This window comes from Mya arenaria, chromosome 10 (assembly GCF_026914265.1).
Source record: "Mya arenaria isolate MELC-2E11 chromosome 10, ASM2691426v1".
NCBI classification, from domain to species: Eukaryota; Metazoa; Mollusca; class Bivalvia; order Myida; family Myidae; genus Mya; species Mya arenaria.
Window position 1 is genome coordinate 33,442,327 of NC_069131.1, and position 72,089 is coordinate 33,514,415.

General features: G+C 33.5%; 4 protein-coding genes and 2 long non-coding RNA genes across 6 annotated transcripts; all 6 read right to left on the minus strand.

Annotated features, from left to right (window-relative positions):
• Window positions 1-15,327: 15,327 nt before the first annotated feature.
• Window positions 15,328-16,803, minus strand: LOC128205802 (uncharacterized). Its single transcript, XR_008256329.1, has 4 exons — window positions 16,709-16,803; window positions 16,520-16,602; window positions 16,154-16,237; window positions 15,328-15,503 (listed from the first exon to the last, which is right to left on the minus strand). It is a non-coding gene; the product is annotated as an uncharacterized LOC128205802 (long non-coding RNA).
• Window positions 16,804-22,391: 5,588 nt separating this feature from the next.
• On the minus strand, window positions 22,392-26,175 carry LOC128205796 (receptor-type tyrosine-protein phosphatase kappa-like). Its single transcript, XM_052907759.1, has 6 exons — window positions 26,042-26,175; window positions 25,725-25,859; window positions 25,385-25,513; window positions 24,987-25,144; window positions 24,253-24,388; window positions 22,392-24,072 (listed from the first exon to the last, which is right to left on the minus strand). Exons 2-6 carry the CDS (start codon window positions 25,779-25,781, stop codon window positions 23,980-23,982), a joined length of 573 nt encoding a protein of 190 aa, XP_052763719.1. The 5' UTR covers window positions 25,782-25,859; window positions 26,042-26,175; the 3' UTR covers window positions 22,392-23,979.
• A 326-nt stretch (window positions 26,176-26,501) lies between these two features.
• Window positions 26,502-42,251, minus strand: LOC128205789 (multiple epidermal growth factor-like domains protein 11). Its single transcript, XM_052907750.1, has 14 exons — window positions 42,172-42,251; window positions 40,148-40,187; window positions 32,262-34,124; window positions 31,894-32,002; window positions 31,654-31,721; window positions 31,303-31,485; window positions 30,270-30,433; window positions 30,051-30,138; window positions 29,527-29,591; window positions 29,194-29,230; window positions 28,451-28,554; window positions 28,100-28,231; window positions 27,677-27,825; window positions 26,502-27,386 (listed from the first exon to the last, which is right to left on the minus strand). The coding sequence occupies exons 1-13, from the start codon at window positions 42,184-42,186 to the stop codon at window positions 27,823-27,825; spliced, it is 2,871 nt and encodes a 956-aa protein (XP_052763710.1). The 5' UTR covers window positions 42,187-42,251; the 3' UTR covers window positions 26,502-27,386; window positions 27,677-27,822.
• An 8,598-nt stretch (window positions 42,252-50,849) lies between these two features.
• Window positions 50,850-56,552, minus strand: LOC128205790 (multiple epidermal growth factor-like domains protein 10). Its single transcript, XM_052907751.1, has 6 exons — window positions 56,442-56,552; window positions 55,943-55,973; window positions 53,447-55,414; window positions 53,182-53,293; window positions 52,837-52,913; window positions 50,850-51,990 (listed from the first exon to the last, which is right to left on the minus strand). Exons 1-6 carry the CDS (start codon window positions 56,454-56,456, stop codon window positions 51,872-51,874), a joined length of 2,322 nt encoding a protein of 773 aa, XP_052763711.1. The 5' UTR covers window positions 56,457-56,552; the 3' UTR covers window positions 50,850-51,871.
• Window positions 56,553-61,344: 4,792 nt separating this feature from the next.
• LOC128204615 (receptor-type tyrosine-protein phosphatase S-like) lies at window positions 61,345-69,128 on the minus strand. Its single transcript, XM_052906017.1, has 13 exons — window positions 69,095-69,128; window positions 68,871-68,935; window positions 67,586-67,622; window positions 67,297-67,400; window positions 66,825-66,950; window positions 66,033-66,181; window positions 64,893-65,028; window positions 64,078-64,206; window positions 63,844-63,946; window positions 63,520-63,596; window positions 63,296-63,430; window positions 62,708-62,836; window positions 61,345-61,426 (listed from the first exon to the last, which is right to left on the minus strand). Exons 1-13 carry the CDS (start codon window positions 69,126-69,128, stop codon window positions 61,361-61,363), a joined length of 1,290 nt encoding a protein of 429 aa, XP_052761977.1. The 3' UTR covers window positions 61,345-61,360.
• Window positions 69,129-69,348: 220 nt separating this feature from the next.
• On the minus strand, window positions 69,349-70,556 carry LOC128205806 (uncharacterized). The gene is made up of 4 exons (XR_008256333.1): window positions 70,437-70,556; window positions 70,260-70,327; window positions 69,817-69,963; window positions 69,349-69,479 (listed from the first exon to the last, which is right to left on the minus strand). It is a non-coding gene; the product is annotated as an uncharacterized LOC128205806 (long non-coding RNA).
• Between the last annotated feature and the right edge of the window lie 1,533 nt (window positions 70,557-72,089).

The window sequence follows — 72,089 nt, forward strand, 5'->3', positions numbered from 1 at the left end:
TGTCAATTCATAGACTACTTTTCAACGACATATGTAAGTATTATGATAGATAATTCTGTTTCTGGAAGTATCAGAAACTATAAATGACTGTTACTACACATCTCTCTCCTTGTACTTACAAACTGTACATGAACTATTGAGAATGTTGACAAGAATATATTATAAATAACATTATACCCATTTAGGACAACAGAACAAAACCTGGTAACATGTAGATTAATGTTGTCTCTAAAACATTTTGGTAAAATATAATAACAATTCTTACCTGCACAATAATTGTCACAAGCGTTTATGTCGAGAATCCGGGATGCATTACAACTTTCTTCCATTAGCTGATGACATTGTTCTTCTGTCATTACATTAAAACTGCCTCTTGCAAGATCACTTCTAGAACGTAGAATGATTAGTAACAAACACAAATAGAAACGCTGCATGGTTTAAATGTTTATTGAATGAAATCTAAGACTGCTTTCGCAGGTTTATATACCAATACTGTAAGTATTGCAAATAATGGAATTATTAAAAAAAAAACAAGTGTGTTGTGTTTGTCATTTGTTTGCATAAAGAAGGCTATTTTTTAGCTTTTTCAAGATAATTAGGACTGAAGAATTGTACACAATTAAATAAATCTCAATTTGTTACGGAACATTACGATTATTATAACTAAAATATATTCCATTATTGGCAAATTTTTAACGAATACATTGTTTTGCCGTTTTTACGACTCATTATTTTTAGAGAGGTAGGCCAGATCTAGACGGTTATTTAATTTATGTTATCTCCACTAAATAAGTGAATAATATTTCATTCCAAAAACGTTATTTGGTAGAAATCTACTATGACAGGGATTAATGTCAAGCAACTGTTATAAGTTAAATGGTAGAAAAACAATGGCAATTAGATAATGGAAAATGAATTATTTCTGAGATATTTTGAATAAAATTATGAGAACATAGAAATACAAATTAAAAAGTAGGAGGTTGTTCTGTGCTACCGAACGTTGCGTCAAAAGGACATTTATGTCAGGTTTAAATTTGATAAGAAAAAAAAGAGGAAACAATGGTGCTACAAAGAATTCAGTGTTCTGAAAAGAATCCGAGGCGTAAGGCCTTAACGATTGACAGTTAGACGTTTTTGTCAGTTAGAAATTGTCCTTTATCTGTCGGAACTACCTTGTTCCAAAGTGGATAAGAAATACATTGAAAGATCATGTAGTTGTTTTCTTGGCAGACTTTCATTTAATATTTAAATAGTAACCGCTCTACGAGCCTAAGGCTTCTTTCTTTTGACGAAACAACTGAAAATACTGGCAGCGGTGATCATGATTCTGGCTTGAGCAGTTTCATGTAGGAAATAATCTTAAAATCGGCGCATATAATTTCAATGGAAAAGAATGGACAGACAGGGACTACACAAGTTGATTTCAAATTTCAAGGATAAAGTGAATTCGAATTTTCTGGATACTATAAGTACGGTGGCACAGAGGTGACATGTGAATGTTTTTTTATCTCGTGCTCACGACTTAGTGTGTCGTGCGCACGAGATAAAAAACAAAACATAGACATGTCGTGAGCACGAGATACTAAGTCGTGCGCACGAGTTACTAAGTCGTTAGTACGAGATAATTAGTCGTGCTCACGAGCTACCCAAGTCGTGCGTACGAGATACTATGTCGTACGCACAAGATGCTTAGTCGTGCGCACGAGATAATTAAGTCATGCGCACGAGATATTATGTCTAGCGCACGAGTTACTAATCGTGCGCACGAGATAATTAAGTTGTGCGCACGACATTATCAGCCAATCACAATACACTTTACATACATGAATGTTGTTTGAAAACGGCTGATTGCAGAAACGATTGTATTATTTTATATTTTAATGCAGGGTTAACGTATGAAGAAATTCTGTTTCGATTAGGCCATCAGACTAATTTACACATTTCACTCAAGCATTTACATAGAGTGTCACGCGGATGAATGTTGCGACGAAGAATCTATGGTGACTCTCTGTACTGTGGTTAAATTTATTATTAACGCAATTGAAGATTTTGGACCTCTGCATGGATACCTAGTCATGCGTCAACGTAGCATTGTCAATGGTTTACGGGCTCGGGCCAACGATGTTGTTGCCATCGTTCGTATATACGACCCTCGGGTGAAAGTTAAATGTGACATTACATAACATAACATAACATATAGTTTATTGTAAGCTAAGGCCTCTGGCCCATAATACAGTTATTCATACATATACTTTTAACAAAATAGATATAATACAATAATGAACAAGAAATATTTTAAAGCAACGATATATCAATAATATTCTTGAAAACTGTTTTAAACAAATGTTTCAAAATGCAAAGAATCAACATGATTGTACATAAATTTTGCATTCATAAGCTTCGAGTATAAGAATAAGATGCATTATTTTAATTATAATAATACGGCACAGGTGAATAACACTATAACGAGTTATCATTACGTTTAAGAAATGTTTCTCTTGTTATAAAAGCGTTGTGAATATATTTTGAAATCAGTACAACACTTTTTTTTGACACTTCTGACATAATGTTGTAGAAAACTGCTTCCGTGGGAATAGACAAAATCCAGTTAGGTTTGAAATATTCATTTCGCAAGTTTGCATACAACGGACAAATCATGAACATGTTGAATTCGTCTTCAATGACATATATATATGTTCGGACAAACAATATGAGCAAAATCTAAAGTCTCGCTCAATATTCAGGTGTCGACCCTTTTCAATCATCAGGGGGTGACTTGAGCACCTTAAGTTCGACAAGTGTCTTTTCAATATATATGATAAATCACATGATAAATATCGTTCAGGTTCAAGAGCAGTTTTGAAATGTTTATAATGGACTGCCTTAGGTGAAGCCTCTATATATGTTTGCAGTTGTTGCACAGCACAATCTTTGAGTCTTTCAATAAATAGCCTTAAGAAATGTTCTTGGTTTCCAATCTCTTGTGAAGTCCACGCATAACCAAAGCCGTTCTCAAATAATAATTTCTTCACACTTGTTTCCCATGTTGTACGACCTGATTCATCCAGCGATTTAAGCATAAGATAACTCTGTCGTGGATAACGGTTTTCTGGTATGTGTATCAGTTTTAACCAGTACTTAATGCAACTTGCTGTATTTTGTATGAACATTCCACACTCACTTAATGTAAAAAAGTTAGAAACAGACTGGTTCAAACCACAAATCCGTTTACAGAAGTCAATATAAACTTTCTCCGTACATTCAGAATAACGGTATCCCCATATATCGGCACAATAACACAAAATAGGTTGCACAATTGAGTCAAACAGTTTAAAAGTGTATTTCGGGTGTAAATAACCAAAATGTTTTTTGATATTATAATATGTTTGTTATGGCTTTTGTCGCCTGTTTCGCTAGTGTTTCCCTAGTCAGTGTCCAGGAGAGCTTTGGAGTGAAAAACGCTCCTAAGTATTTATACTGGGATACAATCTTCAATTGAGTACTACGATATTATCATTTTTCATAGTGTCTAAGAATACCACCGTTTCGGAAAACCATTTCTTTCGATTTGTCAGTATTATGTTCCATACCAGTATCTGCACAGAATGATTCAATAAGGGTAATTTGTTTATGTAAGTTTATAGATGTGTCTGCGAAACTCGATACATCATCGGCAAACAATAGAAATCGGTATATACACTTTTCGTAGAACCAGAAATCATCGGCTCCTCAAGACATATTCTATAAACAACGCAAATTTTGATACACGAAGTAATTAGAGATCTGAACATGAATGTCTCCATGGACATTAGTCGAAAAAGCCTTAATTTCCTCTGAATATTGACTTAAAATAGAACTCTCATGCGGTGTAACAGATGCAGTATCAACTGGAATAACATCTGAAGATCCAGCATTAGATGGGCCTGTTATTGTAACAAATCACGAAATCTGCTGAACGTTTGTGTTACAACAAAGTCCTTGTTATCAACACGAATACGCCACTGCATGTTCAATAAACGTTCAGTATCGGACACAACTTCAGCATAAGTTTTCCGGTTGTTTCCTCTGAGCAACATATAAATGAAGTTTTCCACGTTTCCGTTTTTACCGTAGTACGTTACTCCTGAAATAACTGTCCAGTTCTCTGCCCATGACGAATTGAAGTTTACTGGGAACTGCTTCCCACTGTCGTCAAGCTTTCTGATCACATCTAAGAATAGATGATCATGTATATAAGGAGTCAGCATAAAGTGGAGATAAATCTTGAACTTTGGAATAAGAAGATCAAGAAAGGGAGGTCCACAAGTTCCATCTGGCTTTACTAACCGGGTACTGGGACAAAATACAGGTGTACACATCTAGAAAGACAATGTCATTTTACATCCTTCTAAAGAGAAAGCAAAATCAAGTATGATATTAAAAATTAACAATAGGTTAATGTTCATATGTGTTGTCTAATTTGTTCATCAAGATGTACACTTGTTCATCCAATGTAACAACATTTAAAAGGTTGTCATAGCTTTGGTGTAAAACCTCAATTTCACGGAATAGGTATATCGCGTATTTTGTACGTTGACATTTTATATAAAACATTGATGTTTAGACACAAGAAATAAACTTTAATGATGGAAAGGTGTTTTATATGAATATTGAAATGGTTAATTAAAAACAATGTTATTAACATATCACGTCACAGTAAATATATAGAAACTTAAAATTAAGTCGAATGGGGAAGCGCCTAGAAACGGTAGATTGTCCCAGTAATTTAAGTAACATTCGAAGCAGAAGCTTGGACTGAAAACTCTTGCTAACATGTACTATAAAATCATCATCATAATAATACAAACGTTGTCGATTCCCCATGGTGTGCACACACGGATCAAATAGGCGCGTCTAGCACTGACTGGCATGCTCATCTCGTTAGATGTTTTGCCCGCTATCATCACTGTAAAAGAACCTGCATGCCCGACTGTGTTGTAGTGTTTGCCATAGGACATGAATGCATGTTTTGGATGTTCACAAAACTTTTGATCTCTATGGCAGGACTGACAAAACAAATTTCTGTACCAAATAACACGAGGATAATCTGCGGACATAACAGGCATATTTGGAGCCTTTTCACAGATATTTACTAATTCCGGTGATGCAAGGGAATCTGACCCGTTGCATGTATTTATAAGTCTTGGAAAAAAATTGTAGGACCCTTTGTGGTATGTGTAATGTTTGTTTTGGCAACATGAACTGAACAAAACAAAATTGCTGGTCGTCAAAGTTCATTTTTACTCTAGTCATTACTTCGTTAAACGATTAAATATAAGTCAATAGCTCAGCAACTTCTTACTGACATTTTAACAACTAAGTATACTAACTATAACTTGCACATAATGCAGATTATGCCCCTATATTATTTGACTTCTGGTTATGGTTTTGCATATAATCTAATTCACAGTGATACATGCATGTTTCACCATCAATTTGCAATCCTCAAACTACAAAGCGACGTAATAGTCAAACGCGCTACTTCTGCGACAGCTCTTGTTTGAATAAATAATCAACACTGAGAGATGTATCGGCTTGCGTGCCAAATACTATTCAAGCTTCTACATGAATCGTGCTTATCAAAAAGTATAAATTACAATAAAAGTCAGCAAACCTAACAATGCCAATTATGTGTAATTATGTGAAAACTAATGTCATGAGTATCGACTACTCTTAAAATACCGACTACTCTTAAAATAACCGAACCAAAAACAAGGCTATAGCCTCAGCATTTCCGAGACATGTTAGTATTATTAAATGACTTACTGGACATGTTGTGATCATGTACAGCCCAAACTTATCTTCTCTGTGCTTGTTTCCGACTACAGATGGAGTACACGTCAGATTATCGGCCTCATCTCTTCCGTTTGAGTACATTTCATCGAAACAGCAATTCATTGACACAATACACTCTTTTGAACAGCTGCAATATGTATAAAATGTAATGTTTAATTAGACACATAAAATATGTCAATTCATAGTCTACTTTTCAACGACAAATATGTAAGTATTATGATAGATAATTCTGTTTCTGGAAGTATCAGAAACTATAAATGACTGTTACTACACATCTCTCTCCTTGTACTTACAAACTGTACATGAACTATTGAGAATGTTGACAAGAATATATTATAAATAACATTATAACCATTTTGGACAACAGAACAAAACCTGGTAACATGTAGATAAATGTTGTCTCTAAAACATTTTGGTAAAATATCATAACAATTCTTACCTGCAAAATAATTGTCACAAGCGTTTATGTCGAGAATCAGGGATGCATTGCAATTTTCTTCCATTAGCTGATGACATTGCTCTTCTGTCATGACATTAAAACTGCCTCTTGCAAGATCACTTCTAGAATGTAAAATGACCAGTAACAAACACAAATAGAAACGCTGCATGGTTTAAATGTTTATTGAATGAAATCTAAGACTGCTTTCGCAGGTTTATATACCAATACTGTAAGTATTGCAAATAATGGAATTATTAAAAAAAAAACAAGTGTGTTGTGTTTGTCATTTGTTTGCATAAAGAAGGCTATTTTTTAGCTTTTTCAAGATAATTAGGACTGAAGAATTGTAGACAATAAAATAAATCTCAATTTGTTACGGTACATTAGGATTATTAAAACTAAAATATATTCCATTATTGGCAAATTTTTAACGAATACATTGTTTAGCTGTTTTTACGTCTCATTATTTTTAGAGAGGTAGGCCAGATCTAGACGGTTATTTAATTTATGTTATCTCCACTAAATAAGTGAATAATATTTCATTCCAAAAACGTTATTTGGTAGAAATCTACTATGACAGGGATTAATGTCAAGCAACTGTTATAAGTTAAATGGTAGAAAAACAATGGCAATTAGATAATGGAAAATGAATTATTTCTGAGATATTTTGAATAAAATTATGAGAACATAGAAATACAAATTAAAAAGTAGGAGGTTGTTCTGTGCTACCGAACGTTGCGTCAAAAGGACATTTATGTCAGGTTTAAATTTGATAAGAAAAATCAGAGGAAACAATGGTGCTACAAAGAATTCAGTGTTCTGAAAAGAATCCGAGGCGTAAGGCCTTAACGATTGACAGTTAGACGTTTTTGTCAGTTAGAAATTGTCCTTTATCTGTCGGAACTACCTTGTTCCAAAGTGGATAAGAAATACATTGAAAGATCATGTAGTTGTTTTCTTGGCAGACTTTCATTTAATATTTAAATAGTAACCGCTCTACGAGCCTAAGGCTTCTTTCTTTTGACGAAACAACTGAAAATACTGGCAGCGGTGATCATGATTCTGGCTTGAGCAGTTTCATGTAGGAAATAATCTTAAAATCGGCGCATATAATTTCAATGGAAAAGAATGGACAGACAGGGACTACACAAGTTGATTTCAAATTTCAAGGATAAAGTGAATTCGAATTTTCTGGATACTATAAGTACGGTGGCACAGAGGTGACATGTGAATGTTTTTTTATCTCGTGCTCACGACTTAGTGTGTCGTGCGCACGAGATAAAAAACAAAACATAGACATGTCGTGAGCACGAGATACTAAGTCGTGCGCACGAGTTACTAAGTCGTTAGTACGAGATAATTAGTCGTGCTCACGAGCTACCCAAGTCGTGCGTACGAGATACTATGTCGTACGCACAAGATGCTTAGTCGTGCGCACGAGATAATTAAGTCATGCGCACGAGATATTATGTCTAGCGCACGAGTTACTAATCGTGCGCACGAGATAATTAAGTTGTGCGCACGACATTATCAGCCAATCACAATACACTTTACATACATGAATGTTGTTTGAAAACGGCTGATTGCAGAAACGATTGTATTATTTTATATTTTAATGCAGGGTTAACGTATGAAGAAATTCTGTTTCGATTAGGCCATCAGACTAATTTACACATTTCACTCAAGCATTTACATAGAGTGTCACGCGGATGAATCTTGCGACGAAGAATCTATGGTGACTCTCTGTACTGTGGTTAAATTTATTATTAACGCAATTGAAGATTTTGGACCTCTGCATGGATACCTAGTCATGCGTCAACGTAGCATTGTCAATGGTTTACGGGCTCGGGCCAACGATGTTGTTGCCATCGTTCGTATATACGACCCTCGGGTGAAAGTTAAATGTGACATTACATAACATAACATAACATATAGTTTATTGTAAGCTAAGGCCTCTGGCCCATAATACAGTTATTCATACATATACTTTTAACAAAATAGATATAATACAATAATGAACAAGAAATATTTTAAAGCAACGATATATCAATAATATTCTTGAAAACTGTTTTAAACAAATGTTTCAAAATGCAAAGAATCAACATGATTGTACATAAATTTTGCATTCATAAGCTTCGAGTATAAGAATAAGATGCATTATTTTAATTATAATAATACGGCACAGGTGAATAACACTATAACGAGTTATCATTACGTTTAAGAAATGTTTCTCTTGTTATAAAAGCGTTGTGAATATATTTTGAAATCAGTACAACACTTTTTTTTGACACTTCTGACATAATGTTGTAGAAAACTGCTTCCGTGGGAATAGACAAAATCCAGTTAGGTTTGAAATATTCATTTCGCAAGTTTGCATACAACGGACAAATCATGAACATGTTGAATTCGTCTTCAATGACATATATATATGTTCGGACAAACAATATGAGCAAAATCTAAAGTCTCGCTCAATATTCAGGTGTCGACCCTTTTCAATCATCAGGGGGTGACTTGAGCACCTTAAGTTCGACAAGTGTCTTTTCAATATATATGATAAATCACATGATAAATATCGTTCAGGTTCAAGAGCAGTTTTGAAATGTTTATAATGGACTGCCTTAGGTGAAGCCTCTATATATGTTTGCAGTTGTTGCACAGCACAATCTTTGAGTCTTTCAATAAATAGCCTTAAGAAATGTTCTTGGTTTCCAATCTCTTGTGAAGTCCACGCATAACCAAAGCCGTTCTCAAATAATAATTTCTTCACACTTGTTTCCCATGTTGTACGACCTGATTCATCCAGCGATTTAAGCATAAGATAACTCTGTCGTGGATAACGGTTTTCTGGTATGTGTATCAGTTTTAACCAGTACTTAATGCAACTTGCTGTATTTTGTATGAACATTCCACACTCACTTAATGTAAAAAAGTTAGAAACAGACTGGTTCAAACCACAAATCCGTTTACAGAAGTCAATATAAACTTTCTCCGTACATTCAGAATAACGGTATCCCCATATATCGGCACAATAACACAAAATAGGTTGCACAATTGAGTCAAACAGTTTAAAAGTGTATTTCGGGTGTAAATAACCAAAATGTTTTTTGATATTATAATATGTTTGTTATGGCTTTTGTCGCCTGTTTCGCTAGTGTTTCCCTAGTCAGTGTCCAGGAGAGCTTTGGAGTGAAAAACGCTCCTAAGTATTTATACTGGGATACAATCTTCAATTGAGTACTACGATATTATCATTTTTCATAGTGTCTAAGAATACCACCGTTTCGGAAAACCATTTCTTTCGATTTGTCAGTATTATGTTCCATACCAGTATCTGCACAGAATGATTCAATAAGGGTAATTTGTTTATGTAAGTTTATAGATGTGTCTGCGAAACTCGATACATCATCGGCAAACAATAGAGCGTATAAATTACTTATTTTGTCGGTTACAAATATCCCATTCGTAGAATTAGCCGTAGGAAAGTGAACTAAGTATTCATAAACAATGAGAATATTACTGGAGATGACACACAGCCCTGCTTTGTCCCAATGGAGCACCAGAAGTAGTCCGTAAAACCGCCTGTTGCTGTGGATCGGACATCATCGGTAGGTATACGTTGGAACCTGGTATTTTCACGCAAGATTTTAATTGTTTGTATATAGACTGTAATATCACTAGAAATTTACCACGGACTCATTTCTGTACAGACATTGCCATAGTTTTTTATGTTGATAGCTATCAAACGCCGTTTTAAAGTCCACGTAAAAGACGTAAAATCTCCCTCGTTGGCGTGAGATATGTTTTTGAATCAATGTTTGTAACGTAAATATATTGTCTATTGTAGAGTATTTACTTCTAAACCCTGCCTGGGCCTCATCTATGATCCCATTTTCTTTACACCATTTAGTAATACGCTTTGCCATTATATTAACAAACAGTTTGCTTATACTATTTGTAAGCGAAATTTCTCTCTAATTATTAATATCCTTTAATGAGCCCTTTTTGTGAATAGGGATGATAACATTTTCACCCCATCCCGATGGAGAGTTACCAGTGTTAAATATGTTATTAAATAGATCAGTCATATACGGGGTAATCGATTGGGAGGTACTTTTAAACATTTCCATACAAATGTCATCAGTTCCGGGTGAACAGTTCCCTCGTATCTTTGCACACCTATACTTTTCCCTACTTCACTTTCTGTTACTACTTCATTCAAAATGTCACCGTTTACAGGTCGTGTAATATCATCAAGAACTGATCGATTATCCCAATTATCGTAATTATTCGGGTCGCAAAATAACTGCTTGAAGTATTCGAACCATTCACTGTCCGATATACAATTGATACTCGGTTGTTTATTGTCTTTTATGCTTTTCAACGTACTCAAAAAGAGGTTTTGGTCATTTCTACAGCTAATGAGATCGTTTCCGCGCCTTTTTTGAAGTTTATACCGTTTGATCTACATACAGCTTTATAAGCATTTTTTTACTATTATATATTGCTCAAAATCCGCTTGGTTATTTGTAATACGAAACTTTCACAGCCTGCTATATTTATCATATTTCAACTGTGAACCATTCAGGTTGTTCATTTACTTTTGTACGCTAACTTTTTTATCGTAGCCTTTCATAAGTGCCCCAGCTTCTTCATATACATGTATACAATCAATTAGACTTTGATTTATGTTTAATAATGGTGAAGTACGTTCGAAAACACGAAATAAGTCACCGAAAGTAATCACAAAGTCACTTTTTATCGTCTCCTTCCATTTGTAATAGTACGCAGGATTTGATTTCTTGTCTCTATGTTTTACTTTTGAGTGTCTTTATGGGGCCACTTTATGGTACAGATTAATGGAAAATGGTCTGAGAACGATTCGCAGCCAACTGTAAAGTTAGAAACGTGAGCGAACAGTGACGTCGATGCATGTATATAGTCTACAACGCTTCGCCCATTGTTCGCGGACCATGCGAATTCTCCGTTATTATCGTGAAACAGACGTCCGTTCATTGTATGAAGTTATGTGTGCAGCACAAATCAACCAGCGATGTCCAAAATGTATTCACTATTGTGTCTTTATTACCTTTAGGAATAGCAAAGTTATCAGACGGATAATCACTGTCTCCGAATACGAACTCCAAGTCACCGTTTGGAATAAAATCTTGCAACAATCCGAAACCACCGTCGATACCAAGTGTATTTGTTATATAATTTTTCACTTTAGTTCCAATTTCATTTTCAGTTTGGTGTAGGCCATGAAATTTAAGGTTATTTCTGCGAATATATGTTTCAAATTTGTCATTTCTACAATAACTTTTAGATAATTCATATACGGACGTAAGTTCCCGTGTTAGCGAATTTACAGTACTTGACAAATTTGCATTTTCTTGTTTAATTTCCATTTCCGCGTTTTCAGTTTGATTTCATTTACCGATTTTTCTAACCCGTCAAACCGTTTTTTTCATCTGTCGAAGTTCGGATCGGATGTCCAGAAGAACCGACGTCATGTCAATTTGTCCAACGCTAATAGCCGGTCTGTGGTCCGTACCTGTAGCCGAGGGTCACACTCCTCCTCCGACGCCTACCGCTGAGGCCGAGGATTCAACCAGGAGGAGATGGACGCCTGTCCATGGGAAGTCTGCGTCAGCTCGGCGATAATATCTTGTGACAATGCGAGTTGACTGCTTTCGGAGTCACTGACAGTTGGGGTGTTGTTGGCTGATGCTACTGATGAGAGGCGGCCACCGCGTACACCAGTACGCTGTCGGGCATTTCGGAGATCTGGGCCGGGGCCGGGGTTCATTTCAATGCACTGGGCAGAAAGTAACAGGAAAAGTACTATTCTTATGCATAACGACACATGTCCATGTGATAATTTAATCACTCTAACGGTATTTCTCTTTTTGATTGGTTGTGAAAATGTTCCAATTGTTGCTCGCCACTGTGAAACGTCGTTTCCCATGATATACCGCTATGTCCAACGATGTAGCGGTTCTTTGAATAGCGGTATGTTCATGCGTGACGAAAAGGTCTTTGAAGGGATATTGGCAAGGTGATCAATTAACGATGAGCAAATACAATAGGTATAATAGTTCTGGTATGCTAGATATGCTATGTGTCCTTGTTTATCAACTTCGCGCTTGATTCATTTGGGGTTTTCACCCAGACAAATGAAATTCTGTCAAATGCAATAAGAACACATTTCCTACCCCGTATATAACAAACTTTCATCGAAAATTAAGGAACAAGTCACTCGCTCACCGTTTGTTCAATACTAAGTCCTATATTTATCCAACAAACGCTATATATCACAATTTTCAGTCCCACAAACAATTCTAACTTTTCTTCATACCGCTTAAAGCTAACACCTTTAAAAATCTATCTTAAAGTTTCCAAAACGTATACTAAAATAAATATTAGCTTCTGACGTGTAATGGTGGTGGTGGTGGTGGCCGGTTTGCTCATTTAGGCGTGTGGATGACGTATACATATTATGATTTGAAATCAAACATAGAGCTTTTACATTGTATTTTTTTCAAGGCCAGTGATATTATTTAACAGTGATGCGAAATCTAGTGCTACAGTAGGATATTTACACAATATTCGAGGTGTGATCCTGAATTAACAGGACTCCCTCTATTTATGTGCCGATTAGTTATCAATACCTCTTCTATCGTTACTACCCCTTTCATTTGATCCGCCGGACAGTCGCACATTAATCAAGTTGTGTAATTATTTTACCGTATATATGTTTATTGCATCATGCCAAATATCTTAATTGGTGATATCAATGCTGACAACACAACATGATTTTGGTGCCACTTATTATCTTATGTAAAGTGCATTTCAATTGGCTCGTGCGCACGATATACTAAGTCATGCACACGAGATATTATGTCGTGCGAACGAGTTACTAAGACGTGCGCACGAGATAATTAAGTAGTGCGCACGACATAAATAAAAAACATAAAAAAAAATCAAACGCGTAGCCTTATGATAGTTGCCCAGATGTTATGTATTTTAGTAACTGAAATAAATGGTGAACACAGCTTTGTTAATGATGTTGAACAGATTGATCAAGAGATATACATGTAGCTGTGCACTTAGCAAACACGAACTATGATAACTATTACTACACGTACACGAACAAGTTCTCGTCGTGTTTCTCAACCTCTCCTGTATTTATCCCCATTGGTAGCTTTCATTGTTATATTTCATATGTTTTAGTCATGTTTCTGTTACATTGAGCTCACATATTTAATCATTCGGGTGAATGCAAGTTTTGCAGGGATAATTCGGTCATATTTAAATGAAATGAATACAATGTACAAATACTTCCTGATGTCTGTCTCTTACCCAATGTAGCAATGTAAGCGAGTTTCATGTTGAACCCCAACAGGAAAATAATACGGTTTGAAGCGATAGCCTTTAACATTTGATGCTAATCAAAGTATATCACAATACCGAAGTATGAATTGTTTTTGAAAACTATTATGCTCATGTCAGCAAAACTACAGCTTACCGCAATTTAGTGAAACAGGAAGACTAATTCATTGCAAAATACGTAACAAGTATAAATCATTATGAAACTCTATGATCACACAGTTTTAAACCTTTTATTTGCTAAGGCAGACTGTGTGGTAATTTTATAGTTTCAAACAATAACCGTATCTTTTCTTTAAAAGTTTTTTTGAAGTTTCCTCAAGTAAATGCGCACTTTGATAATATTTACCATTTAGGTTTTTACTTTATTTAGGATTGCTGGTATAAGAGTGAGGTTGTGCACACAAGTTAGTTTAACCCCCACTAAAGTTACATTTTACTGACCGTTCTTAGACGGTACCTAACAATCATTGATACACACACAATAGTTTTGTTTATAAAGTATATATGAACTGTCTTGTTTGTGGATTTTGGTTGTGTTGTGCCATGTTCATTGTTTGTTATTGTTTGTTTTTGTGTTCTATGTCTTTACCCTGTGCCATTAAATGTGATTTATGTTTAAACTTTCGGCTACTGAGCTTGTCTGAAGTTTTTCATATAACTATTGTCGCCATGATAATATTTCTCGACTCTTTCTAGCCAGATCTTCTACCATTATAGACTGATAAATGCGTACTAAGTATAACCATTGCACCATTTAGCAATTTTAGCAGCACAAATACACACTCATCTACTTTGAAACAAGTGTTTGCAGTTAAAACTATATTGTAGCATAAGATAAGTTAGACTTCTGGTCATCGTGGCAACTTGTTACGATCAAATGCATAATTTATAAAAAAAAATTATTGTAATTCAAATATTTGAAAACGCATGTATTTGCTTCTATGTATGCATGATATTTATCATACGCCTGAAATAAAAAAAAGTTAAATATAGATTTTTGTCAAAGGAATGTGACCTTCATCTTCATCTTCCTACATTATATGTTAAAAGAACGGTTGTACCTCTATTGCAGTTTTTTCTAAGCCTAGCTCTCACTATCACGGTCTTGGAGTTTAGAAAATCCTGGTGATTCTTGACAAATCCGGCTTTCATTTGCAGCTAATTGTCAAACATTTTTGGTGAATAGTGGGTGATTCCTGTTTGCATAGGGTATTAAACATTTCAAATAATGAAGAAATCTTTCCTGTGACATTTATTCCTCCGGTCAGGATGGACTCTGTTTATTCCAGATTTGGTTATTACAACACTGTGTTAAAGTTTCTTGTAACCAAAACACTATTGAGTTTACTTTACAATGACCATATAACTAAATAAAGGGTCAAGTGATGTTTTTTAATACTATTGAAATGATATATGTAGACAGTTTGTTGAAAGTAATGTTAAAAATTTGAACAGATCATCAGATCAATAAGGCAATTTATTGTGATTGTTTTTGATTGCTGTAAGTGATTTTTATTATGATATTTTTTTTTAAAGTTAAAAGACAACAATGTATTAACATCATTTTTAATCTGGCCATATTATTACACAACCAAACATTTAATCCATTACACATATATTAGAAAGCAAACAGAAATTAAATAAAAACTAGTTATTTGAACATTTGCTGAACTACATGATAATTAGTATTCCTATTCAAGACAATCATCTTCAATTTCCTCTTCCATTACCAGTTCAACTTGTTGTGTTTCTGTATATACTCCGTGTCCTGAATCGTTTTTTGCAATACCACGTTCGTTGTTTGCATCATTGATGACTATTTCTTCGTATAAGCTGTTACCTATAAATTAGAATTGAACTTATTATGTAAAACATAATGGACATATGAGCCAATTTCTGGAAAAAAATGAATAATGATATCTCATTATAAGAATGCATTTTTTTTAAATACAATTCCTGTTATGGTCGAAATACAGTTAAATTTGAATTTGGTTATAGCATTTTTTCCAACAGATCTAAATAGAGCTTTCCCTATACCTTACACATGATTTTGTGGCAACCGTCATAGTAAATAGGTTTCTTTTATTCCAAAATCATTGTTCCTTTCAATACCCTTTTTTTCAAAACTGAAACATCATTCTTATTGTTTCTAAAAATGATAAGGCATTTGTCTTTCTTTTTATAACTCTTTGATCGTAGAAGTACTGGTCGTGATTTATAAATTATGACGCAAAAACCGCTCAAAGTTCAGAATTACATTTCAGAGCTCATCAGCCAAATTTCGCAGTGTGTTACTTTACACTTACTGTTTCTAACAAGTTTTTTTTTAATATTGTTTCCTTAAATATTCATATATGAACTAATGAGTGATATGTCTTGTAGTTTAGGCATTGGTGTAGGTTTTTAAAGACACTGGCACATGCATGTAACAAAAATATGATCAAAACACAAAGACATGCTAATATTACGTAAAATGATAAAATAAAATACCATTTTCTGTTAACTTAGTGCTAAGTTGTTGTGTCTGATTTCCATTCCCGGACTCGCTTTGCTGACTATTTACAAACGTATGTCCTTGGGATGAAAAAAAGACGATCAACGTTAAATACGTATGTAAACATAATTATTTTAGTTTAGTTTCTTTGTCAAATATATATTGTTTATATTTACTTGACTTGTTAGCTCTTTATTTGTCATTTTGGTTGACATACTTGTAAATGCAATCGGCAAAATTAAATAACATTATATCATCGTTTATAAAATGTTTTATAATGATGGTAAAACCAATATATGGCAATGCAGGAATTGCATTGATTAGCAGGAATTGACAAAAGATCATGATAAAACAATCATTACTATTTTCCTGCACTAAAGCGTACACAACTGGTTGAGGTGTATCGCTTTCTTCGATGGTATGTTGTGTCCTTTGCAAGTGGTTTCTTAAAAAAATAATACACATATTGATATATTCTCGTGCGTTATTCTGTGTTATACCATTCGGAACGATAATACATAAATACACTATCGTCTCGATGTAAAACATACCTTCGTTTGAGAATGATGATAACGGAAAGAACGGCGACAGCAACCAGAACCACAGCAATCAACCCACCAACAGCTGCTCCGACCTCTGATTTCTTCTTCTTCGTAATATTGTCTTCCGTTGGCTTCCGTATATTAAGGCATCATTTTATATGAACATGCAGATCTCACACATAGTTGGAATGTGTCAAATTTGACATAAGCAGCGTCGAGATCTTATCTTACCAGTTTATATTAAGAGTAATTGCATTTCCTTTAAGAGGCATTTTAAGAACCATACGCGAAAAAAATATTTTATATGTTTGCAATAACAAAAAAAAAACTTAACTAGCATAAACATTCGTTACGTTGATCATTGGGTTTACGAAGCATCAGCATCAGTTGATGTATATCATGTGATGTATATAGTATAATAATAAATATTACAAAATGCTATAAATATCCAGTGTACAATTAACAACTTGTCGTTTATTTTATTTTCAGTCAATCAGAACAATCCTTCTTGCTTGGTTCAGTGTCTAAATATTATCAAATGAATGGTACTGTACTGCAAGGCAACTTATCATACTTCGGGTTAAAATTAGTGTTTTTGCTTTGTAAATGTAATAAAAAAAACATATAAAAGTATATATTTTATAAAGCCGAAATAGTATTCAAAATTGCGTCTTTTTAATTGCCGAAATCCTAATGGTAGACGTGTACGCGTTAATAAGTGTTTTGCAAGTAGAAGTATGACATACCATGTCAGAAAAGCAACATAATTTAGACAGAGAATGCATACTTAATACTAAGATTATTGAAATACAAAACAGTGTTTCCAGTGTTCAGGAAAATTGAATGAAATTTATATAATGGCACTGAGGCAAAGAAGAAGATATGCTTATACTCAAATTGTTTGTCAACTCTTTTGTGTATAAAAATGTTCATGCCTTCCATGATGGATGCTGTTTTGCAAAACATTCAATACTTTATATGAAACGAGCATTAAACGGCGGTTAATGTATAACAAAGCCTATATAGTAAAAACAAATACAACAGACGCTATGCCAACTGACAATGATAATTGGAGATTAAGAAATGAGTTGAATCATTTTCCTGATTATTTTCATGATATTCGGCAATTATTTGGTTGTCTATAAATGATAGTAACATAGTGACATCACTGCTAGCGTCAATTATACAAGTGAATGCAGTTTTGTGTTTCGTAGATAACGCATATACAACTTTACTTTCCAACAGAACATAACTTTGAATCTTTCAAATAATATTAAAATAGTATTCTCAATAAAGTCATTAATATCTCAGATATACGTGTTCAGAGTTTTATCGTATAAAAGGCGATGAAGTATAAAGGCAGAGATGCATTTGACTTATCTCAATTAACTTTTTTGTTTCCGTTTTACAAGACTTGCGTACATTGCAGCCCTAGGTAATACATTATTTTCAAATATTTCAGCTATATAACAGTATTTCTATAATTTGTACCATTCAAAGTCACATATCGCTACCATGATCAGAAGTTTACTATTCTAACAATGTTACACTTGATGATTTACTGCTATCTCTTGTTACAAGTATGTGCTTGTATCCTACTCAAAATAAAGCAGTTATTAAACAATATTTAAACAAAAGTGAAATAACAATTATATAAGTATATACTACTGAGTAAACATAAATTAAATAGATTTATTTTTAGATAAAACATCCGAAAAAAAAATCATATGTATCGTATTTGTAGGTCCCCGGTAAAGCGGTTGGAGATATCAGTTGAGAGTAAACATTGGCCAAACCCGACGAGTGTTTGTTCCTTGCAAAACTGAAAATGAGTATACCCAGTTCACGAGAAGATAATTCATTAAATCAAAGGTGCGTTTTTTAAAAAAAAATATATTTTATTAAAATATATCGTGTGAGTTTACTCTGATCTTGCATGGACACTACTTAAAGCGTATGATTGTCAAACATTTGCAAAGGGGCTTAATCAAACATACACGGGAAATAGTGTGGTGGAAAATAGATTGATCTTCATCCGCTTAAAAATACCCGACTCAGTTTGGCCGCACCTCTCTTAAATACTTATGATCAGCAAGTTCGGTAGCAGTACGTAGAAAAGCAATAACTTTCAGATTTTGATTAAGAGTATAATTAGCCTTTTTTTCAAGCTCAAATTCGATTGTTCAGGGCAAAATAAAGAAAGTCTTTTTTAAATAACAATTTCTATTGAGATTTGTTTTTTAAAATGAGCATTTCTCACTGTTATAAAATCATTTTATAACATAACTTTCGCCGCAGGAGAGATATATTGACCCATTTAATAAATTTCACAAGTGTGAGGAGTCCGAAGGACTCTACGCGTTCTTTGACCAGCCCCATTGCGTTCATATCCCCGATAACGACATCAACCACGCAATTCATTACTTATATTTATACCAATAGTGCATTTATTATCCAAGAATTGTTAAAATTTCAGGAATGTAAGTTGAGGTGTAATATATAATGATAACGTCGCTTAGAACTTTTAAATAATATTTTATTTGTAAAACACCCTCCCAAATGTTTTATCATTCTATTCAATTTTCGTCTACTGTTCAATAATTTGTCATGAAACTGTTTATAACAGGTTTATGCCAATACACATTTGTGACTGTCATTATACAACGGACGCGTGTAAGAGATTAGCGCCTGTCCCTCGTTTAGTTCATGACAAACGGATACTCACGTTTGATTGAAACTCACGCTCAGCTCAAATTCATGTCCAACATGAAAATATTGAGGTTTATATTCAATACAATATAATGTAAGGCTTTAAGGAATTCTAGAAGATATAAGATAATCACATATAACTTTACTATAATACAATTGATATTATTATCTGTATAATCTGTATCAGAGTTATTACTCTTTAATGTAAATCAGAATTGACGCAACAAAAGGAACACGTTAACAGAAACATATAGATTTACTAAAAAGAAGAAGAAACGAAATGCAACTGTTCATATCGGAACATCCGTGAAAACTTTGCAAGCGAAGTGTTTATATACTTCGGAAGAATTAATTTATACATAAAAAATATGCCAAGTAAGGTATTAATTTCCTTTTTTATAAAATATCACCTCAAAACATAGATGCAAAATCATAAGTTACGTTGTTGGTTCTCATGTTGTAAACTGTATATATACACCAAATACCGAACAAAAATAATTGTCTCTCGTACAGTTGACATACAATTATACCAAAATTCATATTGAACTAATTTTGATAAATACTACAATGTTTCTTAAACAAGATATCGAACATTTTTTCAAATTACAGACAACGTATTTGTGTGTAACGCATGCAAATTATAACAAGTGTAAAACAACTATATCGCTAAGTTTCTATCTTGTAACTCCGAAATTAAACTTACTTAATTGGCAATACACATTTCTCAGTATGTTGTTTCTACCAATATTATTTATAATGTTTGATGTAAAGAAATTTACTGCATAATTTCCCTTTTTAAGCAGTTACTATGTATTTTTTAAAAAGGTTGCGTTTTCCCTATACATCTGTATTGGCTGAGCCGCTGTGTTTTATACCCTAAAACTTAGTCGGCATAACACAGTCTGCCTGAATCGCTGCGTTTTGTACCGATCCCCAAAAATATGGTTATTTTCGCGAGATAAAATTTTTGACTAAACAAACTAAAATAAAGTTAATTTTTGCGAAAATAAGATAAGAATTATTTGTTTTTATGAAATTGATTTCTTGGTAATTAAAACATGTTGATAAATCAAGGTGATATTTAGATGATAGTAAATCAGTTCTAAGAAATATAAATTATTATTTGGCGAATACAGGACTATGTTTGAGCAAAAATAAGCAAAAACTGATTACGATATAAATATTATTTTGTTTAATATCATAAGAATGATTAGTTGTTCACCGAGTTTTGAAAGTATTGCTCTACGAACGTTTTTTTTCAATAAATCATTTTAATACACAGTCAAGTCAGAAAATTGTTGTCGGTTGCGGTTTTAAGTCCATAATGATTGTCTATCCAGACTTTTATTTAAGATAGTTGCTGCATTTGTGAAACGGATTTTATTACGTTGGATATGCAAGTCATGTTCGGTTGAACTTATGTATGTACTTTAACTACAGAGTATCAGGTTATAATAAGTCTTGAAGAATGATACATACTACAATAATTGAATTTGAAAACATTAAGCGCTTCTCCATGGTTATGTGTTTCCTTATATGTTTGCAAAACATTATGTTTTCGCCATTCATCTTACTTATTTCCGAAATCTTATTTTCGCCAAAATACTTATTTTCGCCAGGTTTTATTTTATCGATATCAATAATCAAATTATAGAGTTCTCAGTTTCATTTCGTATGTAGTTTATATATTTAAAATACTCAATATAAACAATAAATTAATGTCACTTTTTTATTACTTAGATACAATGATACAATGACTTGAAGGTCGTGGTTGGTGTCGAAATCATTTGTATTGAAATGTTGAACGCATATAAATATATGTTAGTGATCCACGCAATAAGTAATGGCAAAATAGCATGTGCTTTCTCACTTTTCTAAACGAACAATGATAACATTTCTTCTACCATTAATCTGATTTGGGCGCAAATTCCGGTAATCTTTTTTTTTTTCGCCAACGCCACAGGGCAAACTTTGTACGGAAAATACTGAGTGTTTAATTGTATGTATTATTGCTGCCCCCCCCCCCCCCAACTCCATTTTTTGGTTCTATCCATTTCAACTAAACTCTTTTCGAACATCAAAAATAAAACTCGATTAATTAAAATAATACTTTTAATAGTTTATGCTCAAAATACTGTTTTTTTTCGCCCAAATTAGTCTTATTTTCGCCACAGTCTTTTAAATAAAGCTTTACAACTATCATCTTAATCATCTAACTTCCAAATGGATATATGTCAGAGCTACCCTGGTTCTATAACGTGAACCAGTCATTCGGAAGCCCATTTAACTCCCCTCCCGGAAGACGATTAGTATGTGTTAGTGGTGCGACAGGGAATCAAACCTGCTACCCCTGGATTGACAGTCAAGTCTGTTACCACTAGACCACCGAATCGCCATTATATGCATGCAGATAGTTTACAGTTGATTAAATGATGGAACTGTGGCTCGTCCAACTATTTTTCTCTCTGGACCACATTATATAGGGATTGGATTCTGTGCAGTATTTTTGACAGACATATGACTCTTTACAGTTAAAAACTGGACAGACATTCGACTATATATATATACAGCTATGAATTCAACTCATACAGATGTACAATATGACATTCTTTGGACTTTTTTTGCAGTTACAAATTGGAAAGATGTTAGACTTTATACAACTAAGACATTGACACTTTACATACGTCTCTCATAAGTTGGGTTCTATACAGCTATTAATTTCGACTCTATATAACTACAGAATTGGGCAAATATTGGACTATATACAGTGAAAATGGACATATATTGGACTCAATGCAGTTATTAGATTGACTTTAAAACAAAAAATAAAACCGAACACAGAAAAAGACAGAAAAGGAAATGTGTTTTTAATGATTTCACATAAATGTACAAGGAATATAAAACATTTAAAACTATTCATGTCTGATATAGAAATATGCATTAAACATTTCTTATTATCAGGACAAACAGTCTTGTACACGTCTTGAACTAAGACTTGTACAAATCGCGAACCATTTTAAAATTAAACACTACAAATTTCTGCTAAATTCCATTGAAAGTATGTTTTCATGAATCAAAGTTTTAACACCTTTTGCAGAAAAAACGTTTGGAGGAGCTAATGGAATCAAGTTAAGTGCGTTTATAAGAACGTGATGCTGCTAATAAAGAAGGACAAATTAATGCAAATGAAGGTAGAAAAACATTCAATTGAAAGTAAATACTTTCCGGCTAATATTTCGAAGGATTTGCCTGCATTCTTAACAATTCTTACTGAATTGCTTACCAGATATAACAACAATTTTGGCGCATGATGTTTCCTCGCTCGTTATTGGCATATCAGTTCTACACAATAGCTTGGCCAAAGTACTTATTCTACATTCTTATTGCCGAAAGCTTATCTTTTTATATACTAACACGTTATGTATTATCCTAGTAAAAAGAGCAATTGTAAAACAATCTGGGTATGATTCATGATTCATTTATCCTTTATACATAAAAAGCTACAGTTTATAAAACCCAAAATATTGTAGTTTTTATTAATCTTTACTAACATTTCCAACATTTAATTTACTTTAGCCTGATTTTTTTCCATAACAGCAGTAACAGTTAAATAGTACAGCATCTAACGCTTTATCTAAAACACCGAATGTTTGTATTGTTTCAGTTTTTGCTAACTAAAAATAAACCAGAGTAGTGATTAACGTGTTTACACTCTGTAAGGAAACTTTATAATTTAAAAGAAGGTTTATCTATGTACAAAAATTGCCAATAATAAAGGGCTATTATACTAAATAAAATACTTAAACAGTAATATACCATGAAAGTTAATGCAAGCGTTCAAAGACAACGAAGAAATATGTAAGTTGTTGACGCATGCTTTCTGACATTGTTTTAAATAAGATATAAATGTGTGAATACTAGTACTCGAATGGTATTTAGAAACTCACATTCATCATAACAATACAGGTATATATGGCTTTTCTCAACATTATCCAATCTTACATAGATGTCGATATATATTTAAAGCAATGTTATATGCTAGTGAGTTCATACAGTAAACTACCATAATTAAATACGATACATATTTTATGCTACAAGTGGAATTGAACACAAACTTGTACACGTTCTTGATCCGAAGAATTTCTTGTTTTGGGTGCGCTTTCATCCAAGTATCGTATTTCCTCATCGTTCACGACCATGAAAAGCGTTAAACATACAAAGGTTGCTACACTTACGTAAATACTCTTAACTTAAACAAACTAGGACAAGTACAAGTACAGATTGGTCTATTCATTTTAACAGGATAATGCATAATGTGAGCACAGTTTTCTGTAGTATGACACTGATAGCTTACGAATTACAAGCTCAAAGGTCATAACATCCATACAGGCACCTGTTATTTTACCCGTCACTGTCGTTAAGGTTTAAGTAAAGTATATATTTTTAAGCTGTTGTAGACGCCATTGATGTTCATAGTATGGTATTAAGTTTTTCCAAGTACAAATGCATGTCTCGTGTCCTTAAGATGATGTCTTCGAGAGGTCTTGACAGTGCATGTACTAGTTTTGACCTCATACAAGTCCTCCACAAGTGTTATAGTAAGTGTTGCCCTCACGCGTGTTGATATTTCCAAGCACGCACTCATGGCAGAAGTGAAACTGTTCCTGAAAGGAATAATTTACAATTAACTCTTTCGGTAGCATTTATTAAAGTTAAGACATACAGTACGAACGCACTAATAGGTTCTCTTAATTTGGCATGTACCTTTCTGATATAACATAATTGCGTAAAAAAATCGATCGTAAGTACTATGAAAGGTATTGTAACTTTCTAAAACTATGTACCTTGTTCGGAATAGCAAGCCTCCTCCTTGTTCTTACTTTTCTCACAACATTCACTACGCTAACTTCCTGGTTCACAGCAACTCTCTGTAGAAGGAGTGATACCACACAGAATAGACCACTCTTGCTTGCGCCATCTCTGTTGGAATTTAATAAAGGTTGTTACATGTAACTTACCAGCTGATTGAACCCATTCGGCATGGAAAGGAATACACAAATCAAGAAATAGTGGGGGAACAATGTTTAAACAAACAATAATCCCACTGAAGGACTGATATACTTTCGGTAATTATTTCATCTTTTAGGAATCTGCAAGATCAAAGCTTTCAAATTATATCACAACTGGATAGTTAACCATGCATACCAATTAAACATTAAAGATGTTAATGGAGGTATCAGCTCACAAGCTCATATGTGGGTCCTATTCCTTTAACAGCATACACTCGTTGGAATAACTTAATATCACGTTTGCAATTGGTTTGATGATAGAGGATAATTGTTTGTTTCAGTGTTTGAACATAAAAATATCAATTTTATTTAATGATAAATATCTGTAAACCAGTGGAAAGCATAAAATTAAACGAAATTGCATTATTTAACTTCGAACCTACTCTCAGATCTATAATGTTTACATTTAATCATGCTAACATAGGTTTTCAACAATACACTGATTGATTGATGATAGCCTTATGTGTCAATGCACTGGAAAATGTCACACTAAAAGGCATATCTCTCACAAGCAATGGACGAGTATCGGTCCATCATGTCGTGACGCCTTCGCCGCCTCATCAACATCTTTAATGAAGGCCAGGACATTCTGTGTAGATCTTGGAACGTTGTGCTTTTTATCCCAGTCTGTAAATTGTAGATTGGGTATTGTGCGCACATCTGAATGCTAAAAGACCAAAAAGTAAAATGAATTACTAACTAAACGTATCAGATTCTAGTATGTTAATCATAAAATTTACATACGCGTAGCAAAATAGCGAAAGACACATTTTCCTATCGCGCTATTAGCAATATATATATCACACAATCTTACGATTTTGTTTGTTCTGCTTTGGCTATTGAGAAATAATGAAAGCTAATATTTTCTTCTAAGCAATTTCAAGTGTGACTATAACATGAAGCCTACCCCGTTTGCAGTGACTTGTGTAATTGTCAGCGTTCTTTTCTGGTAGTAATCCTTGCCTTCAACTTTGTGACTCTTGACTTTAATATCACCAAGTTCCTGATTGTCAGCTGGGTAGTACAATCCCATGTTCTTAAATATGAAATAAATATAAATTGCACAGTATGTTAGCAATTAAAATTATCATTCAAGTTTGTCGAAAATTTCATAAATTGCTCATTTCAAATTATTAGACAAATATTTATCAAAGAACAATGATTGATGACTCATTGACAGTTTATCACGCCGATTAAAATATTTAGAAGTAAACACACATGAACATTATATTCCAATATCTGCTTACCCTATGTTTTTCCATTTCACTTTCAAAGCTGACGATACATGAACATTGTTCTTGCATCACAAGCGTGACGAAATCAGACACAGTTTCATTCAAGGGAGTTTGGCAAACAAGGTAACGGTCCTTCGCAGTGAAACTCTGCATTTACATAAGTTTCATTACCAGTCAGTTATAAGCATATGCGTCTGTTTTTCTTGACAAATATACAAATAATTCATTTCCGTATGGATATGATAAGGCAATGATCACTAACAAAACGTAAGCTTAATGCAAAAAAAAAAGATTTCCGTAATGATTGTCTTGGGAAGTTTAATACATACGTCGATGTAAACAGCATTGATGTAATCAGATGCGACAGGCTTTAGGATGAGATATAATCGTGGCTTGTTCTTATCTCCTGAATGAGTAATATGAAATGTAAATATGAAAACGTTTTTCAATGTTTTTATCTTCTTTTGAGTCGGGTATGAAACCTTCGATTGAGCTATGTTTGATATTAGAACATGCAACAAAGCCTCAGTGTATTCCTAGGAGTCATATAAATGTAAAAATGTGTAAATGGGCTTGCTTGCGTGTACACGCACAATGTTTATAGACTATGACACATGCTATCCAAATATACATTGTGTCAAACCTGGGATGTCTGCATGGGGTCCATACGCTTTAGTCTCTGCCTTGTGTCTTTCCACTGCTCTCATTTCCTCATTTGACATTGTTTCAACAGTCAAGTTAATTTTCTAAAAAAAAAATAGAATAATTCCAAACAGTTCTAACATTCTAAGGAAAGTGAATCATGATTTGATTGTCATGTTGTGCGCTTCAAAGCATGAACTGTGTAATACAGTTTGTTCTTGAGTGGCATTTACTTTTTACATACGAAAACATTAAAGGAAAACAGATCAAAACACGTTTTTCTTTAAAACAAATGTCATGGTTTCTGAGGAGGTTTAACCTCATAAATGTTCACCAATTCGGAATCTCGCGTACGGGTCACATATTGCTGGAAGTCTTTTGCTTTGATTGGACTACAGCTGAGAGTCAATGAAAGAACCAGAGATGTGTAAAGGTATTTGTATTGAATCTAAAATGAAAAAAAGAGAATCATGCTTCATAATTTATTTAAAGTTTACTTCACGTGTAATGGCATGTTTCGTTCAGTTTACTTCTGCTTACACAAAATGGGATAACGTATTAAAATGATGTTTAAGTCTGTTTTGGAGTATAAACCAATAAGAACCAATAGCAAAATACATTAAGCAAGTCCTTCTTGCTGACTAAGTTTGCTTCGAGTAAAACGTTTGCATCTAATCCCGGACCGATTCTCCTGCACACCTTTGACTTCGGATATGTTTTTGACATTTGTGTAATTAGTTTTGTTTCCTAGTGGTTTGTCTCTTGTTTGGCTTTAGTTTGGCCTTTAAACAGGATCGAGTTTAATGTTTTTGTTATTGGGCTCGTCACAGTAGCAACCCTTGTACTGTTTTTCTTATATAGGGTAGGAAACATGGCTCATGAAATAGTTATCAAACCAGTGTCTGGATCATGTTAGGCCTGTTTTGCCGCATGTTGACGATGCATCCAGGAATGTCAATAGCTCCTTCGGCCTCTCCTTCTTTGGTCAAAATATCAAGTGCAATGTATGTCCCTGTTCTTCCCACTCCGGCACTGCACAAAACAGTTAACTAGTTGTATTTGCGTCAAAGAACTTATATCGTATAAAAATAACAAAACCACAAAATGAATTGCTTCAATGATGTGTGTGAAACCGATAGGAATTAAGTTCCGTAAATGAAATTCAATACCCGTTTAGAAAGATATGTGAGATTCTCAATGTTATAACAGTCATGCTGTCGAAATGATTTTTATGAACTAGTGATAACTGAAAAGTGTTTATCAAACATAAAAAAGTAGCAGTCACTACAATGGCATCTTAAATAAAATGTTAACATTTAAACCTGCAATGAACAAGCAGTGGACCATTGAACTGTGTCGGCGAGTTCAACACCGTCTGTCTAAATTCAATTATAGCGGTGACATCATCGGGGACATCTCTATCGGGCCAACAGGTTAAGTGTAGGTGGTGCAGCATTCTTTCTTCTTTTCACTGAGTAATACTGTACTTTATTCATTTCAATCAAATTTAACATTGTAAAAGTGCTTCCAGATATGCAAATAGTACTCTTGAAGAGAATTAATGCAACAAGCTTATATATGCTTAAAGCAGAATTTGCATCGAGCAATCAATTTTGACAAAATATGTTTTGAGCGTATCGTTTAACATCATGACCAATATAATGTGTTAAAATAAATACAAAGCATCCGGAAGTTATTGAAGTGATTTACAGTACGGTATAACATCCTTATAACTGAAAACATACCTTGACCTTAGATACTGAAAATACTCTCTTTGTGAACTCTGTATATTTGTTTTCCGTGTAGCACGAAACGTTGATATCGCCATACATCTTACTGACACCAGGGTCGGGCCAGTACTGATCACATTTAGCTTTCTGAAATGAATTCATTCTGACCTCGTGCTGTTTGTTCTTGTGTATGCTTGTAAATGTTATTATAAAAAAAGAGTCGCGTGTTGTTGCAATTTAAATAACGTCGATTCATATGGCATATTTAACTATCATATTGTGATATATTGCAACAACGTATTATAATCTCACTTGTCGCAAAAGTGATTAATATAGGCTCATGGTCATTATAATTGAGGTACATACCCCGTCCTCAATCAGATTGGTAACCATGGCAATTGTTTCGACCTTTTGTTGCCAAACCATTTGCCAGAAAATACCAAAATCTCCAAGCTGTTTCGACATTGGCCCTATAAATGTAATAGATAACATTTGCCGTTATAAATAATTCATCACATGCTTGACATCTAAGACATGGGCATCGTCATGGGCCCTAAAACGTACTTTGTAAAATTTGCCCTAATGATTAGTTGAATAAATGTTTGAATGTTTAGGAGTTGCTTCGACATATACTTTTTAGTTGTGATCATTGTATTCACCATTTTATGTTTTTTGTCATGGAGGTAAATTGCTATTGATATATCAATACCCTCTAACTTGAAAGTAAATTTACAATACTGACCTTTCAAAGGCGGTACCTAACATTCATTGATAAACATACCTAGTTTTTAATATACTAGTAGTATATAAACACTTTGCTATTTGTGTAGTTTTGCGCTATTGTTCCATGTTTCTTGATTGTGATTTTTTTTTGTTTTTGAGTTCCAAGCCTTAGGCGTTTACCCTGTGCCATTAGACGGGGTTTATGTTTGAACTTTTGGCTACCTAGCTTGTGTCTATAGTTTTTCACATAAGTATTGAACATAATATCTACCTGTAGTATCTATTGCCATATTGAAAACTATTTAAAGCGTTTTGCAGGTAAATTTCGGTCATAACTAAATGAAATGAATACAGAATACAAATACTTCCATATGACTGTCTCTTACCCAGTGTAGCAATATACGCGCGTTTCATGTTGTAGCCCTGCAGGAAAATAATACGGTTTGAAACGTTAGCCTTTTACATTTACTGCTGATATGACTATATCATATTACTGAAGTATGGACTGTTTTGTAAAAATATTATCCTCGTTTCAGCAAATAAACAAACAAATGCAATTATCCTCAATTCAGCGAATATACAAATAAAGGCAAGATTAGTGAAACAGGAAGAACAATTCAATGAAAAATACGTTTACAATTTGCAAGTTTTTGTTGATGTCTAAAATTTATCAATTGAACATCATACATTAAAAATTTGAAAGTTTCAAACGAGCGTACATCGATAAAACTGGCATTGATGTAATCCGAGTCTCCTCCTTTGATCCGCACTCTTGAATCATCATCTTAAAACAAGATGTCAATAACAATGAATTATATATTTAGAAATTGAACATTAATCTAAATATGACATGATACGTACACCTATACAATGCTTGATCATAATAGAGGTTACGAAACATTACTTGTACATGTGTTTGTGAAGTGCAGTTAGATAAACTTCGTTATCCACGTATTTGCAATATGTTCATGTCTGTCATAGCATGTACAATAACAAAAGGAATGTTATTTAAAAGAGAGTACCAGCGAACAAGTGCATGTTCACGTCGTGTTTCGCAAATGCTCTAAAACAAATTCCTATCGGATTTTATATAAAAAACATTTCGCATTTACTTTGACAAAATATAAATTTACTAATAGAAACATATATACTATTCAGTCTATCTTGACGGTGGTGATTAGTTTTTTATCATTCTAGTCAGTACGTTCCACAATAGTGTGTCATAATTTGATGGTAAACGTACATGGATATATTCCCCGGTATCTGTTCTTGGAGACGTTTTCTTTTAGGTGCGAGGCATGGTACGATTTCGTGAGGCCGCTTGGAAAGTTCTTGAAAATGTGAGAAAAAAAGACAAACAAAAAATGATCATACATTTTAAGACATATTTTTCTACACAGTATTTTTTATTGAATGTAATGATTTGATTCTGCAATTTTCCGTATTCATTATACAGTTTTACCTGGAATTCTTCCTCGAATTCTCTGTCTGTCTTTCCGTATACACTTCGCGCCAAAGACTCAACCGGCACCTTGTTTGTATTAACGTCATTTGCATCGTTGTAATATGCACCGTCATTATCTTCAGCTTTGTTAACGAAATCACGCCCACAAGCATCATTTTCATCTATAATAAAAACAACAGCAGTAAATTTAAGACATATAAAGCCATTAAAACATAACTTTTGATTGGCTATATTAGATGTCCAAGACACTAAGACAAGAGATATACACCATGAAGCGTTGAAGAATCTAGGCGCTAAAAGCCCTATTTAACTCTTAAAGCCAATACTATCAAAATGAAAAATAAATCCTTAAATGTAACCGATTACGGCCTGTCATAACCTAAGGCAAGGAAAGGAAAATTGGTGACTTATTATATAATTAGATTGTTTTTATGACAGTAACTGATAAAACGATATGTACTATGAAATATAAACACTGCTTTCATCTTGCAAGCTTATATTACTATAAGTTGTAAGTAGACAATGCAGGCTCTTTTAGTCAACACAATTCCTTTTTCTGCGATATTATCTTTAATTACCTATTCCCTTGTGTCCCGCACCTAGACATATTTAAGATTCTTCGACGTGCGTTTAAATTCACATTGATGTTGCAATCTAATCAACGTATTTAAATAAAGTGGTATTTTAAATCGCAGTTTTTAAACCGCATTACACCATTTGTCCCGTTTCGTAATCCCGGAGCATTAATAAGTTACACATATCATGTCAAAAAGTAGATCTGACGATACCTTATTTCGATTTACGTTACCAAAGTCTGTATGACTTCAGCTTACAACCTAATCGTAAGGTCGACCATTCTAATGACTTTGTTGACAAGAGAGCAATACTGATATGGTTTCGAGTTGGATTCAAATCAGCCTTTGACTTTCTTCCAAATCGTGATAGATACATAAATAATGACTATGATTACCCGACGTCGTTAGGTTTCATATTTAATCCTTTTAACACCAAACAGCCTAATCTATCTTACCTATTTCAAGCATTGCGCTTGTGACGGACTTTGCAGGTTGTCTTCCTGGTAGCTTTCTCTTTTCGCCTGATTGCTTTTCTTGTGTTTGTGTCTTTATTTCTATTTTGGGGGAATATTTGTAGTTTGGATTCACCATCTCGACAAAGGGACCATGAGACACCGTTTCATCGTTTTTTTCAAGAGCTAGAAATATTAAAATATATAAAGAGTTAACGTGCAAATACTTGGACTATGATGTCCGGAATGGAAATAAAAAGAACATATTAAAGTTTCATAAAAATCACTTAATATATTTGATATTTCCATCTGTTCAATTAAATGTATATGCACAGGTGGTGTATGGAAATTTACCTGAAGTGCTAGTGCCGGAAACATTAACATAAACATGTTGGGAAGAGTTTCGTTGTTTGTTCTTTTCCCTGTATGAAAAGTATAAAAAAAGAGTATCGGATTTATATATTGAATGAGGAAAAAAAGACTGCATGACATTTTTTCATTCTAAGTAGTTATCGTCATTTAATATTTGTGCGTATATCATAACGCATGTTGGTAACATATAAAATTTTAACGAAGGGTGAATAATACGCTAACCTCCGCAGTGTTTGGACAATGAGTAAAAAAATTGTCATAGCAAGAATCAGACTTCCAACCACGCCTCCAGCAACTGCGGCTGTTGAAACTTTACTTGCCTTTGTGTCAACTGTGGCAAAATAAATATCTTATACACAATTAGCAAACACATTGACAATATGCATGTATTCATTTTTGGAATAGTATCGTATATAATGACAATGCATTATGGGGGTTCGGGAGCAGTAACCACACTATTTTTTGAAAACATAGTTTATGTAATGAGATTGAATTTGTTAATTGACAGAAATAAAATATGTAATACTGTTCAACTATTAAACCATTATATGAAAAAATAATTACTTTTAGGGTTTGCCTAAAATACTTACCAATATTACAAGATCGTCCTTGGTAACCCGCTTTGCAATTATATAGGCATTGACCTTCAAAGTCGCATTTGGAATTCTCGCCCCTTACTTCACATGATTCTGGACATTTATACTCACATTTTTGGCCATACATATTTGTAATGCATCCATTATTACAAGCACCTGTCGTTCTGTTGCATTGCGATTCTATACAGTTTGGACTACACGTCAAATTGCAAAACAACCCATAAACTGTATTTGTTGTGCATTCGTTGCATATGCCAGATACTTGGTCACACACACTGCAGTTTGAGCTACACTCTTTGTCGCAAGTATTGGTCCAAAACTTTGGTCTACACCCTATGTCACATACACCCCTTTCAGTATCACATGCTTTGTTAATACAACCCGAACATGAAGTGCATACACCATCTGTGTTTGGTGCGAATCCGGGTTGGCATCGAACACAGAAAGGTTCAGTCTGATTGCATTTTGTACAGTTGCCATCATAATCTGTACATAAATCAGCACATTCTACGCCGGTATATCCGTCCTCACAGCCATTTAAGCAGTGGCCCTCTGACGAACATTGTTTATTTTTACAATGTGTGTTACACTCACAGCATGTGCCATTATAAGAATAAAATGTGTTATTTTGACACGTTGTACAATGCATGCTATTTAAACAATAACTTCTGTTACATTTGCAATCCTTGCTTTTCATTTCAAATCCATTTGTACACTCATTACACACTTCACTGTTTAATTCACATCGGCAGTTTGGAATACATTTACACCCAGATCCGCTAAATCCATCGAAACATGATACGCAGTATGTAGAATTTGTCTGAGAGCATGTTTTACAAAAGCCACCACAAGATTCATTGCAAGAGTCAGCTGTAAATCCATCCAGGCAACCATCCAAACAAAGGCCGTTACTTTTTCCGCAACTTGACCCGGCGCAATTAGCCGAGCAGTTGAGTGAACAGTCTAAACCAAAATAACCTTCTTTGCACGTGTAGCAATTTGCAGTTGTAGAGCAATTAAAACAGCGATCCGGGCAAACTGAGTTGCAAAAACTACCGAAATAGCCGTCATTACAAGTATTACAAAGTGCACCTTTGTAGTTGAATTCACAATTACATGTGCCATCGTCTTTGTAACAGGTATTGTCTGTACAACCTTGTCCGCAAGGTGTATCACAAAAAAATCCAAACTGTCCTGCAACACAGGTTTCGCACATTCGTTCGGTAAAATTGGCTGAACAGTTACAAGATCCATCTCTTTTGCACGTTCCATTGATACAACCATTTGTACATGGCGTGTTGCAGTTGTCACCGTAATATCCAGGTTTACAGTTTTCACAGGTGCTTCCGGAAAATTGCAAATGACACGTACAGTGGCCTTCATTGCTACAAATGTCCTTACAGCCTACGGAACACTGTTTCGAACAAAAAGTAGATAAGTCAAATAAGCCATTTTTGCACTTGTCACATTTATTTCCTTCAAAATTTGCCTTACATTTGCATGTGCCATCATTATTGCACTTTCCTTCGTTGCATCCTTTTGAACAAGCCGAGTTGCAATGTTGGCTAATATCGTAAAACCCATCAAGACAATTATCACATATACTTTGAACACACGCGCAGTTTGTGTATGCACATGCATTCGAACACTTGTTAGATGGTGCGTAAAATCCCGGTTTACATGTTAGGCACACTCCGTCAGATTGGCGACAAGTCTGACAGTTTTCTGGACATGGCCACATGCATCTAGGTTGATAATAACCATCCTTGCAGCCATCTATACACACCTGGTCCTGGGTTGCGTTATTAATACAGTTGGCAGTCAGGCAGCACTGACATCGACCAGGACAGCGTTTAGCTGTGGTTAGTTCAAAGGGATATTTGATTATTTGAATTAATTTGCCTTATATCTTAGATTAAGTAAAAAGCTAACTTCTCGTATAAGTATTCAAATACACATCAATCATTTTTTACAAATAAACTAAACTAACAAAACAAGGAATTAAATACGATGTATAGTGTTAACAATCGTGATACGCGTTAACAACTACAGTTTTAAAGTTTGCACTATACGATTATTTCAGTATGAATTATTAAAAAACAGAATCATTTTCAAAACTCATAATTAAGTATTTCAATATACAGGTAATAGTATAACAATCCCGAAATGTCAGAATGAATAAATGAATATGAATGAAAGAATAATTAAGTGAGATAATGAATAAAAAGATGAATGAACATATTGATAGGGTGATATATTTATAAGGACTTTTATTTTTTTGAACCCATTTAGAGTGAATGTAAATCAAAATGCAATAAAAGCACCAGCAATACAAATATAATCTGAAATATACTAATCAAACAAGAGTTTTTACTCCAATTAAGGAATTATATAAAAAATACACGAAAATTACTACTAAGGGAATAATGTACTCATATAAGGAATAACATTTTTGGTTAAATTATAGGCCACTTGGCTTTGTCGCTGAAGTTTATCAAGTTTTTGGTGATAATTAAAAAGTTTTGACATGAAGTTATTAATGAAATACTCAATATTATATTTGACTTGAATAATACCGTTCATCACATGATAACCTTGTTAACAGTTTAACCATCACTATTGTTTCTATATAACAAGTGTAGTATAATAATATCACTCCGCATGTTTGTAAACTATTCAATTGGAAACAATAAGTGCTTAATTGCTAATATTCCAACAAGACACACGTTTTTTTTTCTAGTTTTGTTATGAAAAATATTTATTTGAAAATAGTAGTTCATTTTTACTTTAGTCATCAGAGACAAACATTGATATTCCCAATTTATTTCATGAAAAATACGTTTAAAACGTTCTTCACCTTCTTCACATTCAATTTATTTCGATATATTAATACATTTTGAAAATACACTTTTATTCCAGAACAATAACCAAATATGCTTTGCCACCGCAAAAAACGATATGTTGTCATTCTTATTGAAAGAGTGGTTAGTCTTTAGTACTCACAATTAAATTTAGAGTTTAATAGACTAAGATATTCACCACCGTTAGTATCGAAACGTTGTCATAAACATAAGAATGAACAAATACACAAATTATATTCATAACAGTATGTAAGCTTAATAAAAGATATTTTTCGAAACGTATTCAAAACATCACTATATGATGCTATGTTTAAACAATTGATTATTATTTTCTATGTTCGTGACGAAACAGTATCACATCAATAAAAGCTTAGAGTTCATTGACCAGACATGAAAATTATGTAGGCGACTTTTATACTTATAAGACATACAGACAGAAATGTTTATCGTCGTAAATATGTATATATCATTTTTAGATTTCATCAAAACGTTTATGTAATTGATAGTATTAGAGTTTGGTTGACTTACTTAATTTATTGTTATTATACAAGTGACACATTATGAAAAAATGGAGACACTCGTTTTCTAATATTAAGTCAAACCGTGTTAATTCTATTGCGGCCATATCGGCTATTTTTTGACAATATTAGCTTTGATAAAGATATTTGTACAACTTTATGTAAAACATTCCAACTAAATATCAATTTCAAAATTTTGCTTAAGATTTGTGAATACATGTCCATTAGGCATAACGGTAATACGCTCAATTTATTTCGAAATTTTAAAATATAAGACCAATTATTTAAAGTAGTATTCACCAAAGCGTTCATCATTTGGCACAAAACGCCCGGTTTAGATTATAATGCTTTATATTTCATATAAAAACATTAAAAACCATCAGACTCGTCTCGACTATTGCAGTAATTAAAAGTTGTTCCATTGTAATGCAAATCAGTTGCTGTTTAAAGATACGCATTTCCATGCAACAGTTTTCCATTGTTGCATAAATTACCAATAAACCATTAACTTTAAATCCTCATTTAACACTGTGCTAATGTAGCAAATATAAGCTTTTTTGTAAATAATCAACAGTTATACCAAATACAACAATTCCATCTGGAAATAAAATCAATATAAAAGTGATATCATACATGACGAGTGCGAATTAAGGACTCTTTTTGTTTAAGAAAGCTCAAAGGTCAACTACAAAAAGGGAAAAAAATATGCCATAAGCTACCGTTGTATAAACATATATCAGAGAGCGAACAATACATTTTGCAGCACAACTCCCCTTTATAGTACATAAAGGCCACACTTTCCTATCAATTTTAAAAAACGTGTTATTCCGAGAGGGTTGGATATTTTAATGAACAGTGAAGATAAAAACTTGTAGGAAGTATAAAACAAATGCTAGAAATGTTATTTTTGAAGATGAAGAATGGATATTTAATTTTTGTTGTGTTTATCATCCCACATAAACACCGAAAAAGTTAATAATCCGTTTGACTTTAAGAACATATATATAAATAAGAACTTTAAAATGATTTAAACGGACCAATAACTACTAGTCAGATTTTTGATTGGTTTGACTGTTGGAAGTTATTATTAATGCTCCTTCAAGTATATGCAATTCACACATTGAATCACGCTAACAGACAGTTAAAAATTACTAGTATTATAGATTAGTTTATGCAACTGTACGGAATTCTAGTTGTAGTTGTATCATCGCTGATATATTTCAAAAGAAAGAATAACTCAAACTGCCATTCTCTAAAATGTCTCAGAAAACATTAAACATACGTTTATAAAAAAGTTGAAGTTTTTTTTTAAAAATTCACTTGAGACATGCTTACATAATTATATTTAGCTAAACGCAATATAATGCACTAAGAAAATTTATCTGCATATGGCCAATTCTTGCAAAAGCCCACATATATATAACGTTAATGTCATATTATAAAGATTAAAAAGGCACTTCGTGTATGGCTCGAACCATTAAAAATAATGTTGAACTCGTTCACCATATCGCAAACTACAATCCTTAAACAATACATTGCAAATGGATTCATCAACATCAAAGTTATATTATAATTATTAATACTTAGATAGATAGTTACGATAATTACAACGACATAAGCTATTCGCAGTTCGGGAATTATAATTAATTAAAGGATTCTATCATCTAAAAAACTGATCTGTCACGAAATAAAGCATTAATTACGGAATTTTGCTGAGGTCATCGGGTCTTTGTCTTGAAATTGCACCGCCCCCCTCCCTCCCCTAAAACAAACTAAAATGATAATAAAAGCGACGTTAACATTCATTTATTAACATTCTCGCATCTTTTTCAATCGTTATAGGCAGCAAATTATGAGTTCACACATCAGAATGCATAAAACAGATGCGAGATTTCATTTCTAGTTCCGCGCATCTTTTACTTTACACCCGGGTATTTGTTTACATAGCAAAATACAACATACGAGGTTTGATTTTAGCATCCTTCCTTCTGATTTTTCTCGGCCCGGGCTTAATTTCAGATACCAATATTCAGAAGAACTCTATTTTCTCAAACCGCATCGTTATACCTGCATACATGGGGAAAACATCCGGTAACCAAATACACTGGTGAACATTACACACCACGCTCTGAAAATCGGGGCCATCATTGAACAAACACTGCTAAATACTGCTATCATCGGTAAGGGATCTCGTATTGCAACACTTCCATAGTTAAACATATTAGTTGCAAATGTTATATTTGTTTATTTACGTAAATATTACCATGACTAAGAATACTGCCCAGAAGCCTAATTTAAAAAATACATGTTAAAAGGCATACTATTGAGGTGAACAAGAAACGAACTGTTGAAAACAACACAGACAGACCTCACATGCATCAACATGTCTTTATCATGTTGGGTTTAACGCATTGGTGTGATCATTGATGGAGGGTTTTACAGGGAATTAAAACTTGTTGATGATAATTCATCCTCACACTTGTCCCAATGAAGAATTTATATAGGATTAAAAGGCAAACCTTGAAGACTTCACAAACACCAACAACAGATGGCAAAGAAAACACAGTACTATTTATATATTAATTATTGATTTGATAAGCTGTTCATTGATTATAAGTTGGAATGGTCATTGGAAACACAAAGGATTCAAATGAGTGGTCAAACTAGATTATTATTTTTCAAAGTTTGTACCATATACGTAATGTCAGTAAGATAAATTATGATGAATTGAAGAATATAATTATTCAAACTTGCTATGAAAGGTATTGATGTTGAACATATCTATGTCTGAAGATATTGACCTTGTTGATAAATTCTTTTAGATATATTGACGACATTCTAAGTTTTGATAATCCAGTATTTACAGATAATATTAAATCGATATACCCTTCACAATTACACTTTATAAATCTAATACAACCAATTCAGAAGCATCCTATTTATATCTGCAACTCGAAGTAAGGGAAGATAAATTGAATATCAATCTTTATGATAAACGTGATGATTTGATTTCAAAATAATTAATTACCCGTATTTAGATGGAGATGTTCATAGTTCACCTAGTTTTATTGCACAGTTGATAAGATTCGCTATGATATGTACCGATGTCAAAAACTTCTGCTCTCGCAGTTATCTTATGACGGAAAAACTTCTAAAGCAGTGTTTCAGAAATCATGATGATGATGATGATGATGATGATGATGATGTGATGATGATGATGATGATGATACTGCTGCTGCTGCTGCTGCTGCTGCTGCTGATGATGATGATGATGATGATGATATCTAATGATGATGATGATGATGATGATGTGATGATGATGACGACGACGTCGACGACGACGACGACGATGACGATGATGATGATGATGATGATAATGATGGTACTTCGATGAAATTTACCTTTTTCGTTTTTACATTATTCAGGATTGTTGGGATAAGAGTGAGGTTGTGCAGGCAAACTGGTTTAAACCTCAAGTAAATTTACCTTTTACTGACCGTTCCAAGGCGGTACCTAACTATCCTTGATTAACACAACTGTTTTTTATATAGTATATTTGCACCGTGTTAGTTGTGGAGTTTTGTGCTGTTGTTCAATGTTTTCGTTTGTGAAAATTTGTTTTTGTGTTCTATGTCTTTGGCGTTCACCCCGTGCCATTTCACGAGGTTTATTTTTTAACCTTTGACTACTGAGTTTTTTTTTGTTTCTGTAGTTTTTCAGTATTTAGCCTTTAGTAAATTCGATATACTTGAAGATGCAAACTATTTGCAGTGCCACTTTCACTGAATCGTGGCAATTAAAGTTATCAGGTAGAACTTTCAAAAGCGACAATGATACCACACATCAAACAACAATAATAATAACAATAAACTGGATTTGGTATAACGGCTTTATATCGCAACAACCAAGAACAAATATTAAATTACATTGTGAGGGTCCGAATGTTGTTTAGGAATTTAGGAATACCTTGAATATAAATCATTGCAAATAGTGTAAAAAATCTTTAGAAAAATACAGAAATTTATAAATGGTAGACTTAATGAATAATTGAACTAATAATTATCGAAAACTAAGGTATATTATAAATTCAGCAAATTGAAATTTAATGTAAGGACTTTGAGTTAAAACAAAAATATGATATGAGATATCATCAGCTATGATATCATTATTCTGGTATTGAATATATAATACAACTATATAAACAAAAGATACATCGAAACAAGAAATGTATATAACGAATAAGAAAAATATATTATGGGACAATTTCCTTAGTTCAATAACTGTACGTTTTGAAACATCTCGCTTGAACTGTGGTATATAAGTAATACAATAACATTGTAGTATAAATATAGTATAAATTCATCCTAATTAGGAAGTTATTGCCTCTAGATTGTAGTTTTAGCATTCGTATAACACAGGCGTGGATTTTCTAATGAAAGTAGATTATAATACATGTATCGATGGGTCATATCGTTTCACTCATGTGTTGAACAGTCCTTACCTTCCCATATCTGACACAGGACGAGGAACGTGATAGCGGTCTGAAACCATAAAACATCACGCATTTATTTTATTTGCTAAGGCTTATCTAAACAACATTCCTTACTACATAAATGGCTGGGAAAGGTCAAAGGTTTTCAAATATGATACATTTTGCTTTAGATAAATCTTTGCAATGGAAAACCATATATCCTTTTCTGTATGATGTGGGGTATTATGGTGGTATGAAAATTTCGCAAACTTTAAGACAGTTTATATAAGTGTTTTGTTGGAAATATGTTTTTGTTGTTGAAGCAAAAGGTATCATTTCGTTAATATGTATCTTCTGTTCTTGGCCCTAAAATTAATCAAACATTATGTTTCAAGGTACTATTTCATGGTTTACACAATACACTATTTTACGGATTCTTTTTATTTCGAAATCAAGTGAGGTAATTTATTAAGAGTGATTCAGTATGCTTAAATATTGTCTTTGAAGTCCATAATTTTGAAATTGCGTGACTAGCGCGATTAAACAAAAATCGGTATTGCGATTGGTCGATCGACATTATCGTTTGACGCTTCCTATGTATTAAACAAATGTTAAAATATCCATCAGCTTATTCTTATCAAGTCCTTGTTGGCAAGTGGTTATGGTGTAAGTTTTCTATTTTTTTCTGACACTTCTGGTGTGGGTGTCTTGATATGCATTACACGGAACATGTTTTAACCTAATACATGAGCGAGATCCTTTGAAGATTCTCGAGTGAGAAAGACATTCTGTTTACATACTAAGTCTTTCGTTTGGTTTTATTTGGTTTTACTCTTATTTGGCTCACGAAACGCACCGCTTCAAAAAACTTACAGTTCCCTTCCCTCTCAGTTAGATGGCTGAACATACACTTGTTCTAGCCGCGATAAGTGACTATCAGCTGTTTTTAGTGGCCACCAGTGATGTAAAAAAAGAGTTGTATTGCATTAAACCAACAATGTCAGGTTAAGAAAGATTATGAATGTAGTGAATGAAAATCTGAGTATCAGTACCAATAGCAGTTGAAGTGCAGTGGCAATAATGTATTAACAAAATACCAGGTCACAATTCTTACCCTTGAGCACGGTTGTAACATATTTGGTAGTAGAGCGGTAGCTGATGTAATATACGTAATATATAAGCCGTCTAACAGTTTCAATTATGCCTTTTTAAGATTATTTTTTACTCATGTCGAAATAGAAAATAAGAATCCAGGTATGGAGTCAATTCTGATCCAAGGTTTACAAGATGTAGGAAAGTGAAAGAAGCCCTTTATACAAAATAATTCAGTTATATGCCATCTTTTTCAAGTTTGTATTTGCTATAAATGTGCAGAGGTTATCGCAGGGCCTTGGTGTGAGGCAAATCCTAACACGACGAAAAACATTAGAGACAAATTATGTGTATTGTGATACTACACCTACACATCTAAGCTGTATGACACATTATGTCAATATTTATATATTTTTATATATTATATATATACTTGATATTTATTCTGTGTAAAATATGCCGAACCAGTCGACCATGTGACAGTGCCAATCAGGCTTTGATTTGGGACTGATGCAGAGAGGACAATGCAATGAACTGGAATTCAGAGGGATACGTTGTTTGAAAAGGTTGTTTTTGACCACTGACAGACTGGCAACGTGTCCACAACGTCGACCATAATAGCACAGCATTGGAAATTTGTTCTCCGTTGAGCTTTATAGTTTCACAAATATGTTCAAATCTTTGGTAATGAGAAAGCGTGTAATGTTCTAACTTATGCCACTTTACCGTTACCTGTCTTACGAATCAATCAAATCTCTAATCAATAAAAAAAACGAAAAAAAAATATTTAAATAAGAATGTTGATTAAAAGCATTTGTGTAAAAGTAATGTCATATAACGCAGTGAATTTTACGAAATACATTTGAAAACTGTTTTTACCCTCACATCAATCTTAAAAATTACGAAATATTTTAATCAAGAAGAATGAATAACATGTTTTGTACAATCACAATGTTACTTACCAAAGTAAGTTCCATTTTTGTCAATTATGCATCATGCATATCCTCAAACAGTAGTGTTTTTCGTGACGAGGAAATTAAACATGTTATCCTTACTTCATAATGGGCAAAGTAGTACTTTAAAACTATGTTTTTTCTTAAGGAAGTTTATTAAATAAATATACATACCTGGTCGCTTGTGGGTTAAAGTTAAAATTGTATTGCAGATAAATGATTTGATGCTGGCTATATACACAAGCGTTTACGGGTGGGGCGCATGTGGCAGCCCCCTACCCCGAGCCCTTAAAATCGTGAAAGCTTTCTTTTTTCCATATGGTATAATAATTATAATAAATTACGCCAATATACACCATTTAGAAGAAGAAATCGTTAAACTTTTCATAGAAAAACACCGCCATACCCTCTTGCCAATACTTTTAACCATGTAAAGTTCGGTTTTGAGGTAGGGGTGCAAAAACTAACCCTCCTAAGTAACGCCCCCTCTAACGTCAACTCCTCGACCGCCCCTGGTATACTTCATATCTCTAGGCATTATCATAGGACATCTGTTCAGATAAACAACTCAACTATTGGTGTAACACCTGATGTAGAGTATATTGTGAAGAATTTTAAGATCTGGATAATTAAACATAAGGATGATACAAGAAGAAAGTCAGCTTTTAACTAGATATCTAATCTAAGCATGAGTACATCGACCCAAAATATAGCCAAATCAGTTCATGTGTTAAACTTGCATGATTTTGTTTGTTTTTTACGTATATTATACAAATATCAAATAAATTTCATTTTGCTAATGCACATCTCTCACCCATAACCTGTCAAAAGTCAATTAAGTATCTGTCATGAGTCGTCATATGATACTCAATTTAGTTCACTATATTCAGGAATATGGTGAGTAAGCAAGCTTTTTTACTTACATATTTCATAGACGAGTCTTATGAAATTCTGTTCGATATGAGTGATGACGATTGTAAGATTCGTTTTATAACAGGCTTTTAACTGGTATTAAGTAACAAAATAACCTACCTGTCTCACCAGCGCTGATGACAAACCGAATAACACAAAATAAAAAAGCAATGATAGTTCCTGCAACTCACAATGTTATCATTTAAACAAAAGGGGAAATAAGGGCTTGATTTTCTTTAATATAACCATTTAACAGTTATTGTTTCTTTCAAAATTGTTTACACATGTGTAATACAGCATATACATAATAGTTATATTAAACCGTAAACAAGGTATAGCATGAGTGGTAGATAAACAAATATTGTCAAAAAATGTGCATACATGTTTAAAAAGCATGTCACACATTTTATTATATTAAACAAATTATGTTAGAGAATGCATTTAATGGTTGACCAAAGACAAATATTTACACTTGAACTTCCATTCCTTCAATGAACGGCCTTTCAGCTACCGCAACTACATTTCGATGAACGCAACATTTCCGAATATGTTCTGATCGCAAATAATTGCGCATTAATATAAATAACATACTTTAGTTTGTACTGTGTCAGCAGACAACGAAATGTTTTAAAAAATGTATTGGCCATAATTAATGTATGATTTGTTAAAACGCTAAAAAGGATTGATGTCATTATCGGGGATATAAACGCAATTGGTATGGTTTAAGAGTCGGGGGACTCTACAATCTTAAATCAGAACAATTGCGTTTAAACCCCGATTATGACATCAATCACGCAATTCATTCATAAATTTAGTGCAATTAAAATCTTCATGATTACGACCCTTTTTAAAGGCGGAAATAAAAATTCTAACAATTACAAAGCGATATTATTATGCTCCACAATCCTAAAGCTATATGAAAAGATGATAAAAAATAAACATATATAACAATATACATATACCACGATTACAAGGCGGGTTCCAAAAAGGCTTAAATTGTTTGTCTATTGCATTCATGGCTAAAGAATACATACATTTCACACGTGAAAACAACTCAAATATGTTATTTAAATCGAAAAACAGAACTTTTGTCAAATTTCGAAATACTTGTCTACATGGCATTGGGATTTCAGTTTCTCAAAATACTGACAAATAGGCTTACAGATATAGACTGCTGTGTCCGAACAAACGGTTTCGTGTCAACATGGTTCCAAGTACGAAAAGGGCGTGGTAAGGTTAATGTTGAAGTTTATTTAATTATCTCATCTACATAATCAGTTTATAACAAAAACTGGATTTCCATGGCAGCGGTCTTTAAATACATGACACTTCTTTTGCTTGTCCTACAGTAGCGGACGATATGATTTTACTCTCGCTAAATCGACAGGCCTTCAATCGATGATGTATGTTTGTTCTTAAAACACGAAAATGGATCGGTACGAATAGAATACAAATAAATGCACCGCTATTTTGTATAATGAAAAACAGAGCGACTATAAAGAGTGCGAAATGCAATGGTCAATTTGTAACTCAGAAGTAATGGAATCCATAAGCTAAAGACACCTTGGAAAACTTACCAATAAATATAACGACATTAGTGAATCGGTCAACTTAAGCTGTAGAAGATTACATTGCAAGTATTTAAGATTAAATGATTATGGCTTAAACGACAAGGCAATGCATCCGTTTGCTATAAAAAAAACTATACCTTAGCATTGTGATTCCGAAGGGCTTCTACGGATGCGAATTATGGAGTGACATACAAGATCATCAAGACCAAATTGCTTTAAGTTGTGCTGGAATCTAATTATTTAGAAACCTATATAGACAAAAGAAAATTACTATTTTTCGGACATTTATGCCATACTGATCACACAAATGTTTTATGAACTTATTACTAAAAAGAATGCAAAATCGTAAGTGAACCTAGTGGGGTTTCAGGATATTTACATAATTTGAGGCAAACATAAACTAATACATGCGTTATGCTATTTCGTCATGATAGCTGGAGGTCTACTGTAAATAAACATATCAATAATCGTTTTGAAATCGTTTTAAAAAGATCACAGGGAGACGATATGAACCTGCGTTTGTTTAAGTCAATTCATTGTTAATATGAACCTGTGTAATTTGTCATTTTAATGTATAGAGATCAGCTGAAAAAATGTAGGACTGCTATGCATGCTATTAGGAAATATTTATCAAGAACTTTTGCTTCCAAATGCCAAGAATGTGAAACTGTAACAGAACAAAAAGTTTTACACAAGATAATGTTTTGTAAAATCACGAGCTCGTCTAAAGACGATGCATGGATATCATTGTGGAAATGTTTAAGTGCCATGTTTTCCTTGAATTCAGTCACCATAAACCGGATGAGCAATGGATCGAACATTTTACTGGATTTCCGCTGCTATCCCTAGAGTACACAGTTTGAAACAAGGTTTTAAAGTGGCACTGAAGTACATTCATATATGAATGCAGATACAACAAATGAATTACTCCCGTGAATATGACATAGACCTTCGCTTTTCGTCGTTTATTTTCTTTTTTACTTACACGGTATAAATTCAAAAGTTACACATGAAATGATTTAATGTGTTTAAAATTAAACAATAAAGAAAGGTAAATGAAAATATAAAACTTTGCTTCATTCACTATATATAAGTCTATGTATAGATGCATAGTAATAATACAGTATTATTCATCGTATTATATTAAGATTATTCTGGTTACCTGATATAATCCTTTGTTGTATAAAATGTATGTAAAGTTTTGTTCTATATGTTGTTGTTTTTTTTTGTATTATGTTCTGATTATAATGTGTCATGTCTCTCCATATCGGAATAAATAAAGAATATCTCTATCTTTCCCTCTCACTATTATTTATCTTTTGACAAAGGGATTTAAGCCCTATGTACACAGAGAAGCACAGCTATGGATTTGGGTGCGAAACGAAAGAAAAACGAACAGATAAGAGTACGAATGCAGTAGATTTTGACTGGTTTGTTGTTCCGTAGCCGTATTCGCCAATTTATAGTAATAGCATGTGAGTCTGTCAACTGTTATGGCAGCGCCAGTGGCAATGGCGGAATTGACGATATCAGTCATTCTTTGTATGAAATAATTAATAAAAATATGCAGGAGTTGTTTAAATAACAATAGCAATAAACATTGGTAAATTGAACAGCCGACACAAACAATAACTGTCACGTGATTGTTTTTTTCCCCGCCAATTTAGGTCATGAAAATATTGTTGTTTATAGATAAAAAATAAAAGTGTCTGCGGCTGCCATCGAATTAATAGACACAAATATCTGTAAATTATGTTTGAGAAAAAAACATTTAATGACATTTTATGGTTAAATATCAAATAACAGTGCACTAAGTGTGAGTGGTGAAATCGAAAGTAAAATATCTAAGTTGGCACCGGTGACCTAGTTTCACAAGTTCGGTCGGTGGTGTTTATGGAATTTAAATCACAAAATGGTTTGGAAATACTTGTCATTGAGTCAATGTAAAGCTTGTGTTTATTCTAGATTACATGTTTATTCATGTTTGGGTTAATAGTAGAGTAAAAACAAAAAAGAGTTGAACACATGTGTCAATGACATTTACTAATGTCAGGAGTTGAGTGCAAAACATTTAGATAAAACAACACGGAAAACAATTTTGAATAAGTCCATTTCAATTTGTAATGGACTTGATATTTCACTATAAATGAGATTTGTTGTTGTAACCAAGGAATTCGCTTTAAAATGAAAAATAAACAAGCATGAAGTATAGATGCCCTGTAAACGCATGTATACACAAAATGGCGGAGTTGGGAGAAGATGAAAATATCCGATACATAATCATGGATTTCTCTGTTACTATCATTGGTACATAAAGTTAAGTCACATGCTAGATTTATTAATATGGTATGTGTTTTTTTATGTTCTGATGTGGTAATTTGCTGCAAGATTTGAATTTGAAATCGATTTGGTGAACATCCCATGGTAAATATCTCGGTCCGAAAATATTCGGACTTAGCATGGATCTGGTTACACACAACTAAGACCCCGCATGGTAAAGGTTATTAAACTCAAATCTAGGTCTAGTTTTGTTTTTAGTTTTTCCGGAATTGTTTTCACAATATTAAAGCTCAAATGTCTTCATAAAATGTTACTTCCTTATTTACAAAATTGGTAATTATTTCACTTTATTGACATTTTCCAATATTGAAATAACTGAAACAATGTTTAGAAAATGTAATGGATTGTTTTATAACAGTGCAATTTCTTTTGTATTTTAATGCGTAAAGTTCGCCTTCCCTTTTATTAATTTTATATGTGTCTGTTTTTAAGTGTTTTGCATTCACTTTTTCTTTAGCATACCATTAAAGCTAAACAAATGTCTCGCTGAGTGATATTCAATGTATCTTTGATAAAAAGTGTAGTTTATACATGTAAACATGTTTTATAGTCAATTTCATTGATGTTTTATATGCATCATATGTTTAATTTGAACTTTGAAACATTGAGTGTATTAAAACATGCATTATAGCAGTTTAAAATTTTTCAATGTCAAGTAAATGATATAAATTTTCAACGTTTTGTGTTGTTCTCTGATTTTCACCCTTTCAGCGTATGTTTTGGGACATTTTTCCTTTTTTTTTTCGACCACCCGGTGGACATTTTTTCCAAATATTCTTGAAAACCAAAAATTAAAAAAGGAGTGGCCTAAGGTAGAAATGTATTCATTTCGTTTATTACAACCATTAAAAGGAAGCGGAGATTAAAAGAGTAATAAATGTATCCAATTACTGTAGTTACCTGTTTAAACGTGTAACGAGATTTATCATGGTTGAATCAGGAAGTTATGTTCCATTCAGAATATACATCAGAAAGTTGAATTTAATGGGCGTTGGATTTTGAAACAGACCTATTTACATCAATGTAGCTAGCGTTGATACAATCGGATTGTCCAACTTTTGCTTTTAACCTAGTTTCAACATCTGAAACAAACTAATGAAGGATTATAATAAAGTTTGACAATACAACATAATAAAATTACAATTGTCATAAAAAGGCAACGTTCGTTTTATACTTATCAATATACTAGTGATACCCAAAAATATCAGAGAGTATTCTTATAATCCTACTGATACATGCAAATATTCAGTGTGTCGTCTGTATCATAATTCAGTGTTTACTCAGCTGTATCTTTGAAATGAAACGTTCCCTCATAATCCACTTATTTTACACATGAATGTAATTATTCAGCATTTCTTGATAACCTTTTGTTAAACATGTATAGCCGATTACATACACACCATACAGTTCAATATTATTCGGTAGTTGACCGCCAAGGAAGGACTGTCCGAGACCTGATGGAACTTCTTATAAATCAATAGCTTCAATAAAAGATATGACCAGAAGTACCAAATGATGACTGCATTAACGGTTGGATTGTGCACCAGCGATTAACTAATCATTACTAATTTTAACAGACTGGTTTACTGCCATGCCATTAATAACGGACAAGAAAACCATTGTAAATAACAGTATCATTAAGAAGGGATAATACACGTTGTACCTTGTTTTAGATTTTATAAATGTCTCTGTTTTTTATTCAGTTTTTGGCTTCTCTTGCTTGTTATCATATTACTGTCTTGGAAGCAATAATCTTTGGTGTAGTAATAATACGTAAAGCATTTTGTACGAAGAGCTTGGCTGAATGGGTGCTATGGGTGGGTGAATGAGTAAGCAAGTGAGTGAGCTTTAGTGGGTGGTTGGGTATGTATGGGTGGATGGGTTTTGTGAGTAAGTGAGAGAGTGAGTGAGAGAGAGAGAGAGAGAGAGAGTGAGTGAGTGAGTGAGTGAGTGAGTGAGTGAGTGAGTGAGTGAGTGAGTGAGTGAGTGAGTGAGTGAGTGAGTGAGTGAGTGAGTGAGTGAGTGAGTGAGTGAGTGAGTGAGTGAGTGAGTGAGTGAGTGAGTGAGTGAGTGAGTGAGTGAGTGAGTGAGTGAGTGAGTGAGTGAGTGAGTGAGTGAGTGAGTGAGTGAGTGAGTGAGTGAGTGAGTGAGTGAGTGAGTGAGTGAGTGAGTGAGTGAGTGAGTGAGTGAGTGAGTGAGTGAGTGAGTGAGTGAGTGAGTGAGTGAGTGAGTGAGTGAGTGAGTGAGTGAGTGAGTGAGTGAGTGAGTGAGTGAGTGAGTGAGTGAGTGAGTGAGTGAGTGAGTGAGTGAGTGAGTGAGTGAGTGAGTGAGTGAGTGAGTGAGTGAGTGAGTGAGTGAGTGAGTGAGTGAGTGAGTGAGTGAGTGAGTGAGTGAGTGAGTGAGTGAGTGAGTGAGTGAGTGAGTGAGTGAGTGAGTGAGTGAGTGAGTTACCATTATTGATTCATTTGTTTCTAAGGAAAATGGCGAATATTTGACCTTTTTCGTTATTATTGGTTTGTATTTTTAAGTATGTTAAGGCCCTCAGTTTCCATGCGCAAACTACACATGCAGTGTAATTATTTGATTAATGACCAGCCAAGATTGATAACTCGGTGGATGATATGCAAAATAAAAGCATGCGTGCAACAACCATATCTTCTAATGCCTGGAATAAAAATGTTTTTCGTGCAACAACAAAATCAGTTTACTTGAGAGGAACAAAAACAACAACACTGTTCCCTTGCGTGCCACAACAAAGTCACTTAATCTTCTAGGAACTACTCAAAAGTTTCGTATTGGTTTACATTTACTGACATTCAATACCTTTCGCTTTTATTCCTGAAGGAAACTCGAAGCAACTTTTGGTTAATTAGTGTTTAATTGTGCGCAATTTCAAAAAGCGTTTTGCACAAAGTTTTGTGAACGGCAACATGGTGTTCCAATATATTGTATTCAAGTACAAAAGTGACATATTATACAAATATTTTAAGAGATTAGCATTTATTCTATTAATAATCAATTCTCATATGTTAATTAAGAATACTTAATATTGCATCTGTCAGATTCACCATGAGACTTAACCAAATGTTCGATCGAAACATAAAACATTATGCCCTACATTAGGCAGTGTTAACAAAGGCAAAATAACGACGGACATGTGTAACGGCGATAACTGCCTAAATGCTTTTTATTCATTTAAGACTAACAGTCAGCAAACTATGTGTGTTCCTGTGATAGCGGAGAGCATATTCTGCTATCGGGGAACCAAATCGAAAGGAAAGTATATTATAAGCGTACCCGAAAACCTAAAAACTTGAACTAATTCGTGCTTAAGATATTGTTAATTAAGCATTGGTTAGCCATTTTGTTAGTATGACGTGAAAGGAATTTTGCTGATTCCTTCGTTATCATTTTGAATACATAATTACTGTGTAAGTAGTTACTTTGTTTAATTTAAGGTGAAACCACGAGCTATGGTTTAAGTCAACATCTAGCTGAATGTATATAAAGGACAGAACAATGAAATCATTTTATTTCAATTTTTCAGAATTTACACACGCACGTTAACCTATGTACGGCACATTTATGTCCATTTAACGGTAGAATAGTAGTTGCTAGAGGTGACTGTCGATCTATTGATATAGTAAAAAACAAATACTTCGAAGAAGCTGTCAAAATAGTATTTCTTTTCGATTTTTTGACAAAAACATATTTTTCGTAGATCCGTCCTAATCTTTATAACTTGATATGGCCCATGAAGACAATAATACACTTACGTTTATTGAGGCATATATCTCACAACATGAGAAGAAACAAATAAACTTATCATTAATATTACAACTGTACAATTATTTCAATCTTTATTTCAACATTAAAAAGCAGAGGGATAAACTTGTTTTAACATTGACCATAAATGATGATTATAGTTGAAGACTATATCTATATGATCTGTATGACATTGACTATAAATGATGAATATAGTTGAAGACTATATCTATATGATCTGTATGACATTGATTATAAATGATGACTATAGTTGAAGACTATATCTATATGATCTGTATGATCTAATACCAATGATATAAAGCCATACGGCCATGCTAGACTTATTTGAAATCGGATCCTATGATTTAAAAAAACACCTTCTTGAAAACAAATTGATTTCAAATGTTTGAATTTATTTTGAATCGAGACGTTAACTTTTTATATCCCGTATTTTAATTAATTAATACATTAGGAACCAATACCAATGTTGTTTAAATTATTATTTAGTTTTTTTATTAATTTATGATGAGAACTAAATGCTTAATGTTTAATTGCAGAATATTTTAGTAATATTGGCAACCTCTATTAGATCTCACTGGCTTCTGCAGATTAATACGATTAATATCAAGAAACTATGAAATTTAAATTGAGTTTGAGGCCTGTGTTTGTTGTCGTTGGAGTCGATTAAAGGATGTTACACTGATTGTGCATGTCTTTTGGATGTATTTCATAGTTCAAGCTGAAAGGAATTATAGTTAAAACGACGAATAAGAATTCCTACGTCGAAGGATTTTAGCTGATATTTGATATATTTCTTTTATTTGCATTGAGTTGTATGTAGTCTGCAGTCTTGTGTATGTATTTCGTTGTCCTTGGTGATAATAAGGCTACGCCCATGGTGGGCATTTATCATTTAAATAACTTTAACTTTGCACACTATAAAAGACAATGCTTCGCATAGACACAAATTGAAGATGCGTCTGCGCTTTGGATAAAAACAGTCAACTGTAAGAACATGTTATTACAAATTTTAGTACCCAGTTCATACACAAGAAGCATAACAAATCAAATAATACACATGACCATGAACTTAAAGGTAGAAACAGGAAGTTTTGTCACATTTAGATATCCACACGTTCGTATTCCGTGTTGTTTGTTTGAAGTTCAGTGTACGTGTCCTCTTGTACTCCAGCCGTTGTATTGTGTCGATCGCTCAATTGTTGATAGTGCCTTTCTTGCTCTGAAATAAACAGAATACATGAAGCAATGTTGTTGATTTTAAGAGAACTCTAATTTGATGTGAACACAATCAGTATAATTGTACATATTATAAGGTTTTAAGAAAGTGTTCATGATTGGATTCAAACCCAAAACTTCTTTAGTGCGATTCTGTTTTTTACAGATTTAATTTTATTTTCAAATCTAGAGTTACGAATACAAAGAAAGTTATAAGCCTTGGTTAAATGTAATAAGGGCTAGGTCGCGGTTTTTTAAGATAACACGAGTAATTTGAGTTTTCAGTGGTCATTTGGTCATTCAGCTTCGGACAATCAAACTGATCAGACGTATATTTTTTATAGATATTGCACATGCTTGTATGATATTTTCCAATGTTTCTTAAACATGATCCAGTTGACATGTAGTTTGTTATTTGAAGACGCAATTAACACAATTTTACGATTAATTAACGATTGATAAACATAGGTCATGCTGTTGCATGTAATTGACTGTACTATGCAATGATATTTATAATGTAAGTATAATTGGATATCACAAAAATCAGTATGATTCTCAAACGCTTATTCGAACACAGTTAATGTATTTCAAACAAGTGTTTTAGTAGTTTTGTAGGTCAATGTTATAATATTATCAAGATAAGTGAATGAAGTTGCAATAAAGACACTAAACTAATCAACTCTTAAAATAAGTTTAGTGGTATACCTGCAAATTATCATGGATACACTATTGCTGTTCGCGTTAATTGAGTAAGGTTAACATAAAGAAAAATCAAAGTTTTGCAATTCTTATAAACATGATTTTAAATGTTCAAATTATAAAAATATTAAACACTATATCTCACTTATACCTTCTATTATAAACGGATTAGGGTCACGAATTTGAAGCTGGCTTCCACTTTCAGATTGTTTCTCTTTTAGTTTTCTCCTTTCATGCAAAGAAAATGGAAGTATGCAATTTAGTTACATTCCTTTGAAATAATCATGTACTTTTACTGATCTTGTTTTCTTCAATAATATGGACACAACCTTAAGTTGGCTACAATACAGATTAATTAATATCATAAAAATGCTCTTGAAATGATAATTTACATACAGGTAAATGCTATCTTTAAATGAAGCATATATAAAAAAGGTATCAAACGTATTAAATATCAAACATCTATACTGTTTTCTTAACAGTATATTGAACAGACCTTTGTATGCACAGAACAATTCCAATAATCACAAAGATAATCGTGCTTGCACCACCTACAGCTCCTCCGATTATCCCACCAGCATATAAATTGCCTGTATTCGCAGTTGTGGCTGAAATTATGATGTGTTATTGGAATAAACAAGCAGGCAGTTCTGTTTGAACATCAACATCTTAAAATTCATCTAAATAACTTAAACATTGCAGATATTCAAATGACAATGTTTGACAAACAGTTTTGAATAAAACCAATATCATTCACTTACCATTGTTACAGGTGACCCCTTTGTATCCTTCAATGCATCCATGTAGACATCTACCATAATTGTCACATCTTGTTATGTTTGGTACGGATGCGCATGTCGATGGGCAAACTAAATCGCATTTGTCGGCGTAATAGTTGCGAATACAACCTTGGAGGCACCGACCTGATTTAGCATCACATATTTTGTTGACACAGGTTTCACTACATTGTATTGCACAGTAATTCCCAACGCTGATTAAAGAGTTGTTTACACACTGTGTACATGTTCCATTCTCCTGTAGACATGATGTGCAAGAAGGATGGCATGAATTGTCGCAGTTATGACCCCAGTACTGCTCATCGCAACCTTGAAGACACTTGCCTGTTTTAGCATCACATTCTTTGTTAAAACATGTATCACTGCATTGTCTTGCACATACACTTTCTGTGTTTGGTGAGAACCCGCTTTCACAAATAACACAGAACTGCTCAACCTGACTACATTTTATACAATTCACATCGTAATCTATACATAAATCTGCACAGTCTGCGCCGGTATATCCGTCCTCACAACCATTTAAACACTGGTCTTCTGACACGCACTGTCCATTTCTGCAATTTGTGCTACACTCACAGCATGTACCATTATATGTATAAAACGAGTCATTGAGGCATGATCGGCAGTTCAAGTAGTCAACACAGTATTTTTTGTTACATTTGCAGTATTTGCTTTCGATTTCGAAACCATTAGAACACCCATTGCATGCTTCACTGTTTAATTCACATTGACAGTTTGGTAGACATTTACAAGAAGGTCCGCTATATCCACCGAAACATGATAAACAGTGTGTAGAATTAGTCTGAGAACATGCTTTACAAATGCTATTACATTTGTCATTGCAAGCGGCGGCTGTAAATCCATCCATACAACCATCTGTACAGAGGCCACAGCATTTATCACAATGTGATCCTAAACAATTAGCCGAGCATTGGTGTGTGCAGCCTAAACCAAAAAAACCTTCTTTACACGCTAAACAGTTTTCAATTGAAGAGCAATTATAGCATCGATCCGGACAAAATGAGTTGCAATAAATTCCAAAATAGCCGTCGTTACAAATATCACATATTGCACCTTTGTAGTTGTATTTACAAATGCATATGCCATCGTCTTTGTTACAGATGTTTCCTGTACAACCTAGCCCGCATGGTTTATCACAGGAATCACCATAATGTCCTACAACACAGGTTTCGCACCTTGCACCGGTGAAATTGGATAAACAGTCGCAAGTCCCGTCTCTATTGCACGCTCCATTGATGCAACCATTTGTACATGGAGTGGTGCAGTTGTCGCCGTAATATCCAGGTATACAATTCTCACAGTTGCTTCCGGTAAATTGCGAATGGCATGAACAGTGACCTTCATTGTTGCAAATGTTCTTACAGCCTACGGAACACGATTTTGAACAAAAAGAAGAGAAGTCAAAATAACCAGCCTTACAGGAAATACAATTGGTTGAATTTGTGCATCCACAATTATCGTTGATACAATCATCATTGCAAAGTTCTCCGTATTTTCCTAGTACACACATGTCACATTTATTTCCTTTAAAATGTTCCACACAGTAGCATGAGCCAGTATCATTGCATTTTTCATCAATGCATCCTTTTGAACAAGCCGAATTGCAATGTTGGCTTACATCGTAAAATCCATCAAGGCAATAATCACAATCGGTTTGAGCACACGCGCAGTTTCTGTATTCACAGGCATTTGAACACTCGTTAGATGGTGCGTAAAATCCTGGCTTACATATTAGACAAAAACCGTCCATTTGGTTACAAGACTGACAGTGTTCTGAGCAGAGCCACATGCAGCGGGCCTGATGATATCCATCTTTGCAGCCATCCTTACACGCCTGGTCATAGCCAAAGTAAACCCCGCATATGTCATTCAGGCAGCACTGGCATCGACCAGGACATGAGTCACATTTAGCTGGAAATCAGTTTAAGTTCAACAGAATATTTGATTTTTTTAAACAATGTCCAGTGAGAGAGAGAGTGAGTGAGTGAGTGAGTGAGTGAGTGAGTGAGTGAGTGAGTGAGTGAGTGAGTGAGTGAGTGAGTGAGTGAGTGAGTGAGTGAGTGAGTGAGTGAGTGAGTGAGTGAGTGAGTGAGTGAGTGAGTGAGTGAGTGAGTGAGTGAGTGAGTGAGTGAGTGAGTGAGTGAGTGAGTGAGTGAGTGAGTGAGTGAGTGAGTGAGTGAGTGAGTGAGTGAGTGAGTGAGTGAGTGAGTGAGTGAGTGAGTGAGTGAGTGAGTGAGTGAGTGAGTGAGTGAGTGAGTGAGTGAGTGAGTGAGTGAGTGAGTGAGTGAGTGAGTGAGTGAGTGAGTGAGTGAGTGAGTGAGTGAGTGAATAGATTTAGTGATTAATTGTTAAAGAAATAAGCTACTTAAAGTGCGCATCGATTAAAGGCATTTAAATTTATTACATAATTTCCTAAAAGTGAAATAATGTTATAAATACCTGGCAACAGCAACAGCAAAATAAATGCAATCTGAAATTTTAAAATCAAACAGCTATTTAAAATTTTGTAACGATAAAAATATTTGTATCAGAGATAAAACTACAGATATGAAGTATGTTCTTATCTTTTCGGTTAAACAGTTATATGGCCCTTTTCACATTTAAAGGTAGTTGACCTGCGTTGGACCATTAATGTATTAATAAGGATAATTGAATGTTAAAACAGTATATTTAAGATCATATTTATTTAAAATCATTTGTCGTCTAGGCATTTAAATATCATATATTATATTTTCATTTAAATAATACTTTTAACTGAATTATTTGTAAGTAAACCATTCATGATTGGACAAAACAGCAAATATTATGAACAGACTAATTGCCAAATTGATATAAGGTGTGTTTAAATGTAACTTGTAACAACAACAGTATTGTGAATATATATTATCAAAATGTTAATATTCATTCATAAACTAATACATATATATATATACAATACCTTTAAACATTCCATTATTTTCTACTGTTTGCAGACACATAATAATAAATAAGACACTTAACATCAGTCGATAACCGTCGTACCGCTTTACGCTTGAACTACTGGTTTAACTTCCTCAATGTTTCGAATAACAATGAACGTATTTCAACTTTTAACAGTTTAGCTATTAACATATAAATGCGTTATTTGAGAGGCCATATTCACCCACATAAAACGGCAAGAAGCGTGAGTAAAATTCGTCTATCAATCGCTAAGGTATCTGTTTTGTTATTTTTAATTCTGGCTCCAGCTTAACACATACATTATACTTTTTAATAATCTTACATAGTATGGAATATCCATCATCATAAAATGTGAAGGCATATGTATTTTATACTTCGAAGTCGGACTTTCGCATATCTGGAGATCAGCTGTAGCCCACTATTCACGCGTTCCTCTCGAACAGCCATAATACAAACAGGTTAGGTCATTCTGACTCACGGACAATCAATATCTTACTTACTTACTCACCATGAATGTGATATTATATGTTTATGATACATTCTAATTTAACGACTTTAAAGCGATAATAACATAAGGCATCGCTCAAAAGTGCGAATATTTTAACTTGAATTTTATTAATGACGTCACTTTAAGAGTTATAACACTTGTTATACATCTAATCTATATAATCTCGTTTATAGTGCACTAGACATACACACAATTATATCCAGTTAGACCATAACGTGTATTAAAGATTGCTCAAACATATGTCCTTCGCTCTCGACCACGTTCCATAAATATCGAAACATATGATTCTATCAATATGTTGTATTTAACATGAACCTCACGATGTTTTTTCATGTTGTATAGCGCTATTTCAATGCTGTCATGGCATGGGCCTTCTCAGCGGGATAACATATACAAGTCATTCACATTTTACTCATCAATGTTACTGCCTTTAGTTATGGCTCATATACATTTATATCCTGTATATGCTAAATACATCAATATTTTCACAATTTAACGTTATCAATGTATAATTGATTCAAATTTAGGATTTATAGTATTTATTCCTGTCAAGCCTAAACGAACGCTATTAAAGTGATTATTTGAGTTAAAACCTACCTTCATTAATGACATAAACGTAATAGGGTTTTGCTCTGAACATTGGATGGGGTCAAATTCATTGCCAGCAAAAAATATGGCGCTTATATTATAGAGTTTCAGCCGTAAATTGGCGGGAATCTACTTCCACGAAACATGATGTCATTTTAACCAAAAACGTTGGCGGTGCCAACCGAAATTATGGCAGTACCAACAAATTGAATGGCAGTCTTGTGATCGCCAGAAAAAAATGTTTTAAGAATATAATGACAGCCATCTGAATAAATACGCTACTGACGAAAAGAAAGAATTCGATCAAAGCATTAAGTCTATGAATATGAATATACAGCGGAAGATGCGCAGATTAACAAAATGCGGCCATATATATTTTACGACGAAAAATGGAAACAGAAATGATATAACGGCGCAAAAGCGGTAAGAAAAACAAACGCATTATAACAAAATAATATCAAAGGAAATATTATTCAACATTTAAGATCTTAGAGCAAGCTCAAGTTGAATATAGGTTTACTATATGCTAGCCATTACCGGGTGGAGTAAGGTCTATATAAAGAAATACAAGGAACCCATATAATTTAGTGAATCTACTTTTTGTTGCGTGCGATTTTTAAAAAGAAAACATACTTAACCACCGTATCCATACACACATCATGTACATATCAATAATCTCAACTGGAATCAGAAATAAGATATTGGTCAATTATCCCTTTGCAGATACCATTGCCTACGTTAGCCCACGATGGCAATTACTTGTTGGTTTTGAGTTTTCAAATATATTGTATTTGTTTTTAATAAAAAAAAATCCAGCCTTATCTACATGCTGTGTTAAATATTGTTTGCTGACCATCAAAAGCAGAACACAAACAGCATTAAGCAAATAAATCCAAGCATAACGTCATACAGCCCAAATGTGTTAGAAACATTAATGGAATGATCAATTTGCACCCAAAATTGCCTACGATGAAAATGACATGTTGGTTTTTAATTTTCAAATATGTTTTTTATGGAATAAAACAATCAAATCTTATCTACATGTTGTGTTATATACACAGCACATAAACAACATTAAACAATCCAATCATAACGCCACAAAGCCCAAATGTGTTAGAAACATTAATAGAGTGATCAACTTTCACCAAATATTGCCTGATATACTTATTCACACGTCAATTTTCTTCACGCTCTACACTTTTCTTTGGCGCAAGAGTGTCCGAGGACAAATTATTCAACGTCTACAATTGAATTTACCTTTATTATTACATTATTGCACCTAATAAGTTCGTAAAATTATTTATAAAAACGACTTTTCGTTAAAAAACAAGATGGTTGTTGCGCGTCTGTGTTTTTAATTTCGGATATTGTCTGTTTGTTACCGCCAAACCAAAATATAAGCTGACTTTAGTTCAATGTATAAGGGAAATAACGCTAGTCTTATCACAAGCCTGTTTAGGTTAACATTGTCCACGAAGTTTCCAGAACGTAGACAAAATATGCGTACATACTATCAAATGCACACTTTTATATTATATTATTACAAACATTATTCAAGGTTGACCACAATCCCCAATAAAACCACGTCTAGAGCCTATTTGTTTTTTTTTGGGGGGGGGGGAAGGGGGGGGGGGTGTGGACGCACTGCCTTAAGTAGACCATACTCTTCCCCACTTCTTGGATAATTTAATTAATGCATATCTCGATGGTGATATTACATTCACAAACACTGTCACCAAGCTTCAAGAAGGTAGGATAATAAAATTAACTGTTTGATTTTATTTTGAAAAGAAAATAAGTAACTTCACCCACATGGCTGAACTGAATTTTACACGGTCGAACGTCACTGATTCATTACATAACACCTAAATGTTGCATTTTACACGAACACGATGTTAATAATGTATTGTCTCCTTAATATATTCAAAACCTGATGAAACAGCCCTTTTTGTACAAGTAAAAAGCAAATATCGACATCCAAATAGGACTTATTAATAGGTACGGCACTCTTAACCTGAGAAATTGAATGTGTACCGGACCGTATTGACTCGAGTGTATTAACTAAAAGCCGAGGCATGCGGGTAATGTAATAAGTTCGTACGATGGCGTCAAGGACAACGTTCAATAAATAGCGCGCGATATCAATGAAAACCACTCGGTAGTTATTGAATGTTACGCCCGTTCATCTTGTTACCGTTCCGAAACAGGAGGTAGTGTGTAGATAAACACAAAGTAACCACTCTCAAACATGGTACAAATGACACATAGGTTATAGCAACTATCGACGAATATCTGATTATTTTGGACCAAAAAACCCTGGATATTTGTATAATATTATAATAATATAAATACTAAACTGCATTTCAATATCAATTTTGCAGCAAAACATTTGATATATGTGTTTTTAAATGGCGTAATTGGTGTAATCGATCAGTAACTTCCTTTTTGTTCTCGTTTATTTAGTTAGCGCTAAAAGCTTATTGTAGAAACTCATTTAAATGAGTGTTTTTTACATCAAAGGAGAATAAAAAGCATCAAACTAGTCATATTGAAGAAGAATCTTTATTCAGTTAAATTTCGTACAACATATGTGATTAAATTAGGTCAAAATAAAGCATGATTATAACATTTCAAGAAATACAATGCAAGTCATATATTGTTGCAATAATATATTACTCAACGCGTTGTAAAATGTATGTCATGCGAGTTTGAGTGGGAAGTGATATTTTTGTTCCATTAGACATGTTATCCATTCCATATATTGCATAAGGTAATTAATGAGATTATCTTAAAAAATACCAATAAAAACGATAAAAAACATGTATTTATTTATTCTGCACATGGATCGATAATATTTTTTTATCATTTGTAAATTCATATTACAGATTATTTGAAGCACTTGTTTAGAAACATTAATAGTATATAAAATAAAAAAAAAACATCAGCAAAATCAATTGGAACCCCAAAACAATCCTATACAAATACTAATATATCATCTGCAGTCAAAGTCATGCAAACCAGAAATACATAGGTGTAAACATTCATATCAATGGTCTTCTTTAAGCAAATCCTCTCTATGTACATCACATCTCGTCTATGGCATACCTATAAGCACATATAACACTGGAAGGCTGGATTAAATAAAGCAATTATTTTAACAAAAAGACAACGTTCAACCTATTTAAAATGTTTCAAATTCATTGTTGATTCTACCAATTTCTCTAGCATACTTGAATAGGTATAGTAAACAAGATGATCATGATAAAGTATAATGCGTTCATAAAATATAAAGAAGTTACTACAGCCACTTCATCCACTTTACACAACGAGCGTAAAACCCGAGTGATGAAAGGTGTCAATCGGTTCGGTGCTTTTAGTTTTCTGTAACAAATTGTCAAGCTAACCCCACATACATTGGCGTGCATCGCACGTTTAGCTTACATATTCAACAATGCCTATCGGATAATTTTCTGATATAATAAAACATGGGGTAAAAAGACTTAAAAGCATAAATATATGCAAATATTTACAATGTTATTTACAACACATGCTCAATTTGCCATATTCAATACTAGCATTCTGTAGCGTATGTAATGTCGACTATACATAACATAATTGTAAAGTTTGCAAGTATAACTATGTCTTCAAATATTGTACAGAACAGCTTAACTTGCCATCATATATCTGTCAAATGTTTATTCATGTGTTAATGTCAATGGAGGTCATTTGTCATGGAAGACAACGGCTTCATTTCCTCTTATATTGTATCACGCAGCATTCCCCCTTATGTTGTATTACGCAGCATTCCCTCTTACGTTGTATCACGCAGCGTTTTCAGTTGCGTTCAAGGAATGGAGAACACACTCGTGACAAAAGTAAAACTGCTCCTAAAATTTCAAAATAATATAAAATTGCATTTAAAAGGACGGCATACTCGTACTTTTAAAACATGATTTAACTGTAGTCAGCCTTCAAGACGAGAGCAAATGAGAACATTTAAGTTAGCGACTTAATAAAAAATCAAAACGTGAAGATGTAACTACAACGTAGTTACTATTTCCTGTTCAATTTGACAGTCAGCTTGACATATATAATAACATATGCCTAATTTTAAAAACAAACAATATAAGTACAAATAATATGTGGTTAAAACACAAATATTAGCTTAGACTCAAAATGTATTGTGATTAAAGCTCTTTTTATTATTGAATAACTGTATAGTTTATTCATTGACAATCGTACATGGAGTATTTAATTGCGTCTCTAATTAAGTGTATGTTAGGACTTGAACCTTGTCCTCTTTGACAGGTTCATTGTTGATTTATCTTCCTACTTCCATTGTCCCTGTAAGTTATCCATTGTATCATTGTGTTACAAACCTTTTATCAGGCAGATTAATATAAACAATCATAAAAAATAGACTTATTGCAATGAAACAGTCGTTTTAAATTCACCTTATTTGGAATAGCGAGCGGTCTTCTAGCTTTGATATACTTCACCGCATTGACCACACTGACTTCATTGTCTTCAATCAGTTTTTCGAGTAATATCGAGACAACACATAAAAGGCCGCTCTTTCCAGCACCGTTCCTGTCACAAAGTTGATTAAAATATAATGTTTTCCCTTCTTAAATTCGCAACATGTAGGATGTTTAATTTACAGTATCAATATATACCTATCAAGATTCGATTGTTCATTGTGTAAACCAAACATTGTATGTACAGACAATGCAACAGGATCGGTCCCTTGAGGCGAGATGACTTGGAAGCGTCTTCCACTTCCTTGATAAAGGCAAGTAAGTGTTCTGCCGACTTCGGAAGATTGAGTTTTCTATCCCAGTCCAAGTATTCATAGTGTGGAATTATCACTCCTGTTTTGGTCTTAAATACAACAAAATCATTTTTTCACAGGCAATGTTTGCGCTGTTACATCGTCAATGCATTTCAGGTTGTTGTTGGTGGTGGTGAAGCTATTTTTCAACTTGTTGGTTGTGGTGCCATTGCTGTTGTTGTTGTTTTGTTGTTGTTGTTGATGCTTACATTTATTTTTTGTATTTGTTTTCGGATAAATGTAAGAAGCTTTTTTGAGTTTTTTATTTAATTTTATAAAACAAAAGAAAAAATGACATTTTGCTACTTTTGGTATAATTACATGTATTAAATCTAACCTTTATTTCGTGGTCAAAATGTAGCATTCTTTTTACAAAGTGTATTTCACTTTGACCAGTGGAGGATCGTACGGAAACCATATTTTTCTTTATTGTCTGATTGTCACAAGGAAAGTACATGCCAATCCCCTGTAAAAAACAATATAAGTAGCAGGAAACCAATTGGTCATATCTGAATAGAGTATAGAGTATAATATAACATAAGTTGTAACTCAGTATGAAACGGATAATCTATAATAATTTATCAAAACGAGTGTTTTATGTTGTTTAAGGACTAAATACACAAACGTCGTTAAATCCCATTTTACAACGTGCAACCTATTCATTAATAACGCCATGTTAGAACTAATTTCACTAGGTATATATCAAATATATACGTACATTGACATTAATAACGCCATGTTAGAACTAATTTCACTACTTATATATCAAATATATACGTACATTGACAATTAATAATGGTTTCGTTATAAATGAGCTAAAATTTATAATAAAATAAGATCAAAACATAGTGTTAACTATATTTGAAGGTTAGCGTGGACGAACACAAAAATAACTTTTTAAGATATCTTACAAGTCAAATATTACCTCATGCTTTTCCAAGTGTCCCTCCATACTAATAATACATGAACAGTTTTCTTGAACAGCAAGTGTGATGAAATCGGAAACTGTGTCAGGCAGAGGTGTTTGCGCAACCAAGAAGCGATTTTTAATTTTAAAACTCTGAAAATACAAGTTTTAAATGTCACAAATGATTTTTCCAGCAATTCATCTAAAGCAAACTATCATTTGAATATTTAACATTCACTTACGTTGATGTTTATTGCATTGATGTAATCAGATTCGCCTGGTTTCAAAAACAGATACAGACGTGGTCGATTGGAATCACCTAATGATATAAAATACGAAAAATACAGATCATGTATACACATAAACACAAATGTTCGACATTTCAAGATAAAAAAAAATCAAATGTAACTGGTTTTGAAATTTTAATCGTTTATAACTAATATGGCATCTATTTGATGAGATATGTATTTGTGTAAATCGTTGCATTTGAAACATATGCAACATTTGACGAATTTATGTTCGTTAAAGAAAGAAATGAGCTTTGGCAATCAAAACAATCGAAGTACCTGGTATATCTGCCAGTTTCTTGTTTTTGATTGTCAGAAGCCGATTCCTTCCCATAGCCTGTTGCTCCTTATCTGACTTTTGCTCTTGGTTCAATTGCAGTTTCTGAAGTATAATAAGAATCAGTATTATATTTGAATATTATTATTTTTCCATATAAGCTTGAGTAAAGTATTCACATATTAATTTAAACATTGATTCATTTGAACATTTTATACTTTCAATAGCGATCGTACCTCAAACTGCTTGTGTACCTCCTGTTGGCTGGACATCGTCATATATTCATGGAAGTGGTCTCGTTTTGACAACGACCACTCAATGGTCAATGAATGGACCAAAGCTTGGTGAAGAAACTTGTATTGGCTCTTTAAATATAAATCATATACTCAGTAAAACGTGTTCTTAGGCATAGGGTAACATCCAGATATTGTTAATAGTTCAACAAATTGTTAAAAAGCTTGAAAGACTGCCTTTTGCTACATGGTATTTAACTGAACATGCCGTGGTTTCTTTAAAATAGACGTTAATAGTATATTAAATAAAATGAGATTGGTAATAAGTAAAAGATACATTAATGAATTTAACGAGAAATTAAGGAAAAGTAAGGATTCAGTCTTCTTTCTGCCCATTTGATATATGGCTTTGAGTTCAACTACTATATTTAATTCAGATTTCAAAATTTTCCAAATACAACGGGAACTTCTAAATTTCACATATCTATCCAATGATTAACATACGTCGCCATAAGGTAAATTGCGATTTACTGACATTACTTAAGTGGGCTTAACGAATAATTTACATTGTCAAATAGGAGACGGCGCAATATTGCACGAACGGCGCCGTATTGCGCCAGTCGATTAACTGGAGATGTCATATTGTTCTGAACCAAGAGATTGTGGGTTCGAGGAGCGTATCATAGTTGTCCATGGAACGGACACGATCGTGATTCATATCAGGTAATACCTGTATTCACAATAGAGAAAACGCTTATAACAATATTAACATTGCAAAAATAGTCTTTTACAACATTATATAACAGTTAACATCCCACCAAAGTCTGAATCATGTTGGGTCTATTCTGTCGCATGTTGAGAACACATCCCGGGATATCTATTGCTCCTTCTGCCTCACCCTCGTTAGTCAGAATGTCCAGAGCTATGTAGGTTCCTGTTCTACCAACACCAGCACTGAAGTCAAACAGATGTTAATATCTGTCTATTGAATTTTCCCTGAAGAGAGACTCAAACAAGCATGTAATATTAATTATGTTAATCTAATTTTGATTTACAAGTAGCGTCAGTTCCAATGCGTTTTTTTCCATGCTTTTTGATATTTTTCGAGAGTGTCCCAATAAATCGTTGCATGTATTTTTATGTTTATATCTGGCATAAAATACATTGAAGCTAACACTATTTCATCAGCAATTTACCTGGAAAGCCGTTTAACTCAAAGAAATGATAACAGTCTGAAATTTTCAGCTTAAACGTTTAACCATGTATGCCAAACTATGCAAAGGATTTAGTGACTGTTTTAAATGACTTTTTGTAAAAAAATAACGTTGAGGAAACACGAAAAAAAACTTGACTCATGTTGAAAAACTGTTTCAAAAAATATTATGCACTGTTAGCGTGTGTGATTCCATAACACGTATTTATATAGATTTATTGCGTTTGAAATTGTTTCATGAGGCTGAGTTCTTATTTAGTCAATGAGTCAATGTTTCTACTTATGTACTTCAGAGACGGATTTATTCCACTATGCTATGCATTAGCCAATGCAATTAACTACTTAGATACACCGTAGTTACCAGAAAGGCCCGTCTTAAAACAGCCGATTTCATACATTTTCCTGTAAGCTAAACCATTAATCCTAATACATATTAATTTAACACATATTTAATTGTGTAATACAAAACCATGTAACAGCTCTTTTAAGAACAAACCATGCAAAACGAATAATCACTACTCGCATTAACCAGTCGCAATGGAAATGATACGGCTTTCATAAATATGATTACCTTGTGATGGTAAGGGATCGCTTCTATATAGTGTAAATCTAAACGAAGATTGTTTTCGAATCGTTTATTATCATGCATATTTGGTTTAGGAGTCGTAAGCTTTTTAATTATTTCCTACAAGTTAGGGATTGTACGCTTAAATAAATGTATCTGGAACACAGTTTCACATCTAACCTGCAATGCACAATTACTGGTCCGTTAAAGGTACTCGGCAAGGCGTTCACCCTATGTCTTAACTCTATCAATGATGTAACATTATCAGGGACGTCTTTTGCTGGCCAGCTTGTGAACTGAAGATGATGAAGACTTCTTTCTTCGGAGTTCTGTTTCCATGTTTAAAAAAGAAAGAAAAGTGCCAAGTAGTAGTTCATGTAGATAACTATTTTATATGTGTTATGGTTATGGTCTTCAATTCTTAAGACGTTGAATAATTGGTTTGGAGACTTTTTAATATCTTATTTTTATTCTAGCTGATACAAATGGATGTACCCGATCTATACTATATTAAATAAAATATTGTTGTGATATTTGCTTGTCGTACGAATCACTAGACATTTACAAGCTTCTTCAGTTTTATATTAAACCATCAATATGTACAATCATATTGCTCTTCCGTTGGTACAGGAATATCTATATAAAAATGAACGCAACATGTTCGGAAATCCCCTGATAATATAAAACCGACGCATGGGTTTGGTCAATTGATGTTTTATTAGGGAAAAATGAAATGGATTTTTTCATTGTTGTAGTTGGGTAATCCCAAAGACAAATTGTAAATGAAAAGTACAAAAATAAATCTTGAATACTTTAAAATGAACTCCATAAGTTTGGGAAAACACCTGGTCAGTGCTCGGACTTCAATAATCGTTCAGTGACATAATCTTGTCATACACCGAAATGCTTAAACATTTACTCTTCAAAAAAGCTTGTTTATAGTCCCATCAGAAATATCTAATTGAAATGTACCTTAGAAAGCGTAAATTGTCTCCAAATGAAATCTGCGTACAATTTGTCCACCTTGCACACAACTTCGATATCGCCGTATGGTATACGTTGATTATGATGAGGCCAATATTGCTCGCATTTGGTGCTCTGCAAAGAAACAAATATGTGACTAAAATTCAGGACCATCTAGTTAATGAACTTAAAGGCGAAGGCAGTATCTTTCTGTGGTTCTTCAAACGACCATAGTGGAATGACCAAACTCATAATCTTGCATCTCTTTATAACATTTATTAACGTATACATGTACTTATAACCTAAAAGTTGATGTTGCTTTGTAATCCAGTTCAGACTGTTTAAAAAAATTAAAGTATCAACAAAACCATACCATACTTTATAAGAAGTCTATTTTAATTAATATGTAATATTCAAAGTTCCACCCACATCAAACTTAATCATGGAAGATAATCTACCTTTCATTAAAAGATCACATTACCTCACCCTCTACCAAATTGGTCAACATGACAATCTTCTCCACTTCCTGTTGCCAAACCATTCGCCAGAATTGACCGAAATCACCAAGCTGCTTAGCCATTGGACCTTAGAATTGTATTATTGATTCTTAAACATGTATATAATCAGCAAATATTCAATACCGCAAGCAATTAGGTTTTATATCAATTTAGTTAATTATTCACAAAGTTGGTCGTTAACGTTGTGATATAATTGTTTTCATATTGCATTATAATACATGAAATTATGTGTTAGAAATACGTGAAACTTACCCAAGGTAGAAATGTATGCATTTCGTCTTCTAAATCCCTGAGAAAGAGAATCTAAACTGTGTTAGTTATAAGAACCTTAATTTATTAAAAGTGTTTATTCGCGTTTTTCCAATTATTCATAAAATCCTGGCTTAAATAGTTCTACAAATGCAAATCATCCATCCTATAGCATATACAATATTAAGTTGGTCTGTAATGCCTAAGCCAGAGTGTTATATGACAGAACAGAACATAACAAAAACATGTATTTGAACTTGACCATTTTCAGTTCATCTTCAGACAAAAAATATACAAGCCACGTTAAATTATTAAAAATAAAATGTTGATTAATTATACTTCCTTAAACACATAAAAAGAAATTTATTGGTGAGAATATATATATTTTATGTTACACGAAAATATAATTATATAATTGATCTATCGTAATGAGTGAAAGGTTTGTCACTAATACGGAGCTTTAAATTACCGCAGTTTAAAGTAGGTGCAATGGTAATAATAATATTAATTTATTAAATGCATTTAATGACTATATAGGACTGATTCTAGTGTACAAATTAATGTTAAAGTATTGGCCACAACGACGCGTTTGTAATGTCTTTTACACAGAGATACGATATGTATTTGTTATCTAGAACAAGAGGCCTATTTCAATAAGGAATTGTAGCCATAACCGCACTAATATCTAATGTGCTCAACAAGAGTCACGTCTTATCAACATTACAATTACATTCTACGTATGTTTACAATATATAATACCTAATACATGTTGGGACACTACCTTGGAACGGTCTATAAACACGAGTTAATTATTGAGCGTTGGTGTTTTACTCAATTGTATTGCAAACATAACGATATACAGTATATATTTGTTGATTTCGGTGTAAGATTGTATTTTCTATCACAAGTGTCATGGCAAAATTACTGTCAAGAGTTGAGAAGACAAACAGTTAAAGAAACTTTTATTTATCATTTATTTATTATATTATTATTTTTCGGCAACATTTTCTCATTCAGAAATGACGTTTTTAGTTTAGATCAAGGGGATTTTAAAAATAGTTCTTTAAGTTGATATGTTCCCTCCTAATCCCCAAATTATTATGTTCACTGTTCTTATTTCTCTGGTGAAACACAACCTTTCATCAGAAAGCATGAAAGAAGTTATGATATAACGTTTAATTTTAATAACAAATATCATTTTCATTCATGAAATGGGCTCCTGTGTTACTGACAATAGACTTATATAAAGGATAGATACAATCATTTTGCCTCTTAAGAAACAACATACGTCTATATAGCTTGCATTAATGTAGTCTGTTTCTCCGCCGCGTACTAAAACTCTCGTATCATCATCTGAAATGAAACAAGCAAAACATCAATTCCTGCAAGGAATACAAAAAATATGAACAGGGTACAACAATGCATTGGAATCCACAGGCACCAGCGTATATTTTTAACGCTATATAGCAATGAATGACAACTAAATTAAAAATAAATTGTAAGTGGCCTTACACGGGTAGATTCTTCGATACCTATTTTTGTGCATGTTTAACTTTGTTTGTGAAACTTCAAAGGATTTCACAAGACCGTATGGAATTTTCTGCAATAGATAAATCGAATTAAACATATTAAAAGACTAGTTCATTATGTTAACATTTCAACGCAAAGTATGTGCACGTTACCCTCGAGTTAATGCCATCAGCAATTATGATGATGTATAATAAGGCGGCGAAAGGTACCTGAAATTCTTCTTCTAGATCCTTTAAAGAAATATTTTGTACATGTTCTGGAAGATCGGAAACATTCAGTTTGCTAACTTCTCTAGCGTTGTTATAATAAACACCACATCTTTCAACAAATAGTTTTGCAGTTTCATTTGCGAAAATATCATCTTCGTCTGCAAAATCATTAAATGGAGATAACATCAGGTTGATTTTAGGGAAACAAAACTTATAGAGCATTACATTGAGTTGATATGAACAGATATTTCTCTGTAATAGATTAAGTTTGAATGTTAATGTGCACTTTAAACACGTATCCTCTCTTTATATATACTCAGTCATATCGTTAGTTGGAATTAACATTAGTTTTATGAAATGACACATTTCTCTGGCATTTCGTTAGTTTAAATTAACACGAGCTTTATAAAAACACATATTCGTCTGGCATATGGTTGGTTTGATTAAGCACAAACACCGTATACACAGAGTAAACGTTTTAAAAAACACCTGTACCAAGTTCAAGATTGTCTTCTGTCAAATAAGGTGTATTTTTCCTATCAGAACTACCCGTAAGTAGACTTTCGTAATCGGGGTTTTCTATGATGATGACAGAGTGAAAATTGTCAGTATCCGCATTAGCGTTCCCTGCTCGCGCAGCTCCTAAAATACGAAAACAAGATTGTTCCCCTATTGTGTGTCTCTATTGAATTATCATTATGTGTTTGTTTGTACAGTGGCTCATTATTTGATTGATAATCGTTCATAAAAGATGGGTCAATTTTCGTATAGATAAAGTAATTTAGCGTGTGGTGTGCACGTCTACCCAATGCGTATAATCGCTAATAATTTACTTAATTCAAACGTACTGTACCAAATCCTAACATCTTTAGTGCAAACATTATACGTTATAAAACGCAAAAAGAACATAACTAATTGTACAGAGGGTTCATACGTACTTCCTTTTTTCACTGTTGCGTACAGGGCGGAAAGGTTCTCGGTTTCTTTTTTGGATAGTTTTCTTCTTCTGAAAATAAATAAGGTACCCTTTACAATTTCAGGTTAACTGTTAGCAATATAACCTATGAATTAAAAATGCAGTAGCTTAAGTGAGACGTATATATTTAGTTTATTACCTTCTCCGAAGCAAACAAAGTCCAACAACCACAATGACAGCAAGAGCTACTACTCCTCCGCCAATTCCTCCACCAAGAGCTTCAATTGACGATGGATGTTGTTCCACTACTGCTTCAACTGCGGACATTTCAAGAGCAAGATGAAATCAAAATGAAAATACTGTATAGAACAACTAGCAAACCAGGACGACTTTGTTCAGGAGTAATTTCAAACACGAATTGCACTAAAAAATAATTCTGCTTTAGTAACAGAAAATGTTATTTCATTCAATTCATTCTAAAATGAATACTAATGTTGAAATAGTATACTGAGTCCTGTATAACCTTGATGACAAAATCTTCCCCGGTAACCTGTTTGGCAACCGTATAAACACATTCCTGACTCTTCAAAACAAAGTGTGCTATTGTTCTTTGGTGAACAATGGTCATCACACTTGTTTTCATATTTCTTTCCAAACGTATTTGTTATGCATCCATATTTACAATTTCCATCAATGCCACACATGGAATATTTACAGGTAGTGCTGCATTCTAGTCTACATTTAGGTCCATACTTAGTATTATTTATGCATTGTGTGCACGATCCATCTGCTTGACTGCAAGATAAACATTCTTGGGCACATTTGTTGTCACAGGTTTGATTCCAGTATCCATTTGTGCAGCCTTGAATACAATTTCCCGAAGACGAATTGCATTTATTATTTACGCATTGTGAGTTGCAAGCTTCACATTTTCCTTTTATATTTGGATAATATCCTCTCTTGCAAATGATGCAATTAATTGTATGAAAAAGCTTGGTACATGAAACACAATTTTCAAGATGGCACAAGCAACATTCACCATCATTTGGATAAAAGGAGGTGTTCGTGCATGAGTTGCAGTTTACTGAATTATCGCAAATATCTGTTCTACATGTACACAGTTGCTGCCTGTTTGAAAACCCAGGTTTGCATTCGGAACATACGTCGTGTTGTTTACAAGAATGACATGACTCCGGGCAAGACATGTTACAGTGTTCTCCGAAATACCCACGTCTGCATGATAAACACGACCCATACTCTTTTTTGCAACTATTTCCTTCGCACCCATCAGGACAAGGTATTTTACAGGATACCCCAAAGTATCCGTCATTGCACATTAAACAATGGGACTCATTTTCGCATGTCTTGCACCATTGAGGGCATGTTTGCTCACACATGTCTCCATAGTGTTTATTGTCACATGTGTCACATTTATCTCCTGTCCAACCAGATCTACATGTGCATGATCCGTCTGTTTCTGAACACATATCAGAGCATCCTGTAGAACATTTCTGTGTACAGTCGTTACCGAAATAACCCGCGACACACTGGTCACACGTCTCTCCGATATAATAGGCATTACAATCACATGCAGCATTCGTTGACACACAATTACCGTGAACGCAGTTTCCTGTACATCTATACTGACATATATTTCCAAACCGTCCATCCGTACATGACGTGCACTTTGTAGAATTGACACACGTTATACAGTAATTGGGACATTTTTCACATAGTTCTTGTTGTTGAAAATAACCGTCAATACACCCATGACACTGTGAATTAAGAGAACACTTACATCCCGTGTTTTGACATTTCTTGCATGCACCATTTTTAAGGTAATATCCGGGTC

Coding starts and splice junctions, on each gene's coding strand:
- LOC128205796 (XM_052907759.1), bottom strand. CDS start 25,781: ATGCAAGAACAATGTTCATGTATCGTCAGCTTTGAAAGTGAAATGGAA. Junction 25,514..25,724: donor GTGAAATGGAAAAACATAGG/GTAAGCAGATAT, acceptor TTCATATTTAAG/AACATGGGATTGTACTACCC. Junction 24,389..24,986: donor CCGATACTCGTCCATTGCTT/GTGAGAGATATG, acceptor AAATTCCAACAG/AGATGGCGCAAGCAAGAGTG.
- LOC128205789 (XM_052907750.1), bottom strand. Junction 31,486..31,653: donor TTCCGGCACTAGCACTTCAG/GTAAATTTCCAT, acceptor TAATATTTCTAG/CTCTTGAAAAAAACGATGAA. Junction 30,139..30,269: donor AATTCGAGGAAGAATTCCAG/GTAAAACTGTAT, acceptor CACATTTTCAAG/AACTTTCCAAGCGGCCTCAC.
- LOC128205790 (XM_052907751.1), bottom strand. Junction 55,415..55,942: donor TTTGCTGTTGCTGTTGCCAG/GTATTTATAACA, acceptor ACTGATTTCCAG/CTAAATGTGACTCATGTCCT. Junction 51,991..52,836: donor TAATCCGTTTATAATAGAAG/GTATAAGTGAGA, acceptor TGTTTATTTCAG/AGCAAGAAAGGCACTATCAA.
- LOC128204615 (XM_052906017.1), bottom strand. CDS start 69,128: ATGCACAAAAATAGGTATCGAAGAATCTACCCGT. Junction 66,182..66,824: donor GACAATTTACGCTTTCTAAG/GTACATTTCAAT, acceptor ACATGGAAACAG/AACTCCGAAGAAAGAAGTCT. Junction 63,597..63,843: donor GAAACTGGCAGATATACCAG/GTACTTCGATTG, acceptor TTATATCATTAG/GTGATTCCAATCGACCACGT.